We start from the raw sequence: 72,089 nt of genomic DNA, 5'->3' as shown, positions 1-72,089 counted from the left end.
TTATTCATCAATAAAGACACCCAGGTGTTGTACATGTGTCTTATTCATCAATAAAGACACCCAGGTGTTGTACATGTGTCTTATTCATCAATAAAGACACCCAGGTGTTGTACATGTGTCTTATTCATCAATAAAGACACCCAGGTGTTGTACATGTGTCTTATTCATCAATAAAGACACCCAGGTGTTGTACATGTGTCTTATTCATCAATAAAGACACCCAGGTGTTGTACATGTGTCTTATTCATCAATAAAGACACCCAGGTGTTGTACATGTGTCTTATTCATCAATAAAGACACCCAGGTGTTGTACATGTGTCTTATTCATCAATAAAGACACCCAGGTGTTGTACATGTGTCTTATTCATCAATAAAGACACCCAGGTGTTGTACATGTGTCTTATTCATCAATAAAGACACCCAGGTGTTGTACATGTGTCTTATTCATCAATAAAGACACCCAGGTGTTGTACATGTGTCTTATTCATCAATAAAGACACCCAGGTGTTGTACATGTGTCTTATTCATCAATAAAGTCACCCAGATGTTGTACATGTGTCTTATTCATCAATAAAGTCACCCAGGTGTTGTACATGTGTCTTATTCATCAATAAAGACACACAGGTGTTGAACATGTGTCTTAATCATCAATTCACCAAAGCACGACACCTTCAGTACCCCAAGGCTATTTCACCAGCCTTTTCTATGCCTCTGTATATGCCTACCTGTGCTTAGGCCTCACCTGTGCATAGGCCTCTCCTGGGATAGAGCCACCGAAACCATCCAGAAAGTAGAAGACCCGATAGGTGCCTGCGTCCGTAGGCAACCATACATCCAGGTTCTCATCAAGGCCTATGGTGAGAAGAGAGCCTATCTGAACCCTAGCGGTGCTGAGGCTTCCACGCTCGTAGGGTTGGAAGGCTTCCTGCCCCTGGCATCCACAAGCAACCACCAGCACGACAAGTACGTCAATCTGACCATGGAATTAGTAAATACAAATATATATGAATAAATAATAATAATACACGTGTCTTATTCATCAATAAAGACACACACACACACACACACACACACACACACACACACACACACACACACAAGTGCAAAGGTTTGCAACAAGACTAGTCCCAGAGCTACGGGGATTGTCCTATGAAGAAAGGTTGAGGGAAATCGGCCTGACGACACTGGAGGACAGGAGGGTCAGGGGAGACATGATAACGACGTATAAAATACTGCGCGGAATAGACAAGGTGGACAAAGACGGGATGTTCCAGAGATGTGACACAGACACAAGAGGTCACAATTGGAAGTTGAAGACTCAAATGAATCAAAGGGATGTTAGGAAGTATTTCTTCAGTCATAGAGTAGTCAGGCCATGGAATAGCCTAGAAAGTGACGTAGTGGAGGCGGGAACCATACATAGTTTTAAGGCGAGGTATGATAAAGCTCATGGGGCAGGGAGAGAGAGGACCTAGTAGCAATCAGCGAAGAGGCGGGGCCAGGAGCTGTGACTCGACCCCTGCAACCACAAATAGGTGAGTACACACACACGCACACATATATACATATATATATATATATATATATATACATATATATATATATATATATATATATATATATATATATATATATATATATATATATATATAGATATATATATATATATATATATATATGGGCGAAACGTTTCCAAATTCTTACTCGTGTGTCTCTTTCAACTTGACGGTATTACAGAATCACTATATTTATATAGGTGAAGTTATCAAGTTAGATAAGGACATGAGGAATTAACACTGCAGAAGGCCTACTGGCCCATGCTAGGTAGGAATATCTAAGACATTCCACGAAGGATACTTAAAAATATTTCTTCAGGGATTCCTAAAATCTTCCTTCAGGGATACCTAAATTCTTCCTTTAGGGATACCTAAATTACTTCAGGTACACCTAAATTTATCAAGGGATGTCTAAATTCTTCATCCAGGGATACCTAAATTCCATCAGGGATACCTAAATTCATGAAGGGATATACAAATTCTACATCCAGGGATACCAAATTACCCACACCTTACCAGACTCATGGTAGAGGTACCAGGTAGTGTTGATATTGTCAGCGATACTGGCTATCCTAACTGTGGTCCCTCTGTTATATAGCTGTGGCCATGGCCCATGCCCACTCTGTCCATGGGACATGCCCACTGTAGCCATGGGACATGCCCACTGTAGCCATGGGACATGCCCACTGTAGCCATGGGACATGCCCACTGTAGCCATGGGGCATACCCACTGTAGCCATGGGCCATGCCCACTCTGTCCATGGGACATGCCCACTGTAGCCATGGAACATGCCCACTGTAGCCATGGGACATGCCCACTGTAGCCATGGGACATGCCCACTGTAGCCATGGGGCATGCCCACTGTAGCCATGGGACATGCCCACTGTAGCCATGGGACATGCCCACTGTAGCCATGGGACATGCCCACTGTAGCCATGGGACATGCCCACTGTAGCCATGGGACATGCCCACTGTGGCCATGGGACATGCCCACTGTGGCCATGGGACATGCCCTCTGTAGCCATGGGACATGCCCTCTGTAGCCATGGGACATGCCCTCTGTAGCCATGGGACATGCCCACTGTAGCCATGGGACATGCCCACTGTGGCCATGGGACATGCCCACTGTGGCCATGGGACATGCCCTCTGTAGCCATGGGACATGCCCTCTGTAGCCATGGGACATGCCCACTGTAGCCATGGGACATGCCCACTGTAGCCATGGGACATGCCCACTGTAGCCATGGGACATGCCCACTGTAGCCATGGAACATGCCCACTGTGGTCATGGAACATGCCCACTGTAGCCATGGGACATGCCCACTGTAGCCATGGGACATGCCCACTGTAGCCATGGGACATGCCCACTGTAGCCATGGGACATGCACACTGTAGCCATGGGACATGCCCACTGTAGCCATGGGACATGCCCACTGTAGCCATGGGACATGCCCACTGTAGCCATGGGACATGCCCACTGTAGCCATGGGACATGCCCACTGTAGCCATGGAACATGCCCACTGTGGTCATGGAACATGCCCACTGTAGCCATGGGACATGCCCACTGTAGCCATGGGACATGCCCACTGTAGCCATGGGACATGCCCACTGTAGCCATGGGACATGCCCACTGTAGCCATGGGACATGCCCACTGTAGCCATGGGACATTCCCACTGTAGCCATGGGACATGCCCACTGTAGCCATGGGACATGCCCACTGTAGCCATGGGACATGCCCACTGTAGCCATGGGACATGCCCACTGTAGCCATGGGACATGCCCACTGTAGCCATGGGACATGCCCACTGTAGCCATGGGACATGCCCACTGTAGCCATGGGACATGCCCACTGTAGCCATGGAACATGCCCACTGTAGCCATGGGACATGCCCACTGTAGCCATGGGACATGCCCACTGTAGCCATGGGACATGCCCACTGTGGCCATGGGACATGCCCACTGTGGCCATGGGACATGCCCTCTGTAGCCATGGGACATGCCCTCTGTAGCCATGGGACATGCCCTCTGTAGCCATGGGACATGCCCACTGTAGCCATGGGACATGCCCACTGTGGCCATGGGACATGCCCACTGTGGCCATGGGACATGCCCTCTGTAGCCATGGGACATGCCCTCTGTAGCCATGGGACATGCCCACTGTAGCCATGGGACATGCCCACTGTAGCCATGGGACATGCCCACTGTAGCCATGGGACATGCCCACTGTAGCCATGGAACATGCCCACTGTGGTCATGGAACATGCCCACTGTAGCCATGGGACATGCCCACTGTAGCCATGGGACATGCCCACTGTAGCCATGGGACATGCCCACTGTAGCCATGGGACATGCACACTGTAGCCATGGGACATGCCCACTGTAGCCATGGGACATGCCCACTGTAGCCATGGGACATGCCCACTGTAGCCATGGGACATGCCCACTGTAGCCATGGGACATGCCCACTGTAGCCATGGAACATGCCCACTGTGGTCATGGAACATGCCCACTGTAGCCATGGGACATGCCCACTGTAGCCATGGGACATGCCCACTGTAGCCATGGGACATGCCCACTGTAGCCATGGGACATGCCCACTGTAGCCATGGGACATGCCCACTGTAGCCATGGGACATTCCCACTGTAGCCATGGGACATGCCCACTGTAGCCATGGGACATGCCCACTGTAGCCATGGGACATGCCCACTGTAGCCATGGGACATGCCCACTGTAGCCATGGGACATGCCCACTGTAGCCATGGGACATGCCCACTGTAGCCATGGGACATGCCCACTGTAGCCATGGGACATGCCCACTGTAGCCATGGAACATGCCCACTGTAGCCATGGGACATGCCCACTGTAGCCATGGGACATGCCCACTGTGGCCATGGGACATGCCCACTGTGGCCATGGGCCATGCCCACTGTAGCCATGGGACATGCCCACTGTAGCCATGGGACATGCCCACTGTGGCCATGGGACATGCCCACTGTGGCCATGGGCCATGCCCACTGTAGCCATGGGACATGCCCACTGTAGCCATGGGACATGCCCACTGTGGCCATGGGACATGCCCACTGTGGCCATGGGCCATGCCCACTGTAGCCATGGGACATGCCCACTGTAGCCATGGGACATGCCCACTGTGGCCATGGGACATGCCCACTGTGGCCAAGGGACATGCCCACTATGGTCATGGGACATGCCCACTGTAGCCATGGGACATGCCCACTGTGGCCATGGGACATGCCCACTGTAGCCATGGGACATGCCCACTGTAGCCATGGGACATGCCCACTGTGGCCAAGGGACATGCCCACTGTAGCCATGGGACATGCCCACTGTGGCCAAGGGACATGCCCACTGTAGCCATGGGACATGCCCACTGTGACCAAGGGACATGCCCACTGTAGCCATGGGACATGCCCACTGTGGCCAAGGGACATGCCCACTGTAGCCATGGGACATGCCCACTGTGGCCAAGGGACATGCCCACTGTAGCCATGGGACATGCCCACTGTAGCCATGGGACATGCCCACTGTGGCCAAGGGACATGCCCACTGTAGCCATGGGACATGCCCACTGTGGCCAAGGGACATGCCCACTGTAGCCATGGGACATGCCCACTGTGGCCAAGGGACATGCCCACTGTAGCCATGGGACATGCCCACTGTGGCCAAGGGACATGCCCACTGTGGCCAAGGGACATGCCCACTGTAGCCATGGGACATGCCCACTGTAGCCATGGGACATGCCCACTGTGGCCAAGGGACATGCCCACTGTGGCCATGGGCCATGGGCCATGCCCACTGTGGCCAAGGGACATGCCCACTGTAGCCATGGGAAATGCCCACTAAGGCCATGGGACTTGCAAACTGTGGCCACGGCCATGGCCACTGTGGCCATGGCCATACAATCTGTGAACATATTAAACGATCACTATTTATTATATTAGGGGAGAATTATTGATACTAAGCAAGAGCTGTTAATCCAAGGAATTAGAGCTGCTCCTGAGCTTCCTCGGATCAAACCTGAGGACCTCACACTGACCCCAGGTGACGCACCAGTACAAGTAACAGTAGTAATTGCAGTAGTTTACCTGGAGTTTACCTGGAGAGAGTTCCGGGGGTCAACGCCCCCGGAGCCCGGTCTGTGACCAGGCCTCCTGGTGGATCAGAGCCTGATCAACCAGGCTGTTGCTGCTGGCTGCACGCAAACCAACGTACGAGCCACAGCCCGGCTGATCAGGAACTGACTTTAGGTGCTTGTCCAGTGCCAGCTTGAAGACTGCCAGGGGTCTGTTGGTAATCCCCCTTATGTGTGCTGGGAGGCAGTTGAACAGTCTCGGGCCCCTGACACTTATTGTATGGTCTCTTAACGTGCTAGTGACACCCCTGCTTTTCATTGGGGGGATGGTGCATCGTCTGCCAAGTCTTTTGCTTTCGTAGTGAGTGATTTTCGTGTGCAAGTTCGGTACTAGTCCCTCTAGGATTTTCCAGGTGTATATAATCATGTATCTCTCCCTCCTGCGTTCCAGGGAATACAGGTTTAGGAACCTCAAGCGCTCCCAGTAATTGAGGTGTTTTATCTCCGTTATGCGCGCCGTGAAAGTTCTCTGTACATTCTCTAGGTCAGCAATTTCACCTGCCTTGAAAGGTGCTGTTAGAGTGCAGCAATATTCCAGCCTAGATAGAACAAGTGACCTGAAGAGTGTCATCATAGTAGTAATAGTGTATTAATGATATAATCGTAATGGTTGTAATAGTAATACTAGTAATAGCAGCAGTAGTGGTAACAGTAATAGTAGTAGTAGTAGTGGTAATAACAGCAGTAGTAGTATCAGTGGTAATAGTACCAGTAATAGCAGTGGTAATAGTACCAGTAATAGCAGTGGTAATAGTAGTAGTAGCAGTGGTAATAGTAGCAGTAGTAGCAGTGGTAATAGTAGTAGTAGCAGTGGTAATAACAGCAGTAGTAGTATCAGTGGTAATAGTGCCAGTAGTATCAGTGGTAATAGTAGTAGTAGCAGTGGTAATAGTAGTAGTAGCAGTGGTAATAGCAGTAGTAGCAGTGGTAATAGTAGTAGTAGCAGTGGTAACAGCAGCAGTAGTAGTATCAGTGGTAATAGTACCAGTATTAGCAGTGGTAATAGTAGTAGTAGCAGTATTAATAGTACCAGTAGTAGCACTGGTAATAGCAGTGGTAGCAGTAGTAGTAATATTAGTAATAGCAGTGGTAATAGCAGTAGCAGCAGCAGTGGTAATATTAGTAGTAGCAGCAGTGGTAATAGCAGTAGCAGCAGCAGTGGTAATATTAGTAGTAGCAGCAGTGGTAATAGCAGTAGCAGCAGCAGTGGTAATATCAGTAGTAGCAGCAGTGGTAATAGCAGTAGCAGCAGCAGTGGTAATAGCAGTAGTAGTAGCAGTGGTAATAGCAGTAGCAGCAGCAGTGGTAATATCAGTAGTAGCAGCAGTGGTAATAGCAGTAGCAGCAGCAGTGGTAATATCAGTAGTAGCAGCAGTGGTAATAGCAGTAGCAGCAGCAGTGGTAACATCAGTAGTAGCAGCAGTGGTAATAGCAGTAGTAGTAGCAGTGGTAGTAGTAGAAGTAGTAGTAATAGTAGTAGCAGTGGTAATAGCAGCAGTGGTAATAGCAGCAGTGGTAATAACAGCAGTGGTAATAGCAGCAGTGGTAATAGTCAACAACATGCTTATACTTGAGGTGACAGGTGCTGAGAGCACCTGAGGTGGGAACCTAGCAGGTGTTAGGCACTCTCATATCAGCTTGTGTCCGTGAAACAACACTGGGAATTTTGGTGCAGGAGGTGAGTAGGAGAAAGTGAGTAGGAGAAAGTGAGTAGGAGAAAGTGAGTAGGAGAAAGTGAGTAGAAGATGAGTAGAAGGTGAATGTGAGAAGGTGAGTAGAAGTGTTGAGTTGTTCCAGCCATTGTACTGTGGTTGTGAATTGTTCCAGCCACGGTATTGTTGGCTGTGACTGTTCCAGCCACGGTATTGTGGCCTGTGATTGTTCCAGCCACGGTATTGTGGCCAGTGATTGTTCCAGCCACGGTATTGTGGCCTGTGATTGTTCCAGCCACGGTATTGTTGGCTGTGATTGTTCCAGCCACGGTATTGTGGCCAGTGATTGTTCCAGCCACGGTATTGTGGCCTGTGATTGTTCCAGCCACGGTATTGTGGCCAGTGATTGTTCCAGCCACGGTATTGTGGCCTGTGATTGTTCCAGCCACGGTATTGTGGCCAGTGATTGTTCCAGCCACGGTATTGTGGCCTGTGATTGTTCCAGCCACGGTATTGTTGGCTGTGATTGTTCCAGCCACGGTATTGTGGCCAGTGATTGTTCCAGCCACGGTATTGTGGCCTGTGATTGTTCCAGCCACGGTATTGTGGCCAGTGATTGTTCCAGCCACGGTATTGTGGCCTGTGATTGTTCCAGCCACGGTATTGTTGGCTGTGATTGTTCCAGCCACGGTATTGTGGCCTGTGATTGTTCCAGCCACGGTATTGTGGCCAGTGATTGTTCCAGCCACGGTATTGTGGCCTGAGATTGTTCCAGCCACGGTATTGTGGCCAGTGATTGTTCCAGCCACGGTATTGTGGCCTGTGATTGTTCCAGCCACGGTATTGTGGCCTGTGATTGTTCCAGCCACGGTATTGTTGGCTGTGATTGTTCCAGCCACGGTATTGTGGCCAGTGATTGTTCCAGCCACGGTATTGTGGCCAGTGATTGTTCCAGCCACGGTATTGTGGCCTGTGATTGTTCCAGCCACGGTATTGTGGCCAGTGATTGTTCCAGCCACGGTATTGTGGCCAGTGATTGTTCCAGCCACGGTATTGTGGCCAGTGATTGTTCCAGCCACGGTATTGTGGCCTGTGATTGTTCCAGCCACGGTATTGTGGCCAGTGATTGTTCCAGCCACGGTATTGTGGCCAGTGATTGTTCCAGCCACGGTATTGTGGCCAGTGATTGTTCCAGCCATGGTATTGTGGCCAGTGATTGTTCCAGCCACGGTATTGTGGCCAGTGATTGTTCCAGCCACGGTATTGTGGCCAGTGATTGTTCCAGCCATGGTATTGTGGCCAGTGATTGTTCCAGCCACGGTATTGTTGGCTGTGATTGTTCCAGCCACGGTATTGTGGCCAGTGATTGTTCCAGCCACGGTATTGTGGCCAGTGATTGTTCCAGCCACGGTATTGTGGCCTGTGATTGTTCCAGCCACGGTATTGTGGCCAGTGATTGTTCCAGCCACGGTATTGTGGCCAGTGATTGTTCCAGCCACGGTATTGTGGCCAGTGATTGTTCCAGCCACGGTATTGTGGCCTGTGATTGTTCCAGCCACGGTATTGTGGCCAGTGATTGTTCCAGCCACGGTATTGTGGCCAGTGATTGTTCCAGCCACGGTATTGTGGCCAGTGATTGTTCCAGCCATGGTATTGTGGCCAGTGATTGTTCCAGCCACGGTATTGTGGCCAGTGATTGTTCCAGCCACGGTATTGTGGCCTGTGATTGTTCCAGCCACGGTATTGTGGCCAGTGATTGTTCCAGCCACGGTATTGTGGCCTGTGATTGTTCCAGCCACGGTATTGTTGGCTGTGATTGTTCCAGCCACGGTATTGTGGCCAGTGATTGTTCCAGCCACGGTATTGTGGCCTGTGATTGTTCCAGCCACGGTATTGTGGCCAGTGATTGTTCCAGCCACGGTATTGTGGCCTGTGATTGTTCCAGCCACGGTATTGTGGCCAGTGATTGTTCCAGCCACGGTATTGTGGCCTGTGATTGTTCCAGCCACGGTATTGTTGGCTGTGATTGTTCCAGCCACGGTATTGTGGCCAGTGATTGTTCCAGCCACGGTATTGTGGCCTGTGATTGTTCCAGCCACGGTATTGTGGCCAGTGATTGTTCCAGCCACGGTATTGTGGCCTGTGATTGTTCCAGCCACGGTATTGTTGGCTGTGATTGTTCCAGCCACGGTATTGTGGCCTGTGATTGTTCCAGCCACGGTATTGTGGCCAGTGATTGTTCCAGCCACGGTATTGTGGCCTGTGATTGTTCCAGCCACGGTATTGTGGCCAGTGATTGTTCCAGCCACGGTATTGTGGCCTGTGATTGTTCCAGCCACGGTATTGTGGCCTGTGATTGTTCCAGCCACGGTATTGTTGGCTGTGATTGTTCCAGCCACGGTATTGTGGCCAGTGATTGTTCCAGCCACGGTATTGTGGCCAGTGATTGTTCCAGCCACGGTATTGTGGCCTGTGATTGTTCCAGCCACGGTATTGTGGCCAGTGATTGTTCCAGCCACGGTATTGTGGCCAGTGATTGTTCCAGCCACGGTATTGTGGCCAGTGATTGTTCCAGCCACGGTATTGTGGCCTGTGATTGTTCCAGCCACGGTATTGTGGCCAGTGATTGTTCCAGCCACGGTATTGTGGCCAGTGATTGTTCCAGCCACGGTATTGTGGCCAGTGATTGTTCCAGCCATGGTATTGTGGCCAGTGATTGTTCCAGCCACGGTATTGTGGCCAGTGATTGTTCCAGCCACGGTATTGTGGCCAGTGATTGTTCCAGCCATGGTATTGTGGCCAGTGATTGTTCCAGCCACGGTATTGTTGGCTGTGATTGTTCCAGCCACGGTATTGTGGCCAGTGATTGTTCCAGCCACGGTATTGTGGCCAGTGATTATTCCAGCCACGGTATTGTGGCCTGTGATTGTTCCAGCCACGGTATTGTGGCCAGTGATTGTTCCAGCTACGGTATTGTGGCCAGTGATTGTTCCAGTTACGGTATTGTGGCCAGTGATTGTTCCAGCCACGGTATTGTGGCCTGTGATTGTTCCAGCCACGGTATTGTGGCCAGTGATTGTTCCAGCCACGGTATTGTGGCCAGTGATTGTTCCAGCCACGGTATTGTGGCCTGTGATTGTTCCAGCCACGGTATTGTGGCCAGTGATTGTTCCAGCCACGGTATTGTGGCCTGTGATTGTTCCAGCCACGGTATTGTGGCCAGTGATTGTTCCAGCCACGGTATTGTGGCCTGTGATTGTTCCAGCCACGGTATTGTTGGCTGTGATTGTTCCAGCCACGGTATTGTGGCCAGTGATTGTTCCAGCCACGGTATTGTGGCCTGTGATTGTTCCAGCCACGGTATTGTGGCCAGTGATTGTTCCAGCCACGGTATTGTGGCCTGTGATTGTTCCAGCCACGGTATTGTTGGCTGTGATTGTTCCAGCCACGGTATTGTGGCCTGTGATTGTTCCAGCCACGGTATTGTGGCCAGTGATTGTTCCAGCCACGGTATTGTGGCCTGTGATTGTTCCAGCCACGGTATTGTGGCCAGTGATTGTTCCAGCCACGGTATTGTGGCCTGTGATTGTTCCAGCCACGGTATTGTGGCCTGTGATTGTTCCAGCCACGGTATTGTTGGCTGTGATTGTTCCAGCCACGGTATTGTGGCCAGTGATTGTTCCAGCCACGGTATTGTGGCCAGTGATTGTTCCAGCCACGGTATTGTGGCCTGTGATTGTTCCAGCCACGGTATTGTGGCCAGTGATTGTTCCAGCCACGGTATTGTGGCCAGTGATTGTTCCAGCCACGGTATTGTGGCCAGTGATTGTTCCAGCCACGGTATTGTGGCCTGTGATTGTTCCAGCCACGGTATTGTGGCCAGTGATTGTTCCAGCCACGGTATTGTGGCCAGTGATTGTTCCAGCCACGGTATTGTGGCCAGTGATTGTTCCAGCCATGGTATTGTGGCCAGTGATTGTTCCAGCCACGGTATTGTGGCCAGTGATTGTTCCAGCCACGGTATTGTGGCCAGTGATTGTTCCAGCCATGGTATTGTGGCCAGTGATTGTTCCAGCCACGGTATTGTTGGCTGTGATTGTTCCAGCCACGGTATTGTGGCCAGTGATTGTTCCAGCCACGGTATTGTGGCCAGTGATTGTTCCAGCCACGGTATTGTGGCCTGTGATTGTTCCAGCCACGGTATTGTGGCCAGTGATTGTTCCAGCCACGGTATTGTGGCCAGTGATTGTTCCAGCCACGGTATTGTGGCCAGTGATTGTTCCAGCCACGGTATTGTGGCCTGTGATTGTTCCAGCCACGGTATTGTGGCCAGTGATTGTTCCAGCCACGGTATTGTGGCCAGTGATTGTTCCAGCCACGGTATTGTGGCCAGTGATTGTTCCAGCCACGGTATTGTGGCCAGTGATTGTTCCAGCCACGGTATTGTGGCCAGTGATTGTTCCAGCCATGGTATTGTGGCCAGTGATTGTTCCAGCCACGGTATTGTGGCCAGTGATTGTTCCAGCCACGGTATTGTGGCCAGTGATTGTTCCAGCCACGGTATTGTGGCCTGTGATTGTTCCAGCCACGGTATTGTGGCCAGTGATTGTTCCAGCCACGGTATTGTGGCCAGTGATTGTTCCAGCCACGGTATTGTGGCCAGTGATTGTTCCAGCCACGGTATTGTGGCCAGTGATTGTTCCAGCCACGGTATTGTGATTCTGATCAAATTAGTCAGGCATCACTACCACAGGTCGCACGGATCATATCATTTATTCCAGCAGGAAAATTATTAGGGAACGGATAGGCCTACACAGGACAATTAAAATCAAGTTAACTAGAAACTAGAGTAAAGAAGTTCTGGCCAATAGGCTACGCAATTGTGACTGGACAATTGCTTCCAGGACTACAGTAAACAGTGTTTACTGTAGTCCTGGATAATACAACACTAACGAGGCTGGGATTTAACGAAGAACTGAACTCTGGATAACTACTGAGATACTGGATAATATTGAATTTATGGACCAGTTGCTATAAAGATTTAAGGCAGACAGGATGTTGCAACGCTAAATGAATTCCAAAAGGCTGAGGAACAGAGTGCAGAGGTTCGTAAAAGGACCAAAGGCTAGGCACCATTGCTCAAAGAGTGAAGGATACATAACTCCAGAAAGCTCTGGCAACAACTAAACAGTCAGAGTATAACCATAAACCAGTAGATAGATCTAACATAGTACTTTATATCGATAATGAGGTATACCACGAGACAACTAAAGAGGTTGTTTTAATTCCCGCCACACAACTCTCTCATCAACACCAGTATGTGAACTACCAGTTACGTCAAATACTTTTAACACAGACTCTGATAAGTTTACAACAAACTACATTAAAAAGGGCGTCACCCCGAACGGTCGCCAAGTATTAGGTGCATCTCATGGCTTTGTAAGACAAGAACTAAGCAGGTTATACCCAACTAAGAGCATCGATCCAGATAACATTCCGTCTGGTCCTCTCTGAGGGCGTGGGTTCGTATCCCACTCCTGACAAGGTTTAAAGGACCTCAATGGAAATAAGTCACTGTGTCTGACTTTTTTGGGTTATCCCAGGTTCTCTACACATATGCTGCTATGTATGATAATTCTATGTAACTGTATTTGTGTATACCTGAATAAACTTACTTACTTACTTACTTAAGTTCCTAAAAGATGGTGCCTCTAATCTGCCATTCCCATTGTGCACATTATAAATCTGTTTACTACCACTAATACCGTCCCGGAGGTGTTCATGGAGGCCAGAGTTACTCCTATCTATAGCAATGTTGGTGAGGGGCTCTTGATTTAGGGAATTGGATCTGTGCTCCAGTTCACCGAATTAAGCCTGAATGCCTTCCACATCCCCCCTCCCCAGGCGCTGTATAATCCTCCGGGTTTAGCGCTTCCCCCTTGATTATAATAATAATAAATGCTTTCTATAGCAACTATAGGTCTGTTAGTATACTCGGGTATGATGCCCAAAGTTCTGGAGAAGGCGGTGTACTGTCAACTAGTTAACTGTCTTAAAACAGCTATCAATCAAGTTCCAGATCTTACTCGACCGTCACCCTAATCTGATAGATTACCTGAGAGCTCAAATATTGCTAGGGAATGTCACAGGTATGATAACCTTAGACTTACAAAAGGCCTTCGATACAGTCAACTACAATATATTATGTAAGAAACTGCAAGTTATCGAGATTGATTCTCTAAAGGGATTTAATTCCTACGTAAGAAACAGGAAACAAATTGTCAGTATCAACAGCACAGAATCAGAGCCCCTTCCGGTAGCAAGTGCGGTTCCCCAGGATAGTATTCTGGGTCCCTTACTGTTTATTACAACCCAGGAATCCAAATGGCCTGTTATCCTGGGTGTAAAGTTAGCAAAATAAACACAGCAGAAAAACTTTTAAATTATATTATCCTTCACCAAGCAAGAACAGAAGTATGTACACTATATACACTATGTACAGTGATAGGTATTAGTGCACTCCACGGTAAGCAAGGCAGAATAGAAGCCACAAGAGAGCAGACCGTGCTTCAACCAGCTCTAGAATGGGAATGACAAGGGCAGACAGGTATGTGGTACCCACAACACCTCTGCGATTGCCAAAGCCATCTTTTCATTGGCTGGAACCTGGGTACTGATTGAATGACTTGGCCCCATCATCAACCCTTAGCACCTGGTTTGCTGGTTGGGGGAGATAGCCTTTCAATGAGGGTGTGTACATGCGCCGAATGAAGGTTACATACTCTTTGCATGCCACACTGTTCCTATGTTTTGTGATTGATATACCTATCAGTGTCAAGTGAAAGCTTTTGTTGTATGCAGATGACAGTTCTCCGTTAGTCAAGTAAAGACCAACTAGTTACAACTGATACACCAGAACTAGAGTCCTGCAGCAAATGGTTAGTAGACAAATTATCGTTACACTTCTGGAAAACGGAAGCAATACTCTTTGGCACGACACAAACTAAAAAGGGTAATAGGGAACCTATCATTACAGTATCTTCAGTTAAATACCTGGGAATCCCCTTTGACCCATATATGTCAGGAGAACTGATAGGGAACAGTGTTGTAAAGAAAGCCGATGCCAGACCGAAGTTCCTCTACAGACAGGCACAGTGTCTACCTACTGGGGCACAGTGTCTACCTGCTGGGGTACAGTGTCTACCTACTGGGGCACAGTGTCTACCTACTGGGGCACAGTGTCTACCTACTGGGGCACAGTGTCTACCTACTGGGACACAGTGTCTACCTACTGGACAAGCACCTAAAGTCAGTTCCGGATCAGCCGGGCTGTGGCTCGTATGTTGGTTTGCGTGCAGCCAGCAGCAACAGCCTGGTTGATCAGGCTCTGATCCACCAGGAGGCCTGGTCTCAGACCGGGCCGCGGGGGCGTTGACCCCCGGAACTCTCTCCAGGTAAACTCCAGGTACTGAGGCTCGCAGGACCCTGTGTCTAACCCTTATACAATACCACATAGATTATTCTTGCTCTTCAGGGTACTCTGCCTTAGCAAAAAAAAAATCTGGTAGATAGATCACAAATCAGCCAGAACAGAATGGGACAAAGAGATCCTGTAGGTCATAATGAATTATAACAGCTGGATATGCTGAATGTTGAAGACAGAGTAAAACAACTGAAGTTAAATCAAGTTTATAAAGTTGTTGACAAACAGTGTCCAGAATATCTTGCTGCCAAGTTTGTCAAGGTTGGGAACCAAAACAATCGTAGTACTAGGGGGAGAGAACAAGAGGCTGACTGGGATTGTACCCACTTCTTATGGCCTGAGAATCCTAGTGACCCACTTAGCCCTCTGAAAACCTTTCGCTTTAGGAGTGTATTATTTGGTGCTACATCCAGTCCGTTCCTACTTCAAGCGACGATAAATGCACACCTTAAACGTATGGAAAGTCCATTGAGCAAGGTAATTGTAGTGATACTGGTCCTGTGGGGAGCAGCAGCAGGATAATACTGCACCACCTCTAGGGGCCCTTAACAACAACAACAGTTTGGTGTGTGTCATGGGCACCAACACATGGTGTGTGATTCTCTCCTACTTTATCCATTTATCAGCGATGCAGATTACATGGTGAGTTTAAATATGTGGCCTGTAGTTATAACTTTTCTCTTGACATATGCAAGACATCACCATCCCTGTAGAAGCCATTATTAGATGTACTAGTCATTATATTTTGTTGTTGCAGAAGTACTATGAAGATTCTATGTTCAATAAAGCCTAGAGATAAGGCCTGTGTTTCTATCACAACAATTTATTGAACATAGAATCCTGGGCTACCTGGTGGTGATCCTGCGCTAGACTACATCACAACATGGAGCGTTTACTGAAACCTGAGAGGCTAGACTGTGACCCCAGCTTATCAACGGCTGCTCAGGAATGGAAGCACTGGTTTAAGACTTTCGAAAACTTCTTGGGAGCCCTTCCTAAAGAAGATCTAGATAAACTAAGTCTGCTCATCAATTTTGTGTCACCTAAGATATATGAGGCTATTTCTGAGTGTAATACCTATGAAGATGCTATCAAAACCCTCAAGTCTCAGTATATTAAACCTACAAATGAAATCTTTGCACGCTATCGCCTTGCAACTCGCCGCCAGCAGATTGATGAGTCCTTAGAGGAATACTTTCAAGCACTGAAAATTTTAGGTAAGGACTGTCACTTCCAAGCAGTGACAGCTGCTCAGTATTGTGAAGAGTCCATCAGGGATGCTTTTATCAGTGGCCTGCAATCACCAATAATAAGGCAGCGTTTATTGGAGAATAAAACTCTCGACTTAGCCGCTGCCTTTGACCAGGCAAGAGCTCTAGATTCAGCCCAGAAGAATTCTGAAGTATACAGTACCACTCAGCCTTCTCGAGTGGTAAGTGCTGCAATTCCTGACCAAGACTCTTGCAATGAAGTTACTGGGGAACCTGCCTCAGTGACAGCAGCAGCAGGTACGGTGTGTTTCTTTTGTGGTTTTTCAAGACATCCACGTCCAAAGTGTCCTGCTCGTGAAGCATTGTGCCATAAATGCCACAAGAAAGGTCACTTTGCTAAAGTATGTCGTGCTAATGCATCAACAAGAGCTAGTGCCTCCACACATTCCAGTGATCATGCGACTCTAGCAACAGTGACTTCTGCGGCTACTCCAAATTCACTGTCAAAGGCAGTTGTGAAAGTATTCATCAAAGGAACAGAAGTAGATGGTCTTATTGATAGTGGCAGCTCAGAGAGTTTCATCAACCTTGACTTAGTTAAACGGCTCTCCTTGACTCTACATCACTCATCAGGTACCGTTTCCATGGCATCAACATCTCTCTCTATTCAGACCTTAGGGTTTTGTAAGGTAAATCTCAGAGTTAATGGAAAGGATTATCAAGATGTACATTTAGCTATTCTGCCACAACTGTGCTCTGATGTTATCCTTGGTCAGGACTTTCAGAAGCTGCATGGTAGTGTCACCTTAACATATGGAGGTGAACTGCCTCCTCTTGTTGTCTGTGGACTTAGCACTTTAAGGGTAGACCCACCAAAGCTGTTTGCAAATCTTACCGCGGATTGCCATCCTATATCAGCTAAGTCACGCCGCTATTCTTATGAGGATCGGATGTTCATTGAGAAAGAAACTCAGAGGCTGCTGAAGGAGGGTATTATAGAACCGAGTGATTCCCCTTGGCGTGCACAGGTTGTTGTTGTTAAAGATGGTTATAGGAAACGGAGACTGGCTATCGATTACTCTGAGACAATCAACAAATTTACACTTCTTGATGGGTACCCTCTACCTCGAATTGACGATACAGTGAACAAAATTGCTCAGTACTACGTGTTTAGCACAATTGATCTGCAGAGTGCCTATCATCAAGTCCCTATAAGGAATGAAGATAAACCATACACAGCGTTTCAGGCTAGTGATGGCCTGTATCAGTTTACCAGAGTCCCTTTTGGAGTCACCAATGGGGTAGCCTGCTTCCAACGAATTATGGATTCACTCATTCAGGAAGAGCAACTCATGGGAACCTACGCGTATTTAGATAATGTTACCATTTGTGGCAAGACCCAGGAGGAACATGATGCAAACCTTGATAAGTTTTTGGAAGCCGCCAAGAAGAAAAATATCAGTTACAATGAGGAAAAGTGCACTTTTTCAACTAAAAGGCTTAGCATCCTTGGTTATGTAGTGGAAGGAGGTTCAATATTCCCAGACCCTGAACGACTACGACCTCTACGGGAACTTCCAATGCCTCAAGACAAAAAGTCACTCCGAAGAACTCTTGGTCTCTTTGCTTATTACTCACAATGGATCTACAACTATTCAAGTAAAGTCCGCCCATTGAGTGCTACCACATTTCCTGTGACAAAGGAAGCAGAAGCCGCTTTCCATACTCTCAAACAGGACATTGAAAACTCAGTAGTTCAAGCCATTGATGAGTCCCTACCATTCGAAGTGGAAACGGATGCATCTGACATTGCCATTGCTGCAGTCTTATCTCAGGCAGGACGACCAGTAGCCTTCTTCTCGAGAACTTTTCAAGGATCAGAGAAATGTTATGCTGCTGTAGAAAAGGAAGCCCAGGCCATCATAGAAGCAGTTCGCCACTGGAGGCATTATTTAACTGGTAGACATTTCACCATAAGGACTGACCAACGGTCCGTGATGTATATGTTCGACAAGAGGCACAAAAGTAGGATAAAGAATGACAAGATATTACGCTGGAGGATGGAACTATCGTGTTATGACTTTGATATTCTGTACCGACCGGGTCAAGAGAACATCTCACCTGATGCATTCTCTAGGTCCCACTGTGGAGCAGCATGTCATGATTTGCAATCACTCTCAGCTCTCCACAAGGCTTTGTGTCACCCAGGAGTTACACGCCTGTACCATTTTGTCAAATCAAAGAACATGCCCTACTCAGTGGAAGATGTGCGACAAGTGATCAGAGCATGCAGAGTATGTGCAGAGTGCAAGCCAAACTTTCATCAGCCAGAGAAGACTCATCTCATAAAATCCACCCAGCCTTTCGAAAGATTGAATATAGATTTCAAAGGACCTCTACCAAGCACAAATCAGAATAGGTATTTCCTTAACATAGTAGATGAATATTCAAGGTTTCCCTTTGTATTCCCCTGTGCAAATATGGCTGCTTCAACTGTTATTAGTTGTCTTTCACAGTTGTTCTCTATTTTTGGTATGCCAGCTTATATCCATTCAGACAGGGGATCCTCGTTCATGAGTAACGAACTTCAGGAGTTTTTGGCTAGCAAAGGTATTGCCTGCAGCAGAACAACAAGCTACAACCCTCAAGGCAATGGTCAAGTGGAGCGGTTCAATGGTACTATATGGAAGGCAGTTACAATGACATTAAAGTCGCGCAATCTACCTGTTCAACACTGGCAAACTGTCCTACCTGATGCTCTTCACTCTATTAGATCACTGCTGTGCACAGCTACTAATGCAACCCCTCATGAAAGACTCCTCAACTATTCACGTCGTTCCTCTACGGGAGCCTCCGTGCCCACTTGGTTATGTCATCCTGGACCCGTTCTCCTGAAGAGTCACCGTAGGATGAACAAGACGGATCCTTTAGTGGAAGAGGTAGAGCTCCTGCAAGCTAATCCACATTACGCCCACATTCGCTACCAAAATGGTGAAGAGACTACAGTATCTACAAGACATTTAGCCCCAGTTGAAATCCCTATTAGTGTGGAATCTCAAGATACACCAATAGATGTGAAAGATGCTTCGTTTTCTCCTGGAAAGCCCCTTGAGACTACCCCTATGGAAATAGAGGATTCTGCTCCAGCAGTTAATCAAACCCCGCTGGAAAATATCGAACCTGGTGAAGAGGCTCAAGGGCTACGAAGGTCGGGACGTGTACGTCGCCCACCTAACAGTTTGGGAGATTACTGTCTCTGATATTTTAGAAGGGGGAGATTGTAGTGATACTGGTCCTGTGGGGAGCAGCAGCAGGATAATACTGCACCACCTCTAGGGGCCCTTAACAACAACAACAGTTTGGTGTGTGTCATGGGCACCAACACATGGTGTGTGATTCTCTCCTACTTTATCCATTTATCAGCGATGCAGATTACATGGTGAGTTTAAATATGTGGCCTGTAGTTATAACTTTTCTCTTGACATATGCAAGACATCACCATCCCTGTAGAAGCCATTATTAGATGTACTAGTCATTATATTTTGTTGTTGCAGAAGTACTATGAAGATTCTATGTTCAATAAAGCCTAGAGATAAGGCCTGTGTTTCTATCACAACAGTAATAAGCAAACAATTTTATGTGGACAATTTCCTGGGTGTGACGTCAACTGAAGAGGAACTGTTAATGACTTATGGAGAGGCTAATAAAATAATGCAAAGTGCAAATATGCCTCTGAGGGAATGGAATAGTAATTCGTCCAAATTAAAGGACAAAATAAGTAAAGATTACCCTGGAGATGAAGTGCCAAAATGTAGTAATGTATTGGGATTAACTTGGGATACTGAGAGAGATTTGTTAATGTTAAAACCTAATAATTACAGTATGCCCAACAAATTAACTAAGAGAGTTTTGCATGCTGAAGTTTCCAAATGTTTTGATCCACTAGGTTTAGTGTCACCCCTTACTATAAGAGGGAAATTATTAATACAGGAAGCATGGAAGCTTAAATGTGCTTGGGATGAAATTCTACCTGAGGAATTCATTAACAGGTGGGATGAATTAATTGGTGATTGTGAAAAATTTCCAATGTTGGAGTTCCCATGCCAGGTGGCCAATCCAAATGGGAAAAATGTACTCCACATTTTTTGCGATGCTTCAAAATTGGCATATGGAGTAGTTGCTTATCTTCAATGTAATAGTGTTATTTCTCTTGTTATGTCTAAGGCTGAAGTGTCTCCAATTAAATCACGTACCTTACCTCAGTTGGAATTAACAGCCATTTATGTAGGTGTCAAATCAGCTAATTATATAAGAAATAAGTTGCAGGAGATAAATATTAGCGACACTGTAATTTGGTCTGATAATGAGGTATCCTTACAATGGATTCGTAATGGAAACAGTAAAATTGTGTACGTACAAAACAGAGTCACTGAAATTAATCAGATGCAAGAGAAGTATAATAGTTTGGGTCAGCATATGTTAACATTTAATCATATACCAGGTGAGGAGAATCCAGCTGATTTCTAGTCTCGAGGTTTACCTTATGCTAAATTTGTAAATGCTGTGTCATGGTTTAAAGGACCGAGCTGGTTGGTAAATAAAGCTAATTGGCCTGTACAAAAGGCGTATATTGCTCCTGTTGAAATTACTGTGACCACTGCTTTAGTTGTGACCGGGTGTGGAAGTGTGAATTGCACATTACTCTATAATTTGTTCATGATTGTAGCCATATATAAACGTAAGTAACCATTCTACAGAATTCATTACCTTTGTAACTTGTGAGTTCATTACCTTTGTACCTAGTTCAGCTATCAAAACTTTGGGGCCCAGTCCCTGGACCCATTACGTACCTCTGTAATCTGTAAATACCTTTGTAACTTGTCATGATTGTGACCAGACCTACCTGGAGTTCATTACCTTTGTAAACTGTGAGTTCATTACCTTTGTAAATTGTGAGTTTATTATTTTTTTTTTATTATCACACCGGCCGATTCCCACCAAGGCAGGGTGGCCCGAAAAAGAAAAACTTTCACCATCATTCACTCCATCACTGTCTTGCCAGAAGGGTGCTTTACACTACAGTTTTTAAACTGCAACATTAACACCCCTCCTTCAGAGTGCAGGCACTGTACTTCCCATCTCCAGGACTCAAGTCCGGCCTGCCGGTTTCCCTGAATCCCTTCATAAATGTTACTTTGCTCACACTCCAACAGCACGTCAAGTATTAAAAACCATTTGTCTCCATTCACTCCTATCAAACACGCTCAAGCATGCCTGCTGGAAGTCCAAGCCCCTCGCACACAAAACCTCCTTTACCCCCTCCCTCCAACCCTTCCTAGGCCGACCCCTACCCCGCCTTCCTTCCACTACAGACTGATACACTCTTGAAGTCATTCTGTTTCGCTCCATTCTCTCTACATGTCCGAACCACCTCAACAACCCTTCCTCAGCCCTCTGGACAACAGTTTTGGTAATCCCGCACCTCCTCCTAACTTCCAAACTACGAATTCTCTGCATTATATTCACACCACACATTGCCCTCAGACATGACATCTCCACTGCCTCCAGCCTTCTCCTCGCTGCAACATTCATCACCCACGCTTCACACCCATATAAGAGCGTTGGTAAAACTATACTCTCATACATTCCCCTCTTTGCCTCCAAGGACAAAGTTTGTGAGTTTATTACCTTTGTAAATTGTGAGTTCATTACCTCTGTAACTTGCTCACCTATCAAAACTTTGGAGTCCAGTCCCTGGACCAATTATGTACCTATGTAATCTTTTGACTACCGCCCACAGGATGGGTATGGGGTGCATAATAAACATATTAAACTAACTAACATTGATATAAATAGGTATTCTTCTTTACCCAAACTAATCAATGTAACTAAGTTGGTGTTTAAATTTCTAAACAAGATGAATATATCATATAAGTTTTCACATCCTCTTGAATATTGGATAAAGAGGGTACAAGTAGAAATCTATGGAAATGAGATCAAATTGATGATGGAAAGACAAATTGTGAAAGGTTCCATAATAGAGAAATTGGGGTTGTATTTAGAGAACAATGTAATTAGGTGCAGAGGTAGGTTACAAAATGCTGAATTGGGTGATTATGCTATACACCCTATCTTACTGCCCAAAACTCATCATCTAACAAATTTAATTGTTCTAAATGCCCATAAAAATGTAATGCATGGTGGGGTACAAGATACCTTAAATTGTATTAAGGAAACTTTCTGGATTCCACAAGGATGGCAAAGTGTAAAAAGGGTGATTAAATCTTGTGTAATATGTCGCCGTGTGGATGCCAGATCCTATATGTACCCAGGTCCTCCACCATTGCCAAAGGAGCATGTACAATTAGTGAAACCATTTGATGTAACAGGTGTAGACTATAGTGGTCCAATAATTTTAACAGGTATGTCAAATGGTGTTCCACTGAAAGTGTATGTTTGTTTGTTCACCTGTACTGCTACTAGGGCAGTTCATTTAGAAGTGGCACAGGACTTGTCTGCAGAACAGTTTATACAGCTGTTTTGAATACTTGCAGCTAGGAGATCCTGTCCGAGGTTGATGATTTCGGATAATGCCACAAATTTTGTAGCGAGTGCTCAACACTTGATAGAATTAAATAATAGTAACGATGTTCAGTCTCTGTTAACCCAGCGAGGGTGTACCTGGAAATTTATTACTCCTAGAGCCCCTTGGCAGGGGGGGCTGTACGAAACACTGATAGGCACAGTGAAGAGGTGTCTCTGTAAAGTACTACACCGGAAGATAATTAATTTGGAGGAATTCCATACAGTGTTAGTGGAGGCGGAGAATCATGTAAATAATAGGCTTCTCTCGTACATGAGTGATACACTTGATGCAGATGTATTAACGCCTTCTCACCTAATATGTGGAAGGAAATTGGAAGCTGCCTCTGTCTATAGAGATAATCCGGAAGAAAGTGATGAAGATTACAATGATGCGGCAGTGTTGTTTAATAAATTTAAAATGTTAAATAAAGTAATTGATCATTGGTCTAATGTGTGGTGTAAGGAATATCTTCTTACACTACGTGAACACTTTTATGGTGCGACAGAGGCAGTAAATCGACAGAACATTCAACCAGGTGACATTGTGTTAATTGATACTGAACGACATCGAACATTGTGGCCTCTGGCCAAAGTATTGACATTGTACCCAGATGCACAAGGTGTTGTTTGGAATGTCAAAGTGTTGTGTCGTGGCCAGGAAAGTTTACACACAATTAATAAATTGATTCCCTTGGAATTAAATGGTATTCAATCAAATGTAAATGAAAATCTAAGGTAAAGTTACACGAGTGATATTGAAGGTAACGCTGACCAAGTAATGCAGGAAGATGAAATTATAGTAAGACCTACTAGGAGAACAGCCACTCAAGCCAGAACCGGCTGGAATCATCTCCTAAAGGAAGGAGTAATTTGAGTCGTTTAGCAATGACCTCCGCCCGGCCGCAGTGTGGAAAATAATTTCCCAAAATTATGCTGTGTAAATATACCTGATTAATACATTACTATTGTTCTAAAGTGTATTTTAAAGAAGTGAACTGACAGGGAAGCTTTGCGCCTGCGCTGACGAGCAGGGTAAGAGACGCCATTGTTTTTGAATGTGGTACAGGCACGCTAATGTAATGTGCATAAATTTTCGTCGCTCTAGAGGTTATATTGGACTTAAAACCTCTCAAATAGGAGCCGAAATTGTTGGAATTGCAGTCCTGCACAACGTGAGAAATCAGGCGACTGGACAGGACTCCATAATTAGATGGAAACAGGTAAGTCATGTCTATGTTGTGTTGAAATTCTGGCCAGTATTTTCTTCATAAATTTAGACAGGGGGGGGGTTCTGTACATGACACACAGTAATCTCCAGACTAATTGGTAAATTCTCCTTCTGTTATGTAAATGTGGTTATGTAATCATTTATTAATTTTAACATACAGCCCACATATTTATATTAATGTTTACCATAATTCCTGGTAATGTATATTTCATTTGAAATTAATATAGGTCAAGAGTGACTTGTGGATATGATATTATTATTATTATTATTATAATCAAGGGGGAAGCGCTAAACCCGGAGGATTATACAGCGCCTGGGGGGGGGGGGATGTGGAAGGCATTCAGGCTTAATTCGGGGAACTGGAGCACAGATCCAATTCCCTAAATCAAGAGCCCCTCACCAACATCAAGGAACCTTCCTTGAGGGGTGTGGATATGATAGTAGTAGGTATCGAAGGGGGACATTTTTTTTTGTGACCTAAGTGTCCTAAAATTCCTACTTGTCTCTGTAACCTTGATAAAAAATAATTATCTTTGTTACCAATTACTGGTATGTATCTTATGTGTTACATCCAGGTAAATTTAATTTTCCACACTTGTTGGCACATCCTACATGTGTGATTCATGTTGGTACGTCATACATGTGTGATTCATGTTGGTACGTCATACATGTGTGATTCATGTTGGTACGTCATACATGTGTGATTCATGTTGGCAAGTCCTACATGTGTGATTCATGTTGGCACATCCTACATGTGTGGGTCATGTTGGCACGTCCTACTAACTAACCTACGTACCTAGTCTACTAACTAACCTACCTAGCTAGCCTACTAACTAACCTACCTAGCTAGCCTACTACTAACCTACCTAGCTAGCCTACTAACCTACCTAACTAGTCTGCTAACTAACTTACCTAGCCCACTAGCTAACCAACTAACTAACCTACCTAGCCTACTAGCAAGCCTGCCTACCTGCCTAGCCTACAAACTAACCTACCTACCTAGCCTATAGACTAACTAACCCACCTATGTAACCTCCTAAGTAACCTTCTAAGTAACTTTCTAAGTAACCTCCAAACTCAGTAACCTCCTAAGTAACCTAAGTATCCTCCTAACTAAGTAACCACCTAAGTAAGTAAATAAGTAGATACTGGAGGTAGGTAATACGGTGTGACCATCAGTGGCCCTAGGAGAGCTCGGCCGGCATTGGTGGAGTGTGGAGGTGTCTTCTGAAGGTTCCTCAGTTGTTTATTGGTGGTGTAGGCCCTGTTTAGGCTCTGCTTCACCGTCTTTCTCTTCTTGTGTGCTTGTGTTGCCATTGTCTTCTCCTTCAGGCGGTGTTGTGTGGCCCATTTATGGGGGGTTCGACTGAGATGTCGTTCGCCCCCATAGGGAGGGAACCCCCTCCTGTCTCTACTCAGTTGACAACTGTTTCACTATCGTCGGACCAAGATATAGCTAGTATGCCCCCTACTGGGATAAACAAACGGGCCCTTGAGGTTGATGACAGTGCCAGGCCTCTGTCTAGCCCAAAATGCCAACCCACCACTTGTCCAGACTATGCTCCTTCTCCTCACATTACCCCAGACGTGATGGTGGTTCTTGTGCGTCCTAAGGATGGTGGTACGCCCTTCACCAACCCATGGGACGTCACCAACGCCATCAGTGGATCTCCTTTCGGCAAGGCTTGCATAGATGGTGGTGTTCAACAACTCGGTAAGGGTGTAGCCCTACAGCTCCGACTCCATCGTAAGTCTTTTCTGGCTAGAAATTTGCCACTAAATGCTATTCATGTCCTGGCTAGGTGGAATGTTGTCTGCTGGGAGGTCCGCTCCTCAATCCTCACCACAGGTTGTTGTTATGGCAGAATTGGACCGATTTCTGCATCCCTCTCAGATGAGGAGATCCACTCAAAACTGGTTCACAGTGGAGGTGACGACTTAGGCTTTGCAGGAGGTTTGGAGCCTCTCGAATCGTCCTCCCCATCTCGTAAGGTTCGTGTATGTTTCTCTGGTGCTCTCCCAAAATTTGTGACTTTTGGCAATCTAAGGTTTCCTGTTCTTCCTTATACTTTTCCTTTACTCCGGTGTCAGAAATGTTTCCTTTTTGGGCATGGAGAGTTGTCTTGCCGTGGTAAGGTAAGATATGTGAACTGCAGCAGGTTTCACCCAGTTGTTAAAGATGGCATTACCTATACCCACCTGGCTTTGTGCTACTTCTGTAAAGGGAACCACAAGGTTACCTCCCGGTCTTGCCCGGCATATAGCCAGGCTCTTGATTTGGCAAACTCAGCCAGGGCCCAATCTCTTTCGTTCAATGAATGTAACTCCTGCTTGCGGTCCATAAAGCCAGTCACAGCCCGTCAGCCCCTGCCTCCTTCACCTCCAGTGCTCCCCACTAAGGGAGTCTCCCCAACACCAACACGGCCAGGGCACCTGTACTCTGCAGCTGTGAGGGCTAATATCCCTGTTACAAATCGGTTTGGGGCTCTTGCAGACCTCTCTTTCCCTTTAGAGGATTCCCCACCCCCGAGGCAACATCAACTCAGGGTGTTCTTGGACCTAGCTTCCATTGCGTAAGTTATTGCACATGCCCCCCTCGTCCACAATTCACGTCCTCCCATCAAGGTGGTGCAGTTCCCAAATCGACTCGTTGCTCAGAGCCCTACCCAGTTCAGGTGGACATCATACCCGACCTGGAGCCTCCCGTCTCGCAGCCGACTCCCTCCCAATTCTCCTCAACCCCAGCCTTGGCCTGTCTCCACTCCAGGACCCTTCATGTCTGAAGGTCCCATTTTTTCCCTCTCGTCTGCCTGGGCTTTATTCCTTCATTCTATCCTCCTTCTGGTGGAGGAGGTGCTACATTCTTGCTTCCAGGGCACCTCTTTTGTGACTGCAAGTCTCTCGGTTCTCCCTCGCCTTATTGGGCTGCTTAGTTCACACATGTGAATCTCTCTCACCCCTCTGTTTTTCTTCATTGGAACGCACGTTCTGTACTGGGGAAGCTTCTGGACCTTCAGAGGTATCTGGCTGAGGTACAGCCACTTGTGATGGGTCTCTCTGAGACATGGTTATGCCCTCGACATTCTCTTCCGATGTCTGGTTTCACTGTTTACGTAGGGATTGCCTTGCAGGGAGGGGAGGTGGCCTAGCTCTTCTTGTATGCAACCGACTCCAGAGTACGACCCTCTCTCTCCAAGCCTATGAGAGTGGAGTGTTGGAAACTCTGGCTGTGAGAGTTGCCTTGGGCACTCAGTGGTGCAACATACTCCTGATCTATAATCCGGGCAGGTCGGTTACACAAAGTGAATTTACCTATTACTTTGGACTACTCCATGGTTCTGCGCTTGTGATAGGAGATTTTAATGCAAGGCACCAGTTCTGGGAGCCATCCATTTCTTTGGGATCGGTGAATTCCACAGGTAGGGCCCTGTTCCAAACCCTCCTCGCATCTCACCTTTCATTGCTCACACCACCAGGTTTGGAGACTAGAGTGGATCCTTATACCGGGCGAGTTTCTACCCTGGACCTCGTTCTTGGGTGTGGGTATTTTACTACAGCTGCAGTTACAGTAGGTCCCTTCATGGGGAGTGATCATCTTCCAGTCCTTACTTCTACAAATGAAGCCTTAGCAGTGCCAGTGATGGCGGTTTGTTCATGGTGGAAAATCACCCAGGCTGGTTGGACAAATTATAATCGGGTCCTTGGTGATTACAGCCTGCCTCAGGACCCCTTGCTGGACGAAGCTGTCGTGACTCTTCAAGGGGCCATGCTTGAGGCGGGCTCGTGTTCATTCTGTCTCTCCGGGAGCTTCTCCCGTTCATGCCCCTGGGTTCCATGGTGGAATGATGAGTACCTCCGAGCAGTGAAGACGCGTTGGACAGCGTGGGCACGGTGGCAGTGCCAACCCTCTTGGACTCAGCAGTTGGCTTACCAAAGGGCAGACGCTCTTTGTCGGCTAACCCTCCTCCAAGCGAAACATGCATCCTGGGCTTTATTCTGTTCTTCTCTTTCTTTTCGCACCTCTGCCAGTCAGGCATGGGGTTTTTTCCACTCCATGTTGGGATCACGTTCTGTAAGTACTTTTTCCCTGCTGGGGGAAGGAGCGGCTCCACTCTTACCCCAGGACAAGGCTGAGACATTTGCAAATTTCTTCGGTCCTATGTTTTCTCCTCCTCCTCCTTTACCCTCTAAGGTGATCAAATGGGGCCCTCTGCCACCTGCCATACCCAAGGTTCACTGCCAGGTGCTGGCGTCTCCCTTTAGCTCCCATGAACTGCAGCGGGCCCTTTTCCAACTTTCTTCCCGCTCTTCTCCAGGGGAGGACAACTTACCCTATTCATTTATACTACATCTACCCCCATCCTGTACAGATGCTATGCTGGAGGTTTTCAATACCAGCTGGTCTATGGGTGTCTTCCCTGATATGTGGAAGTGCTCTCTTCTGATTCTGATTCTAAAGCTGGGCAAGGATGATACCCAACCGAGCTCTTACCGGCCCATTGCTTTACTAACCTGCTTGGGTAAGGTGCTGGAATGACTGATGGCTACTCGTCTCTCTTGGTGGACTGAGGAACATGGCCTCCTGCCTGATAACCAGAGTGGCTTCCGAGAGGGTCGATCCACCCTCGACCCTTTGCTTCAATTTACACAGCTAGTGCACACTTCATTTGAATGCCGGGAGTTCTTTTTGGCTGCATTTTTGGACCTACGCAGAGCATGTGACTCTGCATCACACACAGCAATTGTTTTCAAGCTGGCCCGCATGGGGCTGACAGGAGCTCCCCTCTGCTGAATGTGCAACTTTTTGCAAGGGAGGACCTTTCGTGTAGCAGTGAGTAGCACTTTGTCCTCACCCCGTCCTATATGCCGGGGAGTGCCCCAGGGATCTGTTCTTAGCCCACTCCTTTTCTCTGTCTTATTGTCGGATCTCCCTTCAATCCAGGGAGTGCATACCCTGGCATATTCGGATGATGTGGCCCTTATGTGCAGTGCCCACAGGAAACACTTCAGGATGCCCTGCAACGCATAACATCATGGGCCACCACCTGGGGTTTGGAGGTTATTGACACTAAGTCCAAGCTCTTATGCTTTACTAGATGCCAACTCCCCACTCTTCCATCAGTCTCATTGAACCAGACGCCAATCCCTTTGGTCTCCTCTCATCGTTGGTTGGGAGTCACCTTAGATGCACCTTTCTTAACATGGAAGAAACACATAGCGGCCTTGCACCTCTCGTGTGCACATCACATTGCACTTATGTGCAGGATCTCTGGCACCAAGTGGGGGACGGATCGAGATCTTCTCTATAGGTTCTATACAGCTATGGTTCACAGCAAGCTCACTTATGCGAGTGAGATGTATGGCTCAGCTTCTTCCTACTCTCTCCATCGCATAGACATTCTCCAGAATTCAGCCATCCGTAATATGCTGGGGGCATTCCCCTCCACCCCCATCGCAGCCTTGGAGGTGGAGTCGGGGATAGTCCCTCTCTCGTCGGTGAGGACAGCGAGGAACTGTTTACAACTCCATCACATGGCCTCTCTGCCTTGTACTCACCCCTGTCGCCTCTCTCCACAGATGTGGGAGACAGCCTCTGTCCCCCCACGTTTGGTTCAGCTTCCTTTGTGGCCAGAGCCCAGCGTTCCCTGACCTGCCTTACACTTCCTGCACATGTGATGACTCCCTCCCCTCTCCACTCTCCGGTCCCCCCCTGGCTGGACCTGACGCGATACATTCACCTGGATTGGCACTACAGGAACAGGGAACCCCCTCAGTTAGTTGCATTTCTATTTGAAGAGTTTCACTCTGTTACTTATGGCTCTTCATTCTCCATCTACACGGATGGCTCAGCACGGTCCTCCCCCCCTTCTACATCCTCTGCGGCCTTCTTCGCTAATCTTTTCCTGTGTCAGACGTGGCGGTTAGACCCTGCTCATTCTGTTCTGGCAGGGGAGCTCTTCGCCATTCACCAGGCTCTGGCTTTTGTCCTAGATCACATTCCCCCACAACCATTGGTTCTCTTCTCTGATTCCCAATCTTCCCTGGCACTTTTGTGCTCTGCCCGTCCACAGTCACTGTGTGTCCTTATTCGTCGGACACAATCTCTCCTCCTGCACTTCTTGCGGAGCCCAGGTTGGAGCATCTCCCTTCAGTGGGTACCCGACCATGTTGGAATCTGGGGCAATGAAGTGGCAGATCGGGCAGCCTCCCTTGCGCACACACTTCCTACTATTACCCCTCTTGCCCTGGGCCACAGTGATTTCACAAGGGCTGTTTGGAAGGGAATCCATCATCAGTGGCAAGAGGGCCTTGCACACTCCCTCTCTTCTTCGGCGTTGGGCTCTGTCCGAACTTTTAATGGCCCATGCCCTTGGACTCGCCATTCCAACCGCTCAGTGGACGTTGCACTGACTCGCCTACAAGTCGAGCACTCACGACTGGCGGCTCATCTGCACCGCCTCCGGAGGGAGGAGGCACAGAAACAAGAGGCCACAATTGGAAGTTGAAGACACAAATGAGTCAGAGAGATATTAGGAAGTATTTCTTCAGTCATAGAGTTGTAAGGCAGTGGAATAGCCTTGAAAATGACGTAGTGGAGGCAGGAACCATACACAGTTTTAAGATAAGATAAGATAAGATTTTGTTCGGATTTTTAACCCCGGAGGGTTAGCCACCCAGGATAACCCAAGAAAGTCAGTGCATCATCGAGGACTGTCTAACTTATTTCCATTGGGGTCCTTAATCTTGTCCCCCAGGATGCGACCCACACCAGTCGACTAACACCCAGGTACCTATTTTCTGCTAGGTGAACAGGACAATAGGTGTAAGGAAACGTGTCGAAATGTTTCCACCCGCCGGGAATCGAACCCGGGCCCTCCGTGTGTGAAGCGGGAGCTTTAGCCACCTGGCCACCGGGCCACCTACCAGGCCACCGGGCCAGGTTTGATGAAGCTCATGGAGCGGGGAGAGAGAGGGCCCAGTAGCAACCGGTGAAGAGGCGGGACCAGGAGCTAAGACTCGACCCCTGCAACCACAAATAGGTGAGTACAAATAGGTGAGTACAGACTCTCCTTACTGCCCGTGATGTCCCTCACAGCCTGAGATGGTGGAACACTTCCTACTGTGGTGCCCACGTTATCACTCTGCATGGACTACTCTCCGTGCGGCCTTGCGCACACTTGGGGTGCCCACTTTCACTCTACCTGTCCTCCTCAACGGGGAGGGGGTTTCCCCCACTGGACCATCAGGAGATATTGACCTGTACCTGCTCCTTCCTGCTGGCTTCAGGGCGTATCAGGGACACATAATACGTAGCTGTTAGTCAAAACATTCTTCCACTTTGGTCGAAGTTCCCTTTCCGAGCACTGGACGGCCGGGTTCGATACGGCGTATGTTGTCAGTGGCCCTAAAATCCAACACAAGAAGAAGTGGCCCTATAAAGCATCAACAATACAATGGTGTCTCCTTAACACTGGTGTTTTCTGCTGTTATGGCGCGTTATCCAGGTTAATATACCTTACTAGATAGGTCAGGGGTTGGCTTTTGATCCAGGGAGTGTGAGAGAGTTGGGTAATGAGGGTTAATAAGGGGAAAGTGAGTGAGAGACGAGGATGTTAGTCACCTGGTGAAGGCTGAGGGATACTCTCACAGGGATACTTTTTATGTGATAATCTCCCTGGGATACTTTATTGAGTATCCCAAAGATATTATTTATCTAGAATACTCTAGGATGCTTTTCAAGGAATACTTTATTAAGTATCCCAGAGAGATCATTTATCTGGGATACTTTATTGAGTATCCCAGACATATTATTTATCTGGGATACTCTAGGATGCTTTTCAGGGATACTCTCTCCGGGATACTTATCAGGATAATCTCTAGGATATTTTTTCGAAGATAATCTCTCAGGGATACTTGATAAAGTATCCTGGAGAGGTGATTTATCTATAATACTTTACAGGGATTCTCTCTGGGATACTTTTTCAAGGATACTCTCCCTGGGATAATTTATGAAGTATCTGGGATACTTTATCTTAGATACCCTCTCTCTGGGATACTTTTCAAAGATAATCTCTGGGATACTTGATCAAGTATTCCAGAGATTATCAAGTATCCCAGACAAATTATCCCTGAAAAGTACCCTGGAATACCCTTGGTCAAGTATTCCAGATAAATTATCTCTCTGGGATACTTGATCAAGTATCCCAGAGAGATAATTTATCTGGGATACTTGATCAAGGATATTCCAGGGTACTTTTCAGGGATAATTTGTCTGGGATACTTTATCAAGTACAGTCATACCCCAATACCCCGTCCTACGTCATTAATTGGTTCCAGGATCCCCCGACGTAACCCGATTTTTGACATAAACCAGACGTAGCGTCTTAAAACTGCCTTAAAATGACGACAGACGTCGTAAAACTAGCTTAAATAACTCGTGAAAGAATATAACCATTGCTTAACTTTAAAAAACACTAAAAATATATTTTAATTACACAGTGGACCCCCGGTTAATGATATTTTTTCACTCCAGAAGTATGTTCAGGTGCCAGTACTGACCGAATTTGTTCCCATAAGGAATATTGTGAAGTAGATTAGTCTATTTCAGACCCCCAAACATACACGTACAAACGCACTTACATAAATACACTTACATAATTGGTCGCATTCGGAGGTGATCGTTATGCGGGGGTCCACTGTATTTTTAAAGAATAATGAACACAAAAAAATTATGATGCAGGTGATGTTGGTGAGGGACATAAAGTCGGACGTAATGACGTTCGCTGAACTGAAATTTACTCCAGAAAAGTGACGTAAAGGCGAATTTGTTGGCCAAAATGACATAAAGTGGAATATGTCTGTATACCAGAGAGATTTTATGTAGCATACTTTATCTGGGATAATCTCTCTCTAGGATAATCATCCTACGTAATTAAGACAGCAATACTACACTATGTTAAACACAACCAGTTTTCATCCTGTTCTGTTCCTGTTCTCCTTCCATCAACTCCCACACATAATTGGTAACACATTTTATCCTATTCTGTTTCTATTGTAACAAAAATACATTGCTGTATCTTCACCATCAATTCAGCAGTGCTGTATGACCCTTACAGGTTTATTGCTCAGTTATGATTATAATAATCACCATTTACTCAGTCTGCAAAACTAAAGAACATTGAATAATTTTGAATCAGTAACATTGTAGTAATGGTACCATTTGTTCATTAACTTCCTTTATTATTGTTATATCAAGAAGTTTAAGCAACAGAAGTCCAGAGGTTATATATTATTGTACTTATGATTTTACTTAACCCGTAAACGGTCCAAGGGTATATATACGTTTTTACCGCTAGTGTCCCAAACGTATATGTACGTTTTATTTTCCTGCCTTCAGATTTGGCATGATTGGCCTGAGATGCCTTGTCAGCATACAATGGGTCCTAACACTCAATGTGCACGGTATTAAAAGAATCTGGGACCACTTAGTTTCTTGTGGGAGCACCAGTTCAAATGAGCGCCAGCTAGAGCAAACAGCATAGCAAACACCTGGGATTCACTGATTTCATGTAGTATTAACTCTCCCATTTTAAGAGGAAAGTGATTTTAACCCCGAGTTTAGTGGCTTTGAGTTGGATGTGGCCATAAGTGTTTAGTTAGTTTTATCTTTATTATGCACCCCATACCCATCCTGTGGGCGATAGTCAAAAGATTACAGAGGTTCATAATGGATCCAGGGACTGGGCCTCAAAGTTTTGATAGCTGAGCAAGTTACAAAGGTAATGAATTCACAATTTATAAAGGTAATGAAATCACAATTTACAAAGGTAATGAACTTCAGGTAGGTCTGGTCACAATCATGACAAGTTACAAAGGTATTTACAGATTACAGAGGTACATAATGGGTCCAGGGACTGGGCCCCAAAGTTTTGATGGCTGAACTAGGTACAAAGGTAATGAACTCACAAGTTACAAAAGTAATGAATACTGTAAGTATGCCCGTAAGTGGTCGATGAAATATCAAAAAAATCTCGATAATAACCCACATGCAACATTTGTGCAACGCCCTTTCAGAATGTCTTATAGCCTATGCCCTATGTCTGACTGGCTGGCTGGCTGGCTGGCTGACTGGGTGATTGGCTGGCTGGCAGGCTAGCTGGCTGGCTGGCTGACTGGGTGATTGGCTGGCTGGCTGGCTGACTGGGTGATTGGCTGGCTGGCTGACTGGGTGATTGGCTGGCTGGCAGGCTAGCTGGCTGGCTGGCTGACTGGGTGATTGGCTGGCTGGCCGGCTGCTGGCGTCCTGGCTCTATCTCCGTTTGTCTGTCTGTATATATGTCTATTTCTGTCTGTCTCTCTGCCTCTATCTCTGTCTCTATCTTTCTCTGTCTCTGTCTATCTCTTTCTATCTGTCTCTGTCTATCTGTATCTTTCAGATACACATAAATACAAATATATATAGTGTAAATTACCTAGGATAACCCAAAAAATCCAGACAAAGTGCTATACTCTGCTTGAAGATGTGAGTAAACGTGATGACGCAGTCTTGTGGCTCTCTCTGAGACAGAAAGATAGACGGATAGACAGATAGACGGGGAGCTTGACAGACAGACAAATAGACACAGACATGTTTGTGTACCAGCGAAAACAAAGGGAGGGCCGATGCTCATCAAATGTGACCTCTAATCTTTTCTTATCAAGTGTTATCACTGCACCCTCGAGTATGCTCATCAAACGTCAGCTCTTATCAGATGTTATCTCATCATGTCACTGTCAGGGTGGACTTTGTTTTTCATGCTTCAAGAGAACTTATTATTACCTATTATTATTATTATTATTATTATTATGTATTCTTCTTCTTCTTCTTCTTCTTCTTCTTCTTCTTCTTCTTCTTCTTCTTCTTCTTCTTCTTCTTCTTCTTCTTCTCCTTCTCCTTCTCCTTCTCCTTCTCCTCCTCCTCCTCCTCCTCCTCCTCCTCCTCCTCTGAGGCGTTGCTAGAGTTGGTGTCACCTGGGGTGGTATCATTGGTGTCACCCGAGGCAGTATCATTGGTGCCACCCGAGGCAGTATCATTGGTGCCACCCGGGGCAGCATCTTTGGTGTCACCCCCATGAAATCCAAGGGCGGGGGGATAGGGGTGGTAAACTCCAGTTACATCACTGCTGCATGACCAGCGACTAATGTTTAGCAGTGAGAACCTTTAAAGGCCATAAAGCGAACTTTATTAATGATAAAATAAATAATCGTACTAATATTGAGGAAACATAAACTCAAATACCACTTTGAGTATAGGCAACAGATCCTACATTTATTCATTTTCAACAATGAAAAAAAAAAAACTGAAAAATGAATAAAAACTATAGTTCCGATTTAACCTTGAGTACAGTTAACATCTCAAAGAATCTGGTATTTAATTTCCTTGCCTTCAAACCTGCAAAATCGTCTATCACATCAAAATCAATGATTTTCCCTATATAAGCCTATTTGTACTATGTAATCCTATAATAAGCTATATAAAAACGAAGAATTTTTCTCTTAGGTTGCTGCAGCATGGTTTTGGTCATTAGTGTTACCTTCTTTAGAGGCTCTATGGTGTCACCCCCTAAATGGTGTCACCCAGGGCGCCCCCCCCCTGCCCCCCTTACGATGCCTCTGCTCCTCCTCCTCCTCGGCTTCATATCTCTGTAAGTACTCACCCTAAATTTCTTTTATCCTATAACACTTAGAAAAATGTGCTCTTTATTTTCATTAAAAAAAAAAAAGATTTTTATATTTTTCAAAATATTCAGGGCACTGGGGTAGTAAATGTATACGTTTTGGACCGTTTATGGGTTAACTGAACAAGAACATCTACTAAATCGTAAGTAACATTTTTGTTTTAGGATTAGTTCGCTTGAAATTAATTTCAAAATTAGTGGCTTTCTTATATGCCTAATAATAATATAATAATAATAATAATCTTCTACAAGTACAGCCTCTCCTCACTTAATGACGGAGTTACGTTCCTGAGACCATGTGGTTAAACGAATTCGTCACTAAGTGAGGAGCATACTATAATGGCAGTGAGTTTGTGTCAGCCATCTTTCATATTGTTTTAATGTCACCTTTGCACCATTCATAACATTTCTGGTATATTTTGAAATGTTTATATAGTAGTGTACTGTATATTGAAATAAACAGAATAGAGGAAATCAGCTCTAATATACATTATTTAGGTATAAATGCTGGTCAGAGAGCCCATAAACGAGTATGTCACTAAGTGAGGAGAGGCTGTACATGATACAACTTATGCAGACCATAACTGACGTCAGTGACATACTATAAAGAAAGTTCCTGGTTATGCAGAGTATTTCCTACAACTTAGGTCAGTTTTGTCCCCAGGATGCCACCCACACCAGTCCACTAACACCCAGGTACCTACTTACTGCTAAATGAACAAGGACAGCAGGTGTCTTAAGGAAACATGCCCAGTGGTTATTACATGTTCAAACCCCATCCGTTCCATGTTTTTTTTTTATATCGTCAGACTTAATTGAGTGATTCAGAAAATAACCAGACAGTATGGTTACGAGCCTAATCCAGAAATATTGGCTTTTTGGTATCTTGTTTAATAACTCCAGTGATTGTATATTTACCCAGAGGGTGTTTTGGGGGTCAGCACCCTCGGCTTTGTGGTTGATCAGGGCCTGATCAAACAGGCTGTTACTGCTGGTTGCATGCAATCCAGCATAGGAATCACAGCTTGACTGGTCAGATACTGACTTTGGTATCTGTCCAGTTCCCTCTCAGAGACAGCCAGGGGTCTATTGATAATCCCCCTTATGTGTACTGGGAGGCTGTTGAACAGTCTTGGGCCCCTGCCACTTTTTGTGTTATTTCTGTGCACTCAAATCACTCCTGTTGAGTCTTCTGATTTCATAGGTTGGTGATTTCTGTGTGCAGATTTGGGGCCAGTAATTACTGAAATGTGTTAATTGGGGGTCTGTTAATTATAGGTTTTAGTATATATATTAATACTGTACTAATAGAGTTTTATGCTAGTATCATACTCTACTATTATTAATATTCCTTCATTTTTCTAGGACAAATGAAGAACGATCCCCAGCTTGCAGTCTGTAGCTGTCAAACATGGCAGTTCCCGGCATCAACACAGAAGAGCCTCAAGTGGCACTCAGTCAGGATTTAAGGAGCCAGACTGTGCTACCCATCCACATGGCTCAGGAATGTACCGAGGCTCCAAGATGGCCTTGTGACTCCGTCTATGTGGCAAATTATTTTGAGGAACCTACCTCGAGGCATGTCGGCGAACAGCCGGGCCTACCGACAGGCCCGAGTAGCAAACTAGCGAGAGTTCACCTGTGTAAATCTCCCACTTCTAACCATGAGTGTAATAAATACAGTGGACCCCCGCTTAACGATCACCTCCCAATGCGACCAATTATGTAAGTGTATTTATGTAAGTGCATTTGTACGTGTATGTTTGGGAGTCTGAAATGGACTAATCTACTTCACAGTATTCCTTATGGGAACAAATTCGGTCAGTACTGGCACCTGAACATACTTCTGGAATGAAAAAATATCGTTAACCGGGGGTCCACTGTATTTTGTAATATGCCTGGGGATGGGAAGAACAGCTCTAGGAGCACCAAAGTAACAAGTCTGCTACCATCACATACATTAGCAATGTCTGCCTCTTTTAACAAGTCATATTTCAGCTCTGGTCCTGAAAAACAATCAAAAAGTGCTGGTTTGACTCCAGAGAGTGAAACATCCGTCAAAACAAAAATGTTGGGTTTATGGAATAACATCAGATAGGGTGAGTGGTAATGGTGAGTTATAATGGTGAAGCATAATGGTGAATGGTAATGATGAGTACATGTATATGGATCATAATGTTTGAGTCATTGTATTTGGCATAGTGACATAAATGATAATATACTATATAGAAAGTCCATGTTTATACAGAGCATTTCCTAGAAACTCGGTTAAGTTTGTCCCTTGGAAGCAACTTGCACCAGTCCACTAACACCCAAGTACCTAATTACTGCTATGTAAACAGGGACAGCAGGTGTCTTAAGGAAACATGTCCTGATGTTTCCAGCTGTACCGGAGGCTGAACCCCGCACCTGTGTGTGTGAGCTGAGTGCGCTACCAATCCAGCTACAAGGCACCTTAATAGTAATAATGCATGTATTTGTTTCTACATTAACCCTTTGACTGTTTCAGGCCCCTCTCTGAAACTGTCATTCTATGTCGCTCAATTTTTGAAAAAAAAAAAAAAAAATTTTCTTATGAAATGATAGAGAATCTTTTCCCGATGGTAATGACACCAAAAGTTCGAAATTTGGTCGAAAACTCGTGGAATTATGCTCCCGCGAAGTTAGCGGTCTCGGTGACATATGCGTATCGGCGATTTCGCCGACTTTGAGCCCAATTTTCAGCCAATTCCATTGTTCCAGTTGACCAAACTCATAGCTATTTCTTTAGAACTCCATTTTATCTATCAGCTGAGTACAAGAAACCTCCCATTTACTAATTTGGACTACCCAATATGGTGGTCAGAAATTGGCAATTTGGCCAATTTCACGCAAAATAAAAAAGATGCCAATTTCAAAATAGGGTCCAGAATAAACAAGGTAGACATTCGTGGCACTAAAATAACATATGCTCTGTTCATTAGTCACATCTCTAGGCCCCTCTTATATTATTATTGCTTTCTATTTTGATTTTTTATTCATACAAAAAAATACAAAATTTACTGTTATGCAGACGACTGCATTATTGTAAAAATGGTATAAATAATATCAGTGCACTAGTGAAAGAATATTAGACTCCCCAGTTGACGTGTATTGGACGTGTGGTGTGATTTATTTACTCCTGAACATTGGTAAAAATCGAACATTTCCGCTACTTTGAGCTCAGTTTCAAGGTCGTTTTCATCGTAAAAGTAATGAAAATCATCTCTATTTCTGTAATATGTTTTCCATTTTATCACCTAAGACCATGAAAACGCGAATACAACGATAAATACTATACGAAAATACACCTCAAAGTCGGCGTTTTATTCCAAAAAAACGATCAGAGTTTTTTTTTTCTCATTACGCAATGTGTGCTGCAGGATTTTTTTTATGTGGTGCACACTGACCACACAGACCCATTCTCTCACATGTGGGCCTACCAGCTTTCTCCCACTTGATTTGAAGCCGATAGAATTATTGAGTATATATACGTCAGAAACATTGGCTCGTAAGACGTATTTATACGTCGAAAACAGTCAAAGGGTTAAGTGATTACACTGAGAGTAATGTTTAAAAAGTAACTGATTTTGTATATTAACTAATTTAATATATTAAGTGATAGTAAATTAATGCTTCAAGGGTTTGCAACCTACAGAAAAAAAGCCGCCTTTCTTACCAGTATTTATCAAGAAAAAGTTTATCTTGTAAAATAATAGAGAATCTTTTCTAAAAGTTAATGACACTGAAATGTAAAGTTTGATGTAATAGAGATTTATGCAAGCACAAATGTTGAAGTTTGGGAGCACTTTGAGTCCAATTTTTGGTTTATTCCTGTATTGAAATCCATGCAATGGTCAGCTGTTTTTCTGATATATCTTGTGTACAGTGCATTAATCACAAGAAACTGAGCATTTGCCATCGGAACTACCCTGTTAAGTACTAAGGAGTTGGTAGTAATGGAGTATCGTTCGGTAAAAGAATTCATTGCTAAGCGAGAAGCATACTGTGATGGTAGTGGGTTTGTGTCAACCATCTTTGATATTGTTTTAATATCACCTTTGTATCATTCATAACATTTCTGGTATATTTTTAAATGTTTATACAGTAGTTTACTGTACAGTGGACCCTCAACTAACGGCGGCATCAAGTAATGGCAAATTCATCTGACAGCGCTCTTTGGCATAAAAAATGGCTTTACCAGTGACGAAAAATTCATCTAACGGCGTTCGTCCAGAACATGTCCATGCGGTGGGAGCGCAGCCTGAGCAGGCCCAGCCACTCCAAGACTCAGTGTGCCGTTGTTTACAAGCTCTTGCAGTCGATTCCACGTGTGCCTGCCATATATTTTTTATTATTCCAGTGTTTTTAGTGCTTGTAACTGCTAAATAAGCCACCATGGGCCCCAAGAAAGCTTCTGTTGCCAAGCCTGTGTTAAAAAGGGTGAGAATTACGATGGAAATGAAGAAAGAGATACCTAATTGAAAAATACGAGAGTGGAGTGCGTGTGTCCGAGTTGGAAAGGCAATACAACAAATCCCATTCAACCCTCAATACTATCTTTGCAAACAGAAAGGCAATCAAGGAAGATATTGTTGCAAAAGGTGCAAGTATGTTTTCAAAACGGAGGCTGCAAATAATTGAAGAGGTAGAGAGACTGTTACTGGTATGGATAAACGAAAAATAATTATCAGAAGATAGTGTTTCTCAGTTTATAATTTGTGAAAAGGCAAGGCAGTTGCATGATGATCTCATTAAGAAAATGCCTCAAAATAGTGATGATATTGATGAAGTGATGGAGTAAATGATGGTGAAAGTTTTTTTTTTTCGGGCCACCCTGCCTTGGTGGGAATCGGCCAGTGTGATAATAAAAAAAATAATAATAAAGGCTGGTTTGAGAGATTTAAGAATCGTAGTGGCATACACAGTGTGGTAAGGCATGGCGAGGCAGCCAGTTCAGACAAAAAAAGCGGCTGAAAAATATGTGAAGGACTTTAAGGAATATATAGAAACTGAAAACTTAAAACCTGAACAAGTGTTTAATTGTGACGAAACAGGTCTGTTTTGGAAGAAAATGCCAAACAGGACCTACATTACTCAGGAGGAAAATGCACTGCCAGGACATAAGCCTATGAAAGACAGGCTGACATTAATGTTGTGTAATAATGCTAGTGGTGATTGCAAAGTGAAGCCTTTATTGATGTATCACTCTGATACTCCCCGAGTGTTTAGGAAAAACAATATCATCAAGGGTAATTTATGTGTGCTGTGGAGATCAAACAGTAAGGCATGGGTCACTAGGGTATTTTTCTTGGACTGGTTTTATGGTGTGTTTGGCCCCACTGTGACAAAATACCTCCAGGAAAAGAAATTGCCACTCAAGTGCCTCCTGGTAATGGACAATGCTCCTGTTTATCCTTACGACTTGCAGGAGGACATTGCAGTTGAGTTTGGTTTTGTTAAAGTAAAGTTTTTGCCTCCTAATACAACTGCTCTCCTCCAGCCCACGGACCAGCAGGTCATTTCAAACTTCAAAAAACTCTACACAAAAACAGTGTTTCAAAAGTGCATTGAAGTGACCTCAGACACTCAGTCGACCCTAAGAGAGTTTTGGAAAGATCACTTCAATAACCTCAGCTGCATAAACCTTATAGGTAAGGCTTGGGAGGAAGTGACTAAGAGGACCTTGAACTCTGCTTGGTGGAAACTGTGTCCACAGTGTGTACAAGAGAGGAATTTTGATGGGTTTGGGGCTAACCTTCTGGAGCTTATGCCCGTAGTGGAAGCTATTGTGTCATTGGGGAAGTCCTTGGGGTTGGAGGTTTGTGACGAAGATGTGGAAGAGTTGATGCAGAACAACGAGGAAGAACTAACCACTGCAGATCTGCAAGAGCTTCAGGTGCAACAGCAATGGATCACATCTCAGGAATGTTCTTCAGAGGAGGAGGAAGAGAGATGGAGGAAGATGACTTCATCAAGGATTAAGGAAATGTGTTCAATGTTTACAAGGGCACAAGCATTTTTGGATGACTTTTATCTTGTCACAGAAGTTGCAAACCGTATTGGCAGCATGTACAATGACACTCTTGTGTCCCATTTTAGGGAAATCCTAAGGGCACGTGAGAAACAGAGCTCTCTGGAAAGATATTTTGTGCAACAGGGGTCCAGTGACTCTCAAGCTGGTCCTAGTGGCATTAAAAAACCAAGAAGGGAGGTAACCCCACCAAAGGACTTAGTGCCTCAAGTCTTTATGGAAGGAGATTCCCCTTCCAAACAATAAAACGCCTGCATCTTCTGTCCTACCATCTCATCACTCATCAACAACTCCACAATAAAGGTAAGTGGCATTTAATTATTGTTTATTTTGCATGTTCCAGTCGTTTTTGTGTAGGAAAATGTATATTTCATGTAAAAAATATTTTGTTTAATACTTTTGGGTGTCTGGAATGGATTAATTCTATTTCCATTATTTATGAGGAAAATTAATTCGACCAACGGCAAATTCGACTAACGGCTAGCTCTCTGGAACGAATTAATGCCGTTGGTCGAGGGTCCACTGTATATTGTAATAAACAGAATAGAGGAAATCAGCTCTAATATACATGTATGCATACTGGTCAGAGAGCCTGTTGTAAGTCCGAGTCGTCGGTAAACAAGTAGTATGTCGCTAAGTGAGGAGAGGCTGTAGAACACTTGCTCTACATTTTCAATCAATCCTCACACCAAAAATAAATGATATTTTTATATCTTGGTTATAAACCATTGCCAAGAATGTTTATTGGTGGTTTATGCTGTTGCAGTAATTTTAGCAGACCCTGACCCACAATGTCCCAAGCCAGTGCCTATTTTTCACATGCCTCTGCCTGTGTATTTTAACCTCTCATTAACCTTCACCCACCCTGTCGCACATGTCCTCAACCTCCTCCTGGCCATATGTCAGAGGGTAGGATGGCTCTGGACTGACACCTTCACCCAACATCAGGCTTTCGCCCATCTCTCACAGTTGCCCTCAACCCACATCCCCCACCATGCTTGTACCCAGCTCTCTGCCAAATGCCTGCATATTATCAAGGTCATATCCTCACCTGCCTGTCTGTACCCATGTTGCAGTGCCAGATGGTATGCACAGTGTGTGAAGAAAACACGGGATGGCAGCGAGAGCCACTTTCAGCCCTTTGTTCATACCTTCACCCGCCCTCTTCCCACCCGGTAGGTTGCTCACTCCCACCTAGTAGCTTGCCCTCTCCCACCCAGTAGTTTGCCCTCTCCCACCCAGTAGCTTGCCTGCTCCTACCCAGTAGCTTGCCCTCTCCCACCCTCTATCATACCAGACAATGGGCTGGGCTCTAGGTTCACTATGAGGCAGAGGGAAAAGATTGTGGCACATGCCACATTCCCCCTACATGTACTCGACCATGTTAAGTGATGTTTATGGCATTTCCTCCGAAAATATGCCGCAATTTTGCAAAATGCGTTAACGGATGGTGCATTATCTGATGGTCTACTGTATATTTCCCAGTTAAAATGGTGTATGTTTTTATTTTGCATCATAAATGGGACACATTGCCTAAAGCTTGTAATATGAATGTAAGTTTAATCCAACAAAAGTTATCTTAGGTCAGATTCAAGTAATTTAATGTTAATATCATTGATATGAGGTGGGGGGTAAACAAAAGGGCGTAAGTAACATGCCGGCCAAAAATGCTCATTATTACATTGTTTGCCATGGACTGTGCTTGTCTTGTGGTGGAGGTGGGAAGCAAGATTGCTAGTGCAATTTTGCAATGTTTGCAAGGTGTAAAATTGCCTTGAATGATGAAATAGTTGATGTTTGAACAGTATATCTGTGATGCATACATTGTTTGGCTGTCAGTTAAAGGTCAGGAAGTGTTCTGAAGTCAGATTCCAGTATACAGTGGACCCCCGCATAACGATCAGCTCCCAACTCAACCAATTATGTAAGTGTATTTTTGTAAGTGCTTTTGTAGGTGTATTTTTGGGGGTCTGAAACGGACTAATCTAATTCACAATGTCTCTTGGGGGAACAAATTCGGTCTATAACAGCACCCAAACAGACTTCTGGATTGAAATAATATCGTTAAGCGGCGGTCCACTGTACTTTGACATCCAACACATCTTGGCAGATTTGTTTACCCGGAGTTTACCTGGAGAGAGTTCCAGGGGTCAACGCCCCTGTGGCCCGGTCTGTGACCAGTCCTCCTGGTGGATCAGAGCCTGATCAACCAGGCTGTTGCTGCTGGCTGCACACAAACCAACGTACAAGCCACAGCCCGGCTGCATTATAAAAGAAAGCTAATGGAATTATAAAAGATTTTAATTGTTATTATTTTTATAAAGTATGGCAACAATTAGTTAAAAGTTTGAGCTTATAATATGTAGAAATCGTGACTGAAAAATCTACATTTGCATCATGTTAGGTATACATATGTCAAAGTTATACACATCAGGTATTGAAATAGTTTATGAAAGATTATTTAAATTATGCAGATATTTTCATTAGTTTATTAGTTTTGACTTGCAAATTGTTAATACGTTTTTGTCAGTTTAAAATTATTATTTTTGTTTACTTGTGGTGCCTCATATCCTGTTTCAATTAGAATTTTATGTTGATAGATTTTTGTCCATCTGTTAGTTAAAAAAAATTCACTGTGCTTAATTGGGAAAATGACTGACTGTCTTGCTTAGTAGGCTTAAATCTGTAGGATTACTGTGGTTACCAATGATAAGTAGGAGATTACAGTCTGGATTTTTTTCAGGTTGGGCGGTTAATCTCAAAAGAAATTTTTCCCGGGATTCCCCCATGTACCTGCTGGGATGTGTCTATCATAAATGTTTAGGTGAAGACGAAGATAATTGAGAGGAAGGTAATGTAATATTTTTGTAGTCGAAGAATAATATAAATCGTGATATAGATCAGTTCAAAAAATGCTCATTTATTTATAAGTAGGTTATGATAGGTGTGTGGTTTATAGTGTGAAAAATGTACAGTTTATTGGAGGAAATGTTGAGCCACGAGTGTCTTCTTCAGTCTAGTACAGAGGTAACTAAGAAACAAGTACAGTGGACCCCCGGCTTACGATATTATTTCATTCCAGAAGTATGTTCAGGTGCCATTACTGAGCGAATTTGTTCCCATACGGAATATTGTGAATTAGATTAGTCCATTTTAGACCCCCAAACATATACGTACAAACGCACTTTCATAAATACACTTACATAATTGGTTGCATTGGGAGCTGATCGTAAAGCGGGGGTCCACTGTATATATGGTGGCACATGTGTCTAATTTAAAAAGTGATGATTTATTCATCAGTAGGTTATGATAGCTGTGTGGTTTATAATGTCTGAGATTCCAAAATAGCAAAATGTTTGGAATTGACCAATATTGTCTTATTAATGTTTTGATTGTAGAGGTTGAGAGGCATGGTATGGAGGCCTTGAAGGAGCACTTCCACAGTCTAGTGTGGTGCACATACCGGCGACAGTTTGCCACTGACTGTGGCTGGAGCTTAAGGACAGGACAGATGATGCTGGCTCATTCTCTCATCCGACACTTTCTCACCAGAGGTAAACTAATTATTCAGTCTCTTTACTGGATTTGACAGACAAATTAATTGAGTGATTAATTACTGAAATAGTTTAAATGAAGTGATAATGGACCAGTTTCCTTGCTCACCTTGTAAAGTAAACACTCGTATAACAGACTTTTAAAAATGTGGTCAAAATTCCGAGTAAATTGTACTTTTAGTTATTTTTTATGTTCGTGCGAGTATACCCAAATTGTGTAACAAGTACGTACTATGTTAGGTATATAGTAGAGTGCATTTTATTGTAGTTTTTTTTTTATTTTCTTCAAGTCGGCCGTCTCCCACCGAGGCAGGGTGACCCAAAAAGAAAGAAAATGCCCAAAAAAGAAAATACTTTCATCATCATTCAACATTTTCACCTCACACATAATCACTGTTTTTGCAAAGATGCTCAGAATACAACAGCTTAGAAGCATATACAGGTCCTCCATCACAAATCCAGCATCATTGGGACCTGTAGTGTGCCGGATTACAGAGTGGTTAGGTTAGAATACACTTAATAAAATTAACCAACTTGACTTACACAAAGTTCATTGAACATCGGCAAAAATCGAACATTTCCGATAATTTGAGCTCAGTTTCAAGGTACTTTTCATCCTGAAAGCAATCAAAATCATGTCTATTTCTGTAATATATCTTCCATTATATCAAATGAGCCCCAAAAAACAAGAATACAACCCTAAAAAAACCATACGAAAATATACCGCAAAGAGGCGGCTAATGGCTGAGAAGCGAGCTCCCTTATTTATCGTCCGTCTTTTTTATTTTTGGTGTACATTAAGAAGCATCTTTCCATCATACATTGCACAAGTTTCAATGAGATAACTCAACAAACAACTGAGAAAATAATCTTTACTAAAAATCATGTATGGCAAGACCAAGCCAGGTATTGAAAATAAGTCACCTTGTCTGACTTTTTTGGGTTATCCCAGGTTCTCTATACATAGGCTGCTATGTAGGATAATGTATGTAACTGTATTTGCGTATACCTGAATGCTACAAAAAACGCGATATCTAATAATAAGAGAGATCTCCAGTGAATACTAGAAAGGACTGCCCTTCTAGCATCCAGCCTGTTACTGGGTTTTCGTAACAATTAGTCAGTATCCTGGTCCAATTATCCATTAGAATTCAATAAGAATTAATAGTGCTTCAGGATTACAACTGGTAGACTACTAACTAAAGAAATTAAAATTGAATAAGTTTATTAATAACAATAAAGATGTCTAGGCATATAATATCAAAGTAAATTAAAGTAATCAATTGAATATAATACAAGTTGCTACACTTCTCTCATGTACAGTAGTATTGTGCTGAAGGCACATATCACATCTTTATGGGTTTTAAGTACCGTCTGGTACATTGTTAGCATTTAATAACATAATACACCTACCATCCGACTTACGACCTGCTCGACTTACGACCACTCGACTTACGACCGTGTTTTTTATGCCAAATTTCTGGGAAATAAACAAGTATTTGTGTTGTACACAGTGTTTATCCTAAACCTTACTGTATAAAATACAGTACTAACAACATAAAAAGTAAAGTAAAACATTAAATATCAAAATAAAACAATAAAATAAAGTCATTACAAAAATGTTTTGTTGATATTCAGTAGTAAAGTTCGATTTACGACCATTTCGACTTACGACTGGTTTCTCGGAACCGAACTCGGTCGTAAGTCGGATGGTAGGTGTACTAATATATACAAGTAAGTATGTGTGTGTAGGTTGGTAGACAGCAACCACCCAGGGAGGTACTACTGTCCTACCAAGTGAGTGTAAAATGAAAGCCTATAATTGTTTTACATGATGGTAGGATTGCTGGCATCTTTTGTCTGTCTCATGAACATCCAAGATTACAGGTACGTCTTGCTACTTCTACTTACACTTAGGTCACACTACACATACATGTACAATCATATATATACACACCCCTCTGGGTTTTCCTCTATTTTCTTACTAGTTCTTGTTCTTGTTTACTTCCTCTTATATCCATGGGGAAGTGGAACAGAATTCTTCCTCCGTAAGTCATGCGTATTGTAAGAGGCGACTAAAATGCCGGGAGCAAGGGGCTAGTAACCCCTTCTCCTGTATAGATTACTAAATTTAAGAAGAGAAACTTTTGTTTTTCTTTTTTGGGCCACCCTGCCTCGGTGGGATACGGCCAGTTTGTTGAAAAAAAAAAAAGTATATGTGTAAGTGCTCTTAAGTAGTTTGCTATGTCTCAAAACTCGACTAGACTTAACCAGTGACTGACTAAAAGTCCTCACATAAACTAACTTCTTGACCAACCTGGCAATCAGAACAGCTTGCGTGAACAATAAAACGACTAATAAGCCGAACAGCAATATAACAAGCAACAGCAACACAGAATCAGGAACAAGGAGATAATATAACGACACTAAGTAGGGACCATCTGCAGATCCTCCACAAAAGTCACAAAACTCCCATAATACTGAATCTAAGTTCAGCATAAGAAAATCCCCGACTGTGACAGTACACAGATGCCAGTACAAATTAGGTCAGAAGCTACAGCTCAGGACCTGAGTTACTCAGAGTGACTGTCAGCAGGAGATGTTGGCTTGAGGGCATATTAAGGACAGTTATTAGTGAACATGCTGGCACTTTGGTCGAGGTTTGTTTTGTGAGTGCTGGAGGGCAGGGCTTGATACGGCACACGGTGTCAGTGGTCCTATAAACCCTAACAATAATAACAAGAACCTGAGTAAAGGCAGACTGACTTGTGTGTTGTCCTTATTAAAATCCGACAGACAGACAGACGCTTGGCCGAGAGACATTTGACTGAACGGACATTTAAGCGATGGACATTGCATCAGAGAATAGACTGAATGGTTAATTAAACAAACTAAAAAAACAGGCCAGACAGAGATTTTGTGATGGTGAATTTGTTTGTTCTTGTGTGGTGCAGATTTAATTTACCTCATTAAAAGTGTCAGTTATGTGATTTATGGAGCAGTTCTACTTTATGAACTTGAAAAGTTTAGCTCTGCTTATAATAGTGTGTTGTTGTATTGAATTTTATGGTTAGAGACAAATAATTTGTGCACAGAACATAAGAAAGGAGGAACACTGCAGAAGGCCTGTTGGCCTATACTAGGAAGGTCCTTGATAGATCCATCCCACTAATAAAATATTTGCCCTCATAAGAACATAAGAAACAAGGAACACTGCAACAGGCCCACTGGTCCATGCGGGGCAGCCCCAATTCTCCCTACTGGCTTAGGCCACTGCCTCAATCTAGTGAGGTCAGACACATCACTTAATTGAGGAGCACTGCATCCGACCTATTAGCCAGTCAGTCAGGTTCAGCTCTCACCCACCCACACCCATTCGTGTATTTATCCAACCCATGATGACACTCTTCAGGTCACTTGTTCTATCTAGGCTGGAATATTGCTGCACACTAACAGCACTTTTCAAGGCAGGTGAAATTACTGACCTAGAAAATGTACAGAGAACCTTCACGGCGCGCATAACGGAGATAAAACACCTTGGAGTGCTTGAAGTTGCTGAACCTGTTTTCCTGGTCTTATTTTATAGAATGAAAGACATATTACAGAAATTGAGATGATTTTCATTGGTTTCACAATGAAAAGTAACTTGAAATTGAGCTCAAAGTAGCAGAAATGTTCGATTTTTGCCAAAGTTCAAAAGTAAACAAATCATGCTACGCGTCCAATACACGTCAACTGGTGAGTCTAATATTCTTTCACAAGTGTGCTGATATTATTTATACCATTTCTACACTAGTGCAGTAGTCTGCATAACAGTAAATCTTCTATTTTTTGTGAGAACAAAAATTCAAAGTGGAAAGCAAACGAAATGTAAGAGGGGCCTGGGGATGTGAATAATGAACAGAGGAAATGTTATTTTAGTGCCAGAAATGTCTTTCTTGTTTATTCTGGACCCTATTTGGAAACTGGCATCTTCTGAAATTTGTGTGAAATTGGCAAAATTGCTAAATTCTGACCACTTTATTGGATAGTTGTAATCGGTAAATGGGTGGTTTCATGTACTCATTCGATAGGAAAAATGGAGTTCTAGCGAAGTAGTTATGATTTTTGTTGACTAGTACTCAGGAATTGGCCGAAAATAGGGATCAAAGTGGGCAAAATCGCTGATGCGTAAACATTGTCGAGACTGCTAACTTCGCGAGAGCATAATTCTGTAATTTTCCATCAAATTTCATACTTTTGGTGTCATTATGATCAGGAAAAGATTTTCTATCTTTTCATAAGAAAAAATAATTTTTTTTCTTTTTTGTTTTTAAATTTGGCAACCCTGAGAACAAGTCTGGGAGAGGGCCTGTCGACCCTGAAAGGGTTAATTTTCTACTGTACAACTTTGAAGTAATTACTATCCTACTGTACAACTATGATATACTGCTTAGTGTTAAGTAGACTGTAAGCCAATAATGTTAAGTTGGCCCATAATGCCTAGGCCTAATAGAGGCTCTCTTTGCATTGCAACTGTGGCATGCAAAGAGTACGTAACCTTTATTCGGAGCATGGACACACCCTCATTTACAGGCTATCTCCCCCAACCAGCGAACCAGGTTGCTAAGAGTTGATGATGGGGCCCCATCGTTCAACTAGTGACCAGGTTCTAGCCAATAAGAAGGTGGGATTGACAATCGCAGAGGTTATGTGGATACCGCTCTCCTGTCTGCCCTTGTCATTCCCACTCTAGAGCTGGTTGAAGCACGGTCTGCTATCTTGTGGCTTCTATTTCTGCCTTGCTTACCGTGGAGTGCACTATATTTATCACTGTACATAGTGTACATATTGCTGTTATAATTGGTGAAGGATAATATAAGTCTAAACTTTTTCTACTGTGTTTATTTGCTCCCATTACACCTGGGATAACAGGCCATTTGAAATCCTAGGTTGTAATATGGGTAGCCTGTCCGAGAGCTGGACTTAGAGAAACGGTTGAGCTTAGGGTGAAGCTTGTAGCAGGAACATTGTGTAGCTTGCTGTTTCGCTTCGCTTTACAAATTTTGCGTGTCAGTTGCTTATGATCAGCCTTGCTATTGTGTGATCGTTCAACAGCTCGCTACTAGCTTGTTCAGTGTGCTCGCTTCGCTACGGTCAATCTTGTGTGCAGTCGGCTTTGCTTGTATGCGTATTCTGCAATCGTACTGTGCATAGCTAAGCGTGTTCTGCAAATTAACGTGTTACGTTGGGGTATTCGTACTGTGCATAGCGAATAACTTATGCCACCTAGACGAGTCAGACGCCTGGTGTCGGCATATACTTTGCATAACCTACCTAAATTGTCCCTACAGCGTTGTTGGCAAATTGCTCGTTCCATTGGCATTCCCTATAAACGCACTCTCACAGCTGCGCAACTGCGTTCACTTATTGCTGACATACTTATTGAAGAAGAGATGGCACATCAAACTCCTCCCTTTACGGGAGCTAGGGAAAAAACTACTATGTTCTCGCAGGAGGAAGATGATACACCTACGGAGCAAAATGGTCAGTATAGTGCAGCTGGGTTGTCTCAGGGTGAATCAGCATCGTTGGCACTTGAGCTGGCAAAAATCACGCTGGAGCAAACTAGGGAACAGAGAGCATTCGCAAGGGAAGAATTTGATAGGGAAAGAGAGAGGAGGCAGTTTTCGCATTCTGTAAACGATTTCAGTTTACAAAAAGCAGTACAGCTTGTTCCCCGCTTCAATGAGGCCGAACCAGAGCAATTTTTCGAAAGCTTCGAAAATCAGGCTCGAGCCTTGAGGTGGCCGGAACAGCACTGGGCAGCGTTGGTTCATACAGCATTATTGGGTAAGGCACAGGAATTTACGTCGGTATTAACTGACGCTGAATTCTCTGATTATCAAGTAGTGAAGACCACAGTGTTGGGAGCATATACATGTATCCCAGCTAAATATCGTAAGACCTTCAAATTGAACAGGCGGCAGCTTGGTCAATCCCTGGTGGACTTTGTGAGACAGCAAACCAAAGCTTTTACCAGCTGGTATAAAGCGAGTGGTGTCTCTAACTTTGAGGAGCTGGTGCAGCTTATTCTGATTGATAACCTGCTGGAGTCTGTGGGACCAGAGGTTCGTGTCTTTCTGCAGGATCGTGACTTAACCACTGCATTGGAGGCGGCCAGGTTGGCTGATACCTTCGAAACGAACCGCTCCTTGTCCGAGCGGTCCCGTCTCTCTTTTCAACAGTCTGGCGTGAGCAGAGATCGACAACATTGGAGAATGAAGTGCCAGCCGGAGGGAGAGCGTCTACGTCATCCAACCAAGTCACCTGGTGAGCCACGCTTCTCAACATATGGTCCCCCTGCGGAGAGGCAAACTACTTATGGAGCATCTCGACAACAATATCCAGAGAGGCACCAGCCAGAACGACACCACTTGCAACGTCATCAGGGAGTAAAGGGCAAGCCTGTCGTCTGCTTCAGGTGCAATAAAGTAGGTCACATCAGTTCCAACTGCCCCCAAAAACCTCAACCCATCGGGAAAATCTCTAATATCCCTAGTAACATGTCCCCTAGAGAAGTAGAAAAAGGTATGGCCCCTTATTATTGCGAAAGTCTTATTTCCCTTCAGGAAAACTCAGAACCAACTAAAGTAAATACCTTTAGAGATACTGGAGCATATTGCTCACTTGTCAGAGAAGGAATATTACCCCTTTCAGAGAATACTTCCTTGAATTCCTCAGTTTTATTGGAAGCCTATGGAGGAGCTATATATTCAGTTCCTTTGCATAAAATTTATGTACAGTGCAAATATTACACTGGGTACTTGACTGTAGGTATCTCAAAAGGATTTCCCATGAAAAATGCCATGTTATTACTGGGTAATAACATTACTACTGTTACTTCGTGTCCTGAACCTATAATGATTAATGCTTCTCCAGTGTTGGCCATAACTCGGGCAACATCCCAAGGGTTGTCTGGGGAGAATGTTGACCTATCCTTGGACGACTCCGATCTCGGAATAGCCACGTTGTTTTATGAGACACACCGGCCGGAGTCTCGTAAATCAAGTGAACAGACCCCGATCAAGCCTTCCTATTCCCAGGTTGCAGGATTGCCAGATGTCTCTGTTTCCATGCCCGAGGGACTGTCCTTCCGGGAGGAACAACGAAAGGACCCTTCTTTAAAATTCGCTTTTGAGGCAGCCATGGGTAAATCCTCTTTGGGTCATCCAGTCAAGTATGAAGTTAAAAATGATTATTTGGTTTGCACTGAGACTGGTAAGGAGATAGAGGGCCGGCAATTATACGACAGGTTAGTGGTTCCAACCAAGTATAGACCTCAGATATTAAATATGGCTCATAATACGTCATCAGGAGGTCACTTAGGAATTACAAAAACCTTGTATAGAATCACAAAAGAATTTTATTGGCCAAAATTAAAGAAAGATGTGAAGAATCATATTAGGTGTTGCCGAGAATGTCAGCAAGTTGGAAAACCTGGACATTCCATTAAACCTGCACCTCTCCAACCCATACCTGCTGATGGAGAACCTTTTGCAGATTTAATTATAGATTGTGTAGGTCCACTACCTAAGTCAAAGTCTGGAAATCAGTATTTATTTACAATTATGGATAAAGTAACCAGATATCCTGAAGCGATCCCAATGCGTAGTATCAATACTAAAGCTATTCTCAAAGCTTTAACAAAATTCATTTCTTGTTTTGGCATTCCTAAAACTATACAAAGTGATCAAGGTACTAACTTCACTGCCAAAGCATTTAGGGAAGTATTAACTAGGTTAGGGATAATTCACAACTTATCCACTGCCTATCACCCTCAGTCCCAAGGCGCCTTGGAAAGATTCCACCAAACATTAAAAACAATGATGAGAAGTTTTTGCATGCACTTTCCGACAGATTGGGATGAATCTCTACCTTTGTTGCTGTTCTCAGTACGGGAGACGGTGCAAGAGTCTACAGGGTATAGTCCGTTTGAGCTGATCTTTGGGCACAATGTACGAGGTCCTCTTCGGGTGCTCAAAGAAGGATGGATGGGAGAAGACGTAAGCTCAGCACTCTACAACCCGTCTTCAAGGTTGCAGGTGGCACGTGAGTTGGCCACGGCTAACCTAAAGACAGCTCAAAGTAAGATGAAACAGAGGTATGACAAAAGTGCACAATTCCGCTCCTTCCATCCAGGAGACAAGGTGTTGGTGCAGGAACCTATACCTGGCCACACCTTGAAAGCTAGATTTACGGGACCTATGCAGATAGTAAGTAGATTATCTGATTTAAATTATGTGGTAGCTCCCATTGATAAGACCTCAAAAACAAAAACTTACCACATTAATCAAATCAAGGCCTTTCATACACCAGATAAAGTCCCAGTAATGACTCTGTCCTCTACCTCTGAGGACGACTCTGACTCTTTGCACTCTATCTCTGAAATTAATACTAAACTTTCAAATTCTGTCCTCCTCAAGGATCCTAGCCCTTTAATGGCTGGATTATCTGAAATACAAGCAACCAATTTAACTGAGCTTCTACAGTCATATCCTAATATTTTTTCGGATGTGCCGAAAAAATGTACGTTAGGTTACCATGATGTAGATGTGGGAAAATCTAAACCAATTAAACTCTCCCCCTACAGAGCTAATCCTGAAAAGCAAAGGCTACTTCAGCAGGAAGTAGACTTCTTGTTAGAACATGGTTTAGTGGAGGAGTCATCTAGTCCATGGGCTTCACCGTGCATCCTAGTAAAAAAGGCTGATGGAGGGTTTCGTATGTGCACAGACTACCGTAAAGTGAACGAGGTCACAATTACAGATGCTTACCCTCTTCCTCGTCTGGATGACGTAATTGACTTTGTGGGTAAGGCTACTTTTGTGTCCAAATTAGATCTCCTTAAAGGTTACTATCAGGTACCTTTGACAGATAAGGCGAAGGAAATCTCTGCCTTCGTGATTCCAGGAGGTCATTATCAGTATACAGTTACCCCCTTCGGAATGAAAAATTCCCCCTCTTCATTCCAGAAACTCATCCATCAGGCTATTAAAGGACTTGAAGGCACGGCAGCATACCTAGATGATATTGTTGTGGTGTCTGATACTTGGGATCAACACCTACTTAGACTTAAAGCTCTGTTTGAGACCTTTAAGAATTCCCAATTAACAGTTAATTTATCTAAATCTTCCTTTGGCCAGGCCACTATCACTTTTCTAGGCCATGAAGTAGGTAGTGGTAATGTTGCACCTAAACTTGCTAAAGTTCTTTCTATTAAAGATTATCCAGTTCCTCATGATAGGAAATCTCTTCAACGTTTCCTAGGCATGATAGGATTTTACAGAAGATTCTGTAAGAATTTCTCAGATATTGTAGCCCCTCTTACCTCTCTTACCAGTCATAAAGTTCCCTTTAATTGGACGTCAGATTGTAACACTGCTTTTAATAAAGCAAAAAGATTATTGTGCTCTGCACCCATTCTCCTGTCTCCAGACTTCTCCAAACCTTTTTCATTACAGGTTGATGCTTGTGAGTCTGGGGTTGGGGCGGTACTATTACAAATCGGGAACAAGGAGCTGCAGCCAATCGCATACTTTTCAGCTAAGTTCCAGCCACATCAGAGAGCTTACTCTACCATTGAAAAAGAAGCCCTCGCGCTGGTAATGGCTTTGGAACATTTCGATGTTTATGTGGGCCAGACATCACAGGTGGTCACAGTCTACAGTGATCACAACCCGTTAGTCTATCTCCAAGCCATGAAGAATCACAACACAAGGCTTATGCGTTGGACGCTCAGGCTGCAGCCCTACAACCTAAAAATAAAATACATTGCCGGCAAAGAAAATGTGTTGGCAGACTCTTTGTCAAGAGTCTAGTTTAATATTTTATTTAGGTTAGGATGTATTTGTGGTAACCCCCTTTCAAGCTCTTTTTTTTATCCCCTGATGTGGGGGTTTTTTTTTAGTGAGGGGATACGGGCTACCGTCCGCTTGTATCTTGGACCTATGTTGGCCTATCTGACTGCTGTCTCACTCTGAGTTTAGGGTTTGGCTTTTGGTCACTAGGAAAGCTGAGCTCTATCTAAGAGTTGGATGGTGGAGAGGATAGGCGGTCCCATTATTTGGTGCCATGGCGGCACGGTTACCACTGGGAGGTGGCAGCCTAATCCTGAGCCTTCTCGGGGGTGGGGGTGTGGCATGCAAAGAGTACGTAACCTTTATTCGGCGCATGGACACACCCTCATTTACAGGCTATCTCCCCCAACCAGCGAACCAGGTTGCTAAGAGTTGATGATGGGGCCCCATCGTTCAACTAGTGACCAGGTTCTAGCCAATAAGAAGGTGGGATTGACAATCGCAGAGGTTATGTGGATACCGCTCTCCTGTCTGCCCTTGTCATTCCCACTCTAGAGCTGGTTGAAGCACGGTCTGCTATCTTGTGGCTTCTATTTCTGCCTTGCTTACCGTGGAGTGCACTATATTTATCACTGTACATAGTGTACATATTGCTGTTATAATTGGTGAAGGATAATATAAGTCTAAACTTTTTCTACTGTGTTTATTTGCTCCCATTACACCTGGGATAACAGGCCATTTGAAATCCTAGGTTGTAATAGCAACCCACTATTGTAAATATAAAATCTCAATGTACTGTTTGCAAAGACATAAAATAAATAAATGAATAAATAATTAATGGTCTGAGATGGTTTATTGTTGTTTAGCCCCATGCACAAATTCCATAGGTGAGTTAGGGGTAAATAAGTGTTATACCATATTAAAAACACTTTATTATGTACAAGTTGTCTCCACATTGGTACAGTAGAATAAACAGAGCAACACTCCCATTCTTGTGTAACACCATTTTTAGATGAACTGATGCTCTGAGTGAAGGCATACAAAAGAATAATTTTTATAGTTAGCCCAGTCATATTGTATACGCATTTTCTTTGGTGTTGAAGTAGTGATTAATATTGTGTATTATCAAATAACCTGCACATAAAAGAGAGAAACTTATGACGATGTTTCGGTCCGACTTGGACCGACTGTGACTTTGTAAATGGTCCAAGTCAGACCGAAACGTCGTCATAAGCTTCTCTCTTTTATGTTAGTTAGTTAGTTTAATATGTTTATTATGCACCCCATACCCATCCTGTGGGCGGTAGTCAAAAGATTACAGAGGTACATAATGGGTCCAGGGACTGGGCCTCAAAGTTTTGATAGCTGAGCAAGTTACAGAGGTAATGAATTCACAATTTACAAAGGTAATGAACTCACAATTTACAAAGGTAATGAACTCCAGGTAGGTCTAGTCACAATCATGACAAGTTACAAAGGTATTTACAGATTACAGAGGTACACAATGGGTCCAGGGACCAGGCTCCAAAGTTTTGATGGCTGAACTAGGTACAAGGTAATGAACTCACAAGTTACAAAGGTAATGAACTCACAAGTTACAAAGGTAATGAACTCACAAGTTACAAAGGTAATGAATACTGTAAGAATGGTTACTTACGTTTATACATGGCTGCAATCATGAACAAATTTTAGAGTAATTTTAGAGTCCCGGTATTGTGCCTTTTTTTGTTATTTATTGTGTATTATCATTATTAATTTGGCTTGAAGACTAATAAAACACACTTGGTGATTTTAATGTGTACAAGTTTATTTATGTACAGGTACACAGTATAATTATCAGTGGACCCTCGAATTCCCAAATTTAGTAGTGACTTTTCTGTATGCAAAACTATTTTTATTATCTCTAAAATGTATGTTTTGTTAATATTTCCCAGAGGAAATAATGTAAATCCAATTAAATCATTCCAGACACCCAAAAATATTAGCAAACAGTACATTTTATAGATAATAAAAATAGTTTTGCATACAGAAACGGCACTACTAAACTCGAGGGTCCACTGTATATAAAACATGAAATGACTTTAAAACACTTGAAATATTGTCAAGTTTCCAGACATAATGGAGAGACGCGGTCTCGCAGAGCTCACAGAGACTGTAAAGAAACCGGGTGGGGTGCTGTGACCATATTAGAAAGACAGGCGGAGGGAGCCGTATGTAGTTTTGGTCATAATTTGAAATGTTCGTATTGGCAGAACGCCGTAAAGCTGGGCCCTAATATACGTGCAGAGTCGAGGGTCTCTCTTGAACTATCTTTGCACACTGTACAGTGTGGTAAACTGAGAGTTTTTGTCGTTAGTGTCCACGGTAAAAACTTGACCTCGAGGAAGAATGTCTTGGCGGTTAACTTTGTCAGATTCCCTCCCCCAGTGAGAGTGGAAGGCAAAGTACCAGCAGACCAATTTGCAGGTTCAATCCTCCCAGGCTTGTCTACTGTTGAATCTTCCATCATTCGACCAGTGTTGGAGGATGACCTTATAATGACAGAAGAAGTTACAAAATTTCTCAGTTCTTCATAGTGCCTGATGTGTGGTCGCACTAGACGGTGAGCCCACAGGCTTGACCCCGCTTATTTCTCACTGTATCCTTTTCAATAAAGGCATTAAATCTACATATGTGCCTACCTACAGATTGCCTCGTGTGCAAAGTTTTCACTGAACTCGTCACTAACATTCGCCACGAAGGAGTTATTGAGGAGTCCACTTCTCGGAATGCTCTGTTCGGCCTCATTCCCGGGAAAGACAGAACGTCAGAACATTGCACCTTGTAACTGAGTACAGATCATTTCCCCATTGCCAGTTCTGAACAACCTATTGTAGGGCATTGGCAATATTTTTTTTTTTTTTTTAACCTTCTCCAAGTTTTTTTGGCAGATTCCTCTTGACCAGAGTAAAGAATTGGCCACATTCTCCATGCGTACCGGTCATTATCAGTGAGAAAGGATGCCTTTTGGATTATGGGGAAGCCCCATCACATTCAGTTGCTCGATTATTACAATCTTCTGTACTCTCCTGGGTGACACCCTTATAGTCTGCCTAGACGATCTCATCACGATGTCTCAGGATGTGCCTACACATGTCGTAAAACTGGAAAGGGCAATGGGAAAAAGAGGATAACCTCAAAGTGAAGCTCTGAAAATGTTGGTTCCTTAAGAAAAGAATAGTAGTTTCTGGGCCATATAGCGACTGAACATAACTGTATACCTAACATTCAGACCTGAGTAAGTATCTGATACGACATGAACCCTGGATAGATTAAAGGTATTTTACTCGGGTTACAACAAAATCTGGTCATGTTGGTCTTCACTTAATAAAATGGGCGTGTAAAGTGCTAAACTTTGAGGAAACTATACAAGAAGTAATTGAGTATCTTAGTAGTAGCAATTGGCAGCAATATGATTAAGAAAATTGACTGCCCAGTTATTATGTATTAAAGTATTTTAAAAATGTTGATTATTTGGTTGTAATTCTCATGTAGTAGGTTGGTAGACAGCAACCACCCAGGGAGGTACTACCGTCCTGTGGTAGTAGGTTGGTAGACAGTAACCACCCAGGGAGGTACTACCGTCCTGCCAAGTGAGTGTAAAACGAAAGCCTGAAATTGTTTTACATGATGGTAGGATTGCTGGTGTCTTTTGTCTGTCTCATAAATATGCAAGATTACAGGTACGTCTTGCTACTTCTACTTACACTTAGGTCACACTACACATACATGTACACATTTATTTATACGCACTCATCTGAGTTTTCTTTGATTTTATCTTAATAGTTCTTGGTCTTATTACTTTTCCTTTTATATCCATGGGGAAGTGGAATAAGAATCTTTCCTCCGTAAGCCATGCGTTTACCTGGAGAGAGTTCCGGGGGTCAACGCCCCCGCGGCCCGGTCTGAGACCAGGCCTCCTGGTGGATCAGAGCCTGATCAACCAGGCTGTTGCTGCTGGCTGCACGCAAACCAACATACGAGCCACAGCCCGGCTGATCCGGAACTGACTTTAGGTGCTTGTCCAGTGCCAGCTTGAAGACTGCCAGGGGTCTGTTGGTAATCCCCCTTATGTGTGCTGGGAGGCAGTTGAACAGTCTCGGGCCCCTGACACTTATTGTATGGTCTCTTAACGTGCTAGTGACACCCCTGCTTTTCATTGGGGGGATGGTGCATCGTCTGCCAAGTCTTTTGCTTTCGTAGTGGGTGATTTTCGTGTGCAAGTTCGGTACTAGTCCCTCTAGGATTTTCCAGGTGTATATAATCATGTATCTCTCCCTCCTGCATTCCAGGGAATACAGGTTTAGGAACCTCAAGCGCTCCCAATAATTGAGGTGTTTTATCTCCGTTATGCGCGCCGTGAAAGTTCTCTGTACATTTTCTAGGTCGGCAATTTCACCTGCCTTGAAAGGTGCTGTTAGTGTGCAGCAATATTCCAGCCTAGATAGAACAAGTGACCTGAAGAGTGTCATCATGGGCTTGGCCTCCCTAGTTTTGAAGGTTCTCATTATCCATCCTGTCATTTTTCTAGCAGATGCGATTGATACAATGTTATGGTCCTTGAAGGTGAGATCCTCCGACATGATCACTCCCAGGTCTTTGACGTTGGTGTTTCACTCTATTTTGTGGCCAGAATTTGTTTTGTACTCTGATGAAGATTTAATTTCCTCATGTTTACCATATCTGAGTAATTGAAATTTCTCATCGTTGAACTTCATATTGTTTTCTGCAGCCCACTGAAAGATTTGGTTGATGTCTGCCTGGAGCTTTGCAGTGTCTGCAATGGAAGACACTGTCATGCAGATTCGGGTGTCATCTGCAAAGGAAGACACGGTGCTGTGGCTGACATCCTTGTCTATGTCGGATATAAGGATGAGGAACAAGATGGGAGCGAGTACTGTGCCTTGTGGAACAGAGCTTTTCACCGTAGCTGCCTCGGACTTTACTCTGTTGACGACTACTCTCTGTGTTCTGTTAGTGAGGAAATTATAGATCCATCGACCGACTTTTCCTGTTATTCCTTTAGCACGCATTTTGTGCGCTATTACGCCATGGTCACACTTGTCGAAGGCTTTTGCAAAGTCTGTATATATTACATCTGCATTCTTTTTGTCTTCTAGTGCATTTAGGACCTTGTCGTAGTGGTCCAATAGTTGAGACAGACAGGAGCGACCTGTTCTAAACCCATGTTGCCCTGGGTTGTGTAACTGATGGGTTTCTAGATGCGTGGTGATCTTGCTTCTTAGGACCCTTTCAAAGATTTTTATGATATGGGATGTTAGTGCTATTGGTCTGTAGTTCTTTGCTGTTGCTTTACTGCCCCCTTTGTGGAGTGGGGCTATGTCTGTTGTTTTTAGTAACTGTGGGACGACCCCCGTGTCCATGCTCCCTTTCCATAGGATGGAAAAGGCTCGTGATAGGGGCTTCTTGCAGTTCTTGATGAACACAGAGTTCCATGAGTCTGGCCCTGGGGCAGAGTGCATGGGCATGTCATTTATCGCCTGTTCGAAGTCATTTGGCGTCAGGATAACATCGGATAGGCTTGTGTTAATCAAATTTTGTGGCTCTCTCATAAAAAATTCATTTTGATCTTCGACTCTCAGTCTGGTTAGCTGCTTGCTAAAAACTGAGTCATATTGGGACTTGAGTAGCTCACTCATTTCCTTGTTGTCATCTGTGTAGGACCCATCTTGTTTAAGTAGGGGCCCAATACTGGACGTTGTTCTCGATTTTGATTTGGCATAGGAGAAGAAATACTTTGGGTTTCTTTCAATTTCATTTATGGCTTTTAGTTCTTCCCGCGATTCCTGACTCCTAAAGGATTCTTTTAGCTTAAGTTCGATGCTTGCTATTTCTCTGACCAGTGTCTCCCTACGCATTTCAGATATATTGACCTCTTTTAGCCGCTCTGTTATTCTTTTCCGTCGCCTGTAAAGGGAGCGCCTGTCTCTTTCTGTTTTACATCTACTCCTCCTTTTTCTTAGAGGAATAAGCCTTGTGCATACATCGAGTGCTACCGAGTTAATCTGTTCTAGGCATAAGTTGGGGTCTGTGTTGCTTAGTATATCTTCCCAACTTATATTGGTTAGGACTTGGTTTACTTGGTCCCACTTTATGTTTTTGTTATTGAAGTTGAATTTGGTGAATGCTCCCTCGTGACTAATCTCCTTATGTCGGTCTGGGGCTCCGCGCATACATGACTGAACCTCAATTATGTTGTGATCTGAGTATATTGTTTTTGATATGGTGATATTTCTTATCAGATCATCATTGTTAGTGAAGATGAGGTCTAGTGTATTCTCCAGTCTAGTAGGCTCTATTATTTGCTGGTTTAAATTGAATTTTGTGCAGAGATTTAAAAGCTCGCGTGAGTGTGAGTTTTCATCAGAGCTGCCTCCTGGTGTTATTACTGCAACAATCTTATTTGCTATATTCCTCCATTTTAGGTGCCTTAAGTTGAAATCCCCCAGGAGCAAGATGTTGGGTGCAGGAGCTGGAAGGTTTTCCAGACAGTGGTCAATTTTTAACAGCTGTTCCTGGAATTGCTGGGATGTTGCATCTGGAGGCTTGTAGACTATCACAATGACTAGGTTTTGGTTCTCGACCTTTACTGCTAAAACTTCCACTACATCATTTGAGGCATTTAGCAGTTCTGTGCAAACAAGTGACTCTGCAATGTACAGGCCAACCCCCCCTTTTGCCTGTTCACTCTGTCACATCTGTATAGGTTGTAACCTGGGATCCATATTTCGTTGTCCAAGTGATCCTTTATGTGGGTCTCAGTGAAAGCCGCGAACATTGCCTTTGCCTCTGCAAGCAGTCCACGGATGAAAGGTATTTTGTTGTTTGTTGCTGGCTTTAGACCCTGTATATTTGCGTGTTGTAAAAGTCAACTAAAATGCCGGGAACAATGGGCTAGTAACCCCTTTTCCTGTAAAGATTACTAAAAAGAATAAGAAGAAGAAAATTGTCAAAGTGGGAAGTCTGAATGTGCGTGGATGTTGTGCAGATGATAAGAAAGAGATGATTGTGGATGTTATGAATGAGAAGAAACTGGATGTCCTAGCTTTAAGTGAAACAAAGCTGAAGGGGGTGGGAGAGTTTCAATGGAGAGGAATAAATGGGATTAGGTCAGGGGTTTCAAATAGAGTTAGAGCTAAAGAAGGAGTAGCAATAATGTTGAAGGATAAGCTATGGCAGGAAAAGAGGGACTACAAATGTATAAATTCAAGGATTATGTGGAGTAAAATAAAGATTGGATGTGAAAAGTGGGTTATAGTAAGCGTGTATGCACCTGGAGAAGAGAGAAGTGTAGAGGAGAGAGAGAGATTCTGGGAAATGTTGAGTGAATGCGTGGGGAGTTTTGAATCAAGTGTGAGAGTAATGGTGGTTGGGGATTTCAATGCTAAAGTGGGTAAAAATGTTATGGAGGGAGTAGTAGGTAATTTTGGGGTGCCAGGGGTAAATGTAAATGGGGAGCCTTTAATTGAGCTATGTGTAGAAAGAAATTTGGTAATAAGTAATACATATTTTATGAAAAAGAGGATAAATAAATATACAAGGTATGATGTAGCACGTAATGAAAGTAGTTTGTTAGATTATGTATTGGTGGATAAAAGGTTGATGGGTAGGCTCCAGGATGTACATGTTTATAGAGGGGCAACTGATATATCGGATCATTATTTAGTTGTAGCTACAGTTAGAGTAAGAGGTAGATGGGAAAAGAGGAAGGTGGCAACAACAAGTAAGAGGGAGGTGAAAGTGTATAAACTAAGGGAGGAGGAAGTTCGGGCGAGATATAAGCGACTATTGGCAGAAAGGTGGGCTAGTGCAAAGATGAGTAGTGGGGGGGTTGAAGAGGGTTGGAATAGTTTTAAAAATGCAGTATTAGAATGTGGGGCAGAAGTTTGTGGTTATAGGAGGGTGGGGGCAGGAGGAAAGAGGAGTGATTGGTGGAATGATGAAGTAAAGGGTGTGATAAAAGAGAAAAAGGTAGCTTACGAGAGATTTTTACAAAGCAGAAGTGTTATAAGAAGAGCAGAGTATATGGAGAGTAAAAGAAAGGTGAAGAGAGTGGTGAGAGAGTGCAAAAGGAGAGCAGATGAAAGAGTGGGAGAGGCACTGTCAAGAAATTTTAATGAAAATAAGAAAAAATTTTGGAGTGAGTTAAACAAGTTAAGAAAGCCTAGGGAAAGTATGAATTTGTCAGTTAAAAACAGAGTAGGGGAGTTAGTAGATGGGGAGAGGGAGGTGTTAGGTAGATGGCGAGAATATTTTGAGGAACTTTTAAATGTTAAGGAAGAAAGGGAGGCGGTAATTTCATGCACTGGTCAGGGAGGTATACCATCTTTTAGGAGTGAAGAAGAGCAGAATGTAAGTATGGTGGAGGTACGTGAGGCATTACGTAGAATGAAAGGGGGTAAAGCAGCTGGAACTGATGGGATCATGACAGAAATGTTAAAAGCAGGGGGGGATATAGTGTTGGAGTGGTTGGTACTTTTGTTTAATAAATGTATGAAAGAGGGGAAGGTACCTAGGGATTGGCGGAGAGCATGTATAGTCCCTTTATATAAAGGGAAAGGGGACAAAAGAGATTGTAAAAATTATAGAGGAATAAGTTTACTGAGTATACCAGGAAAAGTATACGGTAGGGTTATAATTGAAAGAATTAGAGGTAAGACAGAATGTAGAATTGCGGACGAGCAAGGAGGTTTCAGAGTGGGTAGGGGATGTGTAGATCAAGTGTTTACATTGAAGCATATATGTGAACAGTATTTAGATAAAGGTAGGGAAGTTTTTATTGCATTTATGGATTTAGAAAAGGCATATGATAGAGGGGATAGAGGAGCAATGTGGCAGATGTTGCAAGTATATGGAATAGGTGGTAAGTTACTAAATGCTGTAAAGAGCTTTTATGAGGATAGTGAGGCTCAGGTTAGGGTGTGTAGAAGAGAGGGAGAATACTTCCCGGTAAAAGTAGGTCTTAGACAGGGATGTGTAATGTCACCATGGTTGTTTAATATATTTATAGATGGGGTTGTAAAAGAAGTAAATGCTAGGGTGTTCGGGAGAGGGGTGGGATTAAATTATGGGGAATCAAATTCAAAATGGGAATTGACACAGTTACTTTTTGCTGATGATACTGTGCTTATGGGAGATTCTAAAGAAAAATTGCAAAGGTTAGTGGATGAGTTTGAGAATGTGTGTAAAGGTAGAAAGTTGAAAGTGAACATAGAAAAGAGTAAGGTGATGAGGGTATCAAATGATTTAGATAAAGAAAAATTGGATATCAAATTGGGGAGGAGGAGTATGGAAGAAGTGAATGTTTTCAGATACTTGGGAGTTGACGTGTCGGCGGATGGATTTATGAAGGATGAGGTTAATCATAGAATTGATGAGGGAAAAAAGGTGAGTGGTGCATTGAGGTATATGTGGAGTCAAAAAACGTTATCTATGGAGGCAAAGAAGGGAATGTATGAAAGTATAGTAGTACCAACACTCTTATATGGATGTGAAGCTTGGGTGGTAAATGCAGCAGCGAGGAGACGGTTGGAGGCAGTGGAGATGTCATGTCTAAGGGCAATGTGTGGTGTAAATATTATGCAGAAAATTCGGAGTGTGGAAATTAGGAGAAGGTGTGGAGTTAATAAAAGCATTAGTCAGAGGGCAGAAGAGGGGTTGTTGAGGTGGTTTGGTCATTTAGAGAGAATGGATCAAAGTAGAAGGACATGGAAAGCATATAAATCTATAGGGGAAGGAAAGAGGGGTAGGGGTCGTCCTCGAAAGGGTTGGAAAGAGGGGGTAAAGGAGGTTTTGTGGGTGAGGGGCTTGGACTTCCAGCAAGCATGCATGAGCGTGTTAGATAGGAGTGAATGGAGACGAATGATACTTGGGACCTGACGATCTGTTGGAGTGTGAGCAGGGTAATATTTAGTGAAGGGATTCAGGGAAACCGGTTATTTTCATATAGTCGGACTTGAGTCCTGGAAATGGGAAGTACAATGCCTGCACTTTAAAAGAGGGGTTTGGGATATTGGCAGTTTGGAGGGATATGTTGTGTATCTCTATACGTATATGCTTCTAAACTGTTATATTCTGAGCACCTCTGCAAAAGCAGTGATAATGTGTGAGTGTGGTGAAAGTGTTGAATGATGATGAAAGTATTTTCTTTTTGGGGATTTTCTTTCTTTTTTTTGGGTCACCCTGCCTCGGTGGGAGACGACCGACTTGTTGAAAAAAAAAAAAAAAATTCTCATGTGATGTTAATTTTTTGTTGAGGAGGGTGTACAGTGGAACTTTGGTATACAACCAGCTCCCTACTCGAACAGAGCTCAGCCCTTGAACAAACAAATAGTACAACCTGCCAGAACTTCACTGTAAAGTATTTTGTATTTATTTATTTTTGTATTTGTATAAATAAGTCACCGTGGGGGTTTTGATGATTAGTGATAACAGCCAACCAAGCAGGAAATTGGTTGGGAAGAACTCGTTCGATACTCAAATGGAGCGGCACTTGAAGAGCCTTCTGGAATGAAATAAGGTTGTATATTGAAGTTGCACTGTGAACATTAAAATGGTATAAAATACCGACAGGTTGTTAGGTAAGACACATATGCAACAGTTAGGTATCTTTATTATGAAACGTTTCGCCTACACAGTAGGCTTCTTCAGTCAAGTACAGAAAAGTTGATAGAAGCAGAAGATACTTGAAGATACTTGTTTCATACTATGGAACAATGCTCTTCTCCAGACTGAGGGACTGACCACCTCAAAACTTTAAGGGTGATGGACTGATTACATCGTCTTCAAGTATCTTCTGCTTCTATCAACTTTTCTGTACTTGACTGAAGAAGCCTACTGTGTAGGCGAAACGTTTCGAAATAAAGATACCTAACTGTTGCATATGTGTCTTACCTAACAACAAGTTGCACTGTATATGTACAAGTGTAATGTTAATGGTTGTTGAATACCTGTTTTTGAAGTCACTGGATTTGACCTCTTGACTTGTTTCAGGACAACAGCTGGTGAAAAAACTCGAGACAGTTTAATGCTACAGCCTTTATGAAATCGTAGCTGATGCTTGGAATACTTTAATCTTTATGGAAATTCAAGTAGTACATCAGTTGTGCAGCCTTGATGAAGTTGTACGTGGCTCTTCAAACACTTGAGTCTTCCTGACACTGGTTCTAGAAGGGATTTTGCATAGTAAGTTGCACATACAGTAACTTTTTCTTGTGAGCTGACCCATTACAGGAAACATTTATCCCTCTGTTAGGCCTCTTTTTGGGATATGTTTGCTTGAGTAATAGGTGCCATGTAGTGATTAGTATAACACAAGCTCACATTAGTTTGTTCAATCAATTTGTGTGCATCCAATGTATTTATTAGATCCCTAAGCAAACACTTAGGATGACCTGGCACTCGTAGAGTCATTAAAGAATCATTAAAGATCCTGTGTGCTTACTGAAACCTGGCTTAAGCAAGACACAATAGACATCTGCACACTACCAGGATACACAGCAGGCCAGAAGAAATTGGGGGACATAGTGTTATCTATTGTAATGAACTATCATGTAGCAAGACCATATCTATCAATGATGAATATGGTGAATAAATGCAAACTTATCTCTCTAAAAAAAAAAAAAAATCCTATAGCTATTGGGGCAATAACAGGATGCCTCATACTGATATCCCAGCCTTTAGTACTAAACTAAAAGCACTGTGGTGAATAAATGCAAACTTATCTCTAAAAAAAAAAAAAAAAAAACCTATAGCTATTGGGGCCATAACAGGATGCCTCATACTGATATCCCAGCCTTTAGTACTAAACTAAAAGCACTGTTTACAGGTACACAATTGAATAAGCACCATCTACTACTAGCAGGAGACTTTAACATCAATCTTGGCCTAAGAGATGACCAACCTGTATCTGACTTGATTAACAATATGAACAATACACTATAGTATTCTAAACATTTTTTTTTTTCAACAAGTCGGCCGTCTCCCACCGAGGCAGGATGACCCAAAAAAGAAAGAAAATCCCCAAAAAGAAAATACTTTCATCATCATTCAACACTTTCACCACACTCACACATTATCACTGTTTTTGCAGAGGTGCTCAGAACACAACAGTTTAGAAGCATACACATATAAAGATACACAACATATCCCTCCAAACTGCCAATATCCCAAACCCCTCCTTTAGAGTGCAGGCAACATTGTACTTCCCATTTCCAGGACTCAAGTCCGACTATATAAAAATAACCGGTTTCCCTGAATCCCTTCACTAAATATTACCCTGCTCACACTCCAACAGATCATCAGGTCCCAAATACCATTCATCTCCATTCGCTCCTACCGAACACGCTCATGCACGCCTGCTGGAAGTCCAAGCCCCTCACCCACAAAACCTCCCTTACCCCTTCCTTCCAACCTTTTCGAGGACAACCCCTACCCTGCTTTCCTTCTACAGATTTAAATGCTCTCCATGTCATTCTACTTTGATCCATTCTCTCTAAATGACCAAACCACCTTAACTACCCCTCTTCTGCCCTCTGACTAATACTTTTATTAACTCCACACCTTCTCCTAATTTCCGCACTCCGAATTTTCTGCATAATATTTACACCGCACATTGCCCTTAGACAGGACATCTCCACTGCCTCCAACTGCCTCCTCGCTGCTGCATTTTACAACCCGAGCTTCACACCCATATAAGAGTGTTGGCACTACTATACTTTCATACATTCCCTTCTTTGCCTCCATAGTTAACGTTTTTTTGACTCCACATATACCTCAATGCACCACTCGCCTTTTTTCCCTCATCAATTCTATGATTAACCTCATCCTTCATAAATCCATCCACCGACACGTCAACTCCCAAGTATCTGAAAACATTCACTTCTTCCATACTCCTCCTCCCCAATTTGATATCCAATTTTTCTTTATCTAAATCATTTGATACCCTCATCACCTTACTCTTTTCTATGTTCACTTTCAACTTTCTACCCTTACACACACACCCAAACTCATCCACTAACCTTTGCAGTTTTTCTTTAGAATCTCCCATAAGCACAGTATCATCAGCAAAAAGTAACTGTGTCAATTCCCATTTTGTATTTGATTCCCCATAATTTAATCCCACCTCTCTCCCGAACACCCTAGCATTTACTTCTTTTACAACCCCATCTATAAATATATTAAACAACCATGGTGACATTACACATCCCTGTCTAAGACCTACTTTTACCGGGAAGTATTCTCCCTCTCTTCTACACACCCTAACCTGAGCCTCACTATCCTCATAAAAACTCTTTACAGCATTTAGTAACTTACCACCTATTCCATATACTATACATTCTTACCTCTTTGTCTTCTTCCATTCTTACTGTTGCTGTAGATTCTCTTCCATTTTTCACCCACACCTTCAACTCCTCCTGCGGAATCCCAAAGACCCAGAACTTTCCCTACCAATCTACTCGATCTCATCTCTTAGCTTTCCATACCTCCATGACTTTCCCCTTGTTTCCTTCATCTTTATTATGCACCCCATACCCATCCTGTGGGCAGTTTTTTTTTTTTTTTTTTTTTTTTGATATTTTTATTAGAAATCTTACAAAAGTACAAAGGATGCATGATAATAGTACAGGAATACAAAAACATTCTTTTGTGCTACTAGTACCAGGTTATTCCTGGCGGTAACAAGTATTATAACAACTTTGTAGATGAATGGTTCAGAGAACCGACATGTTGATAAATTAGACACATGTGCAACTCTTGGGTATCTTTATTGAGGAAACGTTTCGCCACACAGTGGCTTCATCAGTCCATACAAAGGAGAATCTTGAAGAACAGGAGGAGAATGAGGTAATCAGTCCCTCAACCTTGAGTCGATGTGGTCAGTCCATCAATCTTGAATAGAATACGGCATACTTCTGCACCTCTCCTGCCAACGGTTTATAAGCTCCTTCTCAGCACGTATGCCGTATTCTATTCAAGATTGATGGACTGACCACATCGACTCAAGGTTGAGGGACTGATTACCTCATTCTCCTCCTGTTCTTCAAGATTCTCCTTTGTATGGACTGATGAAGCCACTGTGTGGCGAAACGTTTCCTCAATAAAGATACCCAAGAGTTGCACATGTGTCTAATTTATCAACATGTCGGTTCTCTGAACCATTCATCTACAAACCTGTCAGACACTGCAACTTCTTGGGATCTTAATACTTGGGAATTCTTCGCTTGCCTAATTCTTGGGCACGACCTACTTCAACATTGAACAAATGTTACACGACCTATGACTTCTGCACCTCTCCTGCCAACGGTTTATAAGCTCCTTCTCAGCACGTATGCCGTATTCTATTCAAGATTGATGGACTGACCACATCGACTCAAGGTTGAGGGACTGATTACCTCATTCTCCTCCTGTTCTTCAAGATTCTCCTTTGTATGGACTGATGAAGCCACTGTGTGGCGAAACGTTTCCTCAATAAAGATACCCAAGAGTTGCACATGTGTCTAATTTATCATTATAACAACTTGTTATAGCAAACAATACACGCTAAGACAAACCTCACTAAAGTATAACAGTCATTAATAGTTGCTGCCAAGCCATTGTACCTGTGAAAATTTGTGTGGACTGCCTCCAAGTGAGTCGCCTACCCTGGCAAACTCTGTTGACACCGAGCTCTGAGGTCGGTACCTCAGCCTCACAAGTGGCTTATAGGACAGATTTTCACAAATGATTGATGTTGCAAGAAACTCGCCTGCATGCACGTATAAAGGACTAACTTACTTGGTGTTGCAGCATATATCCTGATCTTCAACTTCCCTAAGCTTAGCCTTAGCCCCTTTGAACTTCCCCTCAGAAACCACGTGCAACCGGGAGCCTTAATTCCTGCAATATTCAATTATTATTAGTGACCTGCCTGCACCTCAGAAATTCCTATATCCAAGAGGGTATGTATCGCCTAGTATAACTATGCAGACAAGGACACTAGCTTCCAGACTGACGAGAGACACTGGTACCTACTGGGCATGCTCTGCCAGCTGCAACACAGGCCCACAGATCAAACTCACTCACAATTCTCCCCAGACACTGGCCAGAAATCTACGAGATAAAGTGGAGGTCTTGTCTTACTGTATGGGCCTGACGGAGGAGGTCATCTACGGTACATCGAGGTGCCTCTACCAGATTTCTCCAGGTCTCAAATGTGAAGACACGTGGGGGGCGCTGTCTGCTGATCACGGCACGTCTTGTCCAGTTGGTGTCTGTCTTAAGAAGAACGAACTGGTCTCTCTTCCAGACCCTCGTCTCTTTGTTCAAACTAGGGCTGCCAGTTCTCCCTAGCTAACTTATCCTAGTGTTTGCCTACATTATCGGCCTATTACTACCTATGTTAAGGTCTTAGGTCTACATTATTATTATCTACAGTTGCCTTAGTAAACCTAATATTAATATACTAACAGTAAAACTACCTTCTCCTTCCCTGAAGGATAAATCTATAAATAAATAAGTGTCTACCATCAATCGCCAACCTGGGTAGAGAAATGTGTTTATTTGAGAGGGTTTAAGGGCCACCCAGCTCAGCCATTCCATTACGGCCATGCTGGATATGTCCTGTGGAACTTTAGGTACCAAATAAGTTTCCACAGTACTCAAAGAAAACACACCAAAATGAAACTTTACATAGTTTAACAATATAAAATGAATACCTGACATGTCCTATTACAACAAAAACAACATACAAATGTACAACATCACAAGATTACTAAAGTTGAAATTTTCACTCATGACTAAAACCATAACCACCTTTAACACACAATATATGTACTACACATATGTCAGTAAAGTAAAAAGACCCTAACCAAAGCTACCATAACAACTACAAAACAAGACAAACCCTAACATACCCGCTATGACAGGGTACAGAGTATTGGTTATGTTACATTATATCCTAACCAATAGGAATTCGGAAGGAACGTATGATTCCTTATGCACAATAACCATAGAGAAACAATTGAACTGAATCGAATCGAGGACGACGAGAGCTGTCGTAAGATGGGAAGGAAGAAGGATATGGAAGGATGGAAATAACTGGAAAAGGATGGGGAGGAGGGGAAGAGGAGGAATCAAGGCAAGTGGCCCAACCACTTTGGGACATGTGGTACAAAAATACTGGAGATGTAGATAGAGAGGCTTGACTGATGTCATTGCTTGGCTCACTAGGAGAGGATGGCAAAGGCAGCGGTAGGAGCTGGGAGTGTCAGAAGGCAGCAAGCAGGATGAGTTGGTTATGGTCTTAAACCGTTTATCAGTGCGGTAAATTGTTTTCGAGAGAGTTGTATCACACTTATGGGAGAGCTGTAGTAGTATTCGTTGGTTTGGAGTTGGTGGAGTATCTGGTTGTAGGTAGGGAATGGTCTTTCTTCGCTTTGGTACGATACAGTGTTGTCTTGGAGATGTTGGATGAGTTCTAGGCGAGCCATGCTTGCAGGGTACAGCCTCGTGGTGTAGAATATGAGTCCTTTGTGTTTAACCCATGGTGTTCCAGGTAATCGACGTGAGCTAAGTAGAGAAGGCGGTGGTGGAGTAGAGGAAGGTGGTGTTGCTTCGTTTTCAACTTCAGTAGACGAATTAGAAGATGTTTCTGGTGGTAAGGCTTCTGATTGGTTGGATTCAGTGAGAGGTGGTGGCGGTGGAGGCTTCTCATTGGTCGTTGTTGGATTGATGTCACTAAATCTTCATCAGAGTACAAAACAAATTCTGGCCACAAAATAGAGCGAAACACCAACGTCAAAGACCTGGGAGTGATTATGTTGGAGGATCTCACCTTCAAGGACCATAACATTGTATCAATCGCATCTGCTAGAAAAATGACAGGATGGATAATGAGAACCTTCAAAACTAGGGAGGCCAAGCCCATGATGACACTCTTCAGGTCACTTGTTCTATCTAGGCTGGAATATTGCTGCACTCTAACAGCACCTTTCAAGGCAGGTGAAATTGCCGACCTAG

At 43.6% G+C, this 72,089-nt stretch overlaps 2 protein-coding genes across 7 annotated transcripts in view; one reads left to right on the top strand and one right to left on the bottom strand.

Annotated features, from left to right (window-relative positions):
• The window catches only part of LOC128704775 (uncharacterized), a 13,370-nt gene extending 11,252 nt beyond the window's left edge, over positions 1-2,118 (bottom strand). For both annotated transcript variants that reach the window (XR_011391307.1, XM_053799919.2), the window contains exons 1-2: positions 2,073-2,118; positions 743-973 (exon numbers count right to left, since the gene is read on the bottom strand). Coding sequence is in view for 1 of the 2 variants with exons in the window: in XM_053799919.2 (XP_053655894.2) it covers positions 743-973; positions 2,073-2,081 (240 nt within the window). In the remaining variant the exon portion in view is untranslated. The remainder of the gene's footprint in view (positions 1-742; positions 974-2,072) is intronic.
• A 29,161-nt stretch (positions 2,119-31,279) lies between these two features.
• On the top strand, positions 31,280-46,199 carry LOC128704776 (tigger transposable element-derived protein 1-like). Of its 5 annotated transcripts, XR_011391304.1 has the most exons (6): positions 31,280-31,374; positions 35,409-35,553; positions 36,952-37,685; positions 37,929-38,047; positions 44,382-44,489; positions 45,037-46,199. XR_011391304.1 is itself a non-coding variant. In XM_070080912.1 (2 exons), the coding sequence occupies exon 1, from the start codon at positions 40,544-40,546 to the stop codon at positions 41,882-41,884; it is 1,341 nt and encodes a 446-aa protein (XP_069937013.1). In that variant the 5' UTR covers positions 38,674-40,543; the 3' UTR covers positions 41,885-44,489; positions 45,037-46,199. The 5 variants fall into 5 exon arrangements, 1 of the variants encoding a protein (XP_069937013.1); XR_011391305.1 differs by lacking the exon at positions 37,929-38,047 and having other exon boundaries at positions 36,952-37,311; XR_011391303.1 differs by having other exon boundaries at positions 36,952-38,047.
• Positions 46,200-72,089: the final 25,890 nt, after the last annotated feature.

The sequence above is a fragment of the Cherax quadricarinatus genome, unplaced genomic scaffold (assembly GCF_038502225.1).
Source record: "Cherax quadricarinatus isolate ZL_2023a unplaced genomic scaffold, ASM3850222v1 Contig1237, whole genome shotgun sequence".
NCBI classification, from domain to species: domain Eukaryota; kingdom Metazoa; phylum Arthropoda; class Malacostraca; order Decapoda; family Parastacidae; genus Cherax; species Cherax quadricarinatus.
Note: the sequence above shows the minus strand (reverse complement) of the source record. Positions and strands in the feature narration are given on the sequence as shown.

Bases quoted from the DNA above. Each gene is read 5' to 3' on its own strand.
- LOC128704776 (XM_070080912.1), top strand. From the start codon at position 40,544: ATGGCGAGGCAGCCAGTTCAGACAAAAAAAGCGGCTGAAAAATATGTG.